The sequence below is a fragment of the Lingula anatina genome, chromosome 7, assembly GCF_051362555.1.
Source record: "Lingula anatina isolate TDL-2025a chromosome 7, LinAna3.0, whole genome shotgun sequence".
NCBI lineage: Eukaryota > Metazoa > Brachiopoda > Lingulata > Lingulida > Lingulidae > Lingula > Lingula anatina.
In genome coordinates, this window is record NC_141773.1 from 21,966,188 (window position 1) to 22,038,276 (window position 72,089).

A 72,089-nucleotide genomic window follows, 5' to 3' on the forward strand; every position below is an offset into this window, starting at 1 on the left:
TCGTTGACCAATTAATCAGATCTATACGTAAAACAATATCGGTGTGAGGTGACAGACTCCCTCATGGTAGACAGTCCGGTTCTCATTAATTTGCATAGGTAAGCCTCGCCCTTGATTTTGACCCATTTACGTCAGACTAACCCTAACCTGTATAATTAAAGGGAGGTTGACTCTCTGTTACCTAGACCCTCAGTTTCGTGGAAATTGCATAGAGGGAGTAATGATCGCGATGCTGGGGAGTATCGGTGAGGGGGAAGTTACGGTGCGCGTATAAAACGGCAATTTTACAGAGGATGTATCGATGCAGGGATCTATTGGTGTGGGGTCGTATCGATAATATAAATACATAATGCAAAAATTTACTAAGGGGAAATATCGGTGCGGGGGAGTATCGGCATGACCCCATCATATCAATAAGATTTGACAAGGGCGAAGTTAAAAACACAGAAATTAAAAATAGAAATACCTGTATTGTAATAAGTACTTTGTATGTTAATCAAAGTACAAATGTCAATAAATTGACATTTTCAAATAAAAAACTATATGATTCTGTAGTATCAAAAAAATGAAATATTTGACACCAAACTAGCCTCAGACACTCCTCTCAGTTCATGCACACATAAATATTAATCGACTCAGGGTTAATCTATAATCTAAAGTTGAGATTTTGTCTAAGATAAAAGCTAATTGTCGCCTTGCCTGGACAGGTCTCCTTAACCAACAAGGTGAATCGTTAGGGTTAAACGTTACATTTCACAGTATGTTAGATAACAATGAGAATTATATAAAGCAACCAACTTAACTTCATGTTATGAATTAAAAAATATTCACGTTTGATATACCAAAGCTTAAAAATATCAAAAAAAATTCAAGACGTTAAGAGGCACCAGACTTTCTGATAACTAACTATTTTGACAAGGCACTTTTGTACAGTAGGCCCTTATGATAAACTTAAAAACCACTATGTGACTTTTGTAGAGTGATGGATACAGAGAGAGACAGCAAGAAACACTATTGAAAACAGTGGGGTCCCTTAGCAAAGCATGGGGCCTTCTGCAAATTTACTGAAAATATGCCGCAAATTTTCTGTAATATTGCGCAAATTAGAAGCAATAATACATTTCTTGCAAACTCCTTGCTTCAGACTTTTGGTTTGCAGCAATATTGCTGCAAACTTTTCATTTTGCTATCGGGCATCACCTTCCATTTTCAGGCCAATCCCTTGGGGGCCAATGGTTAGAATAAGCCTAAATCCATTCTCCAAGCAGTCAAAAGGAAATAAATATCAGTATGGTCCAAAAAGTTTGAATAATGAAATTCGACTTGCAACATGCATAACGCAGAAGGATAAAGTTAATATGAGACAAATGATCCGAAATGATAATTATGCATATTAATAAATATGAAATATTAATGAAATAAAGTCAATGAATGGACGAGGGATTTGCTCCTACACCCCATTCTCATAGATTAGATCGACCTACATTGGATCGACCTAACTCCCTGGGGGTTCACGCTAAATAGCTGTTAGCCGGGCGGACACGAAAGTTAATTACCCCTTAAAGCTTGTAGTAGGCGGGGACGGACACTTAAGGGGGATTATCTGACAGTAATCTAGTGAGACTCCCCGCGGTGATAGATCGATCTAAAAGTTGTGAGAACAGAGCCCTAGACTGAAGCTATAGCCTTTGATAAATATCTATCAAGTTAAACACATGATGCAGTAAGAAGTGCAAGGTTTAATATAAAATTATTTTCAAATGACTTTGATAAACATCACGGGAAACATTTGGAGTGCTCATACTTATAGTGTCACCTTACAAACACTTACATATATATATACTGGATGCTAAGAAAAAGAAGAAAATGTTTACATTAGCTTCCATTTCACAATCCTCTGCCTCTCTGCTTTGTATTTGTGCGGAATAGGTGAATGTACTGATCGAAGTACTATTATTATACCGAGGCATACGAATGTACTATTTATCAGTGAGGTCAGGTCAATCAACGCGACAACAGCCAGGATGAGGAAGTAGGCGACACCAAGGGATTTTAAAATATAAGTAGTTTCATGAAAGGAGTACCTCTATATATGTGATATAACGGGATTGTCAACTTCAATCAGTTTTGTTCTCGATGAAAAATCGACCGGCCGTAGTAAGAGAATTCATGTCCGACTTTTTCAGCAGGTAAGGCTAAAATTACGCTTAGCTCGTTCATAAAATACGATATGAATATGAAAACGTGGCTTGTACGTATCAATATTAACTAGATTCTATGTGTAGATGCATATATCCGTTGGCCTACCTTCCACTATCTTTAATTACTGAACTCAGCATTCACATTGAAAATACGCTGGATGTTGGTGGGGTATTGATAACGACTTAGAAATACGTTTGTGCAGGGGTGACATCATGTTACTATTGTAACTTTGTGACCTAGTTAAGTTAATTAAAATGTACAGACGATGATTCCTTTTTTTGTTGTGCACCTAGATGTTGTCATAAATATGTAAGTGTTCTAACATTGAGGTGCCCACTATTTTTTCTTTCTTTTAGAAAGAAATGGGGAAGTTCTACAAATATATTGTATACAAACTGGGGATTTTATGGATGGTTTGCATTGTTAGCATAACAGGTAAATACAATAAATAAATAAATAAATCAAGAGTGAGAAAACATACTTACTTTCTATCTGTACACCAAAAGTAACGTTGCATTAATGTTTTTCTTTCCAATTGATGGTTATGCTATACACAGAACGTTGAACAGTGAAAAGACAGAAATTGGATTTTGGTATACCATAGTTTATCTCATATTTAAACTGTATAGTATTTGTAATAGAAAAACTAATATTATGTAATAAGACTGCAATCTTTTCCAGCTTCCTTGCCAAGTTGTGATGACGTCATCAGTATTACTCTACCCTCGTCTCACTCTGTTGGCCTACGCACTGGACACAGTGCCACACTGCAGTGTACATTTACTCCTCATGCAGTGACGTACCAAGTGAAATGGTCACGGAATTCACAGGAGTATGAACTAGCTGTAGATAACATAACTGGGACACCTGCAGTACGTCCCAATGGTGTTCTACAGCCAGCGTGGAATGAAAGGTTGTCTTTCCAGCCTCCAGCCTCACTTGTTATCAGAAGTGTCACTGCAGCAGATGCTGGGACCTACACATGTGGGGTGAAGATAACAGCACCATACCCATCAACATGTTCACCATTTAATAGTCGGTATTTTACCACAACTACAAGCCTTCATGTTACAGGTAAGGACAATCTGGCAGTTGCCAGTGTTGTAGTATAGATGTAATGAAGCATTTAGTTTTTATATTGCTCTCAGGACCTCTGTACGAGGAAAAATATCTTAAAACATTTTGAAACATCACAATCAATTGCTGAAATCATACTGTAACATGGTGATTACATATAACCATTCCTTTCAGTTCCTGTTGGGAATGTTTCTGTAACCCGTTCACGTGCCACAGGTCATGAGGTAACCAAGGGAGACACTGCATATTTACGTTGCACGGCAGCATCAGGAACAACACCAATAATATACGCATGGTTCCTGAACAATGCAGCATTACCGCAGGCTGGCAGTGAGTTGACAATCAGCAATATACAACCAAGCCAAGCAGGACCATACACATGTAATGCCAGCAACTCCATATCAGGACAAGAGTCTGGGACTTTCTTGTTTAATGTTTTATGTAAGTGTCATTGTAACAAAATGTAGTCAACTCCTTATAAAGGTGAACTATATTGTAATGACGATGATTTGTGTCAATGTTACCAATTATGATTAGTAGAGAAAGAGGGAGAAGGGAACTGAATCATGCTTACCCAGAGTTATATCTTGTTGTTATCAATCATTTTACACTTTTAGTGCACAAAAGAATGACATAATGTATTTTGGTTTGTAAAACCCAATTCATTATGCCCTCAACAAAGTGGAAAACATAATATAAAATAATAAGCTTAAAACATAAATGGATGTTTCTTGTATTATATATTTATCGAAATGCACCAGCAACTGTCAATTGAAATCTTCCCCCGCTGACATACATTACTACAGTCCCCTTGTGAGACAATTTTAGAAATAGACACTGAAATATAAAGTGATATCGTATTATTTATTTTCATATGTAGATGCTCCTGACAACTGGCAGAACCTACCTACACTGACAGGTTACAACTCAGCATCGGACAAACTGGTCACTGGGGAGACATCAGTGACCTTGACCTGTAGAGCACCTGGTGGGAATCCTTTAGTGTCTTTAAGCTGGACATCAGGGTGTCCAAGTGATACAAGGAGTGACCATTCCACCTCCAACACGGCAGAGATCAAACTTCAATTTACAGTACAAACCAGTCAACATCAGACCACCTGTGGTTGTCGTGCTACACATGCACAGGGAACACCTACGGCCAGGGAGAAAGATTTCACTTTTCTTGTAATACGTGCGTAGTGGTTTGTCTTTGATCTTTTTTAATTGAGTTTGATTTATAATTTGTATCTTTTGATGGTAGAAATACATGCTATTATACACAAAAGTTAGCAATATTTTTTTATTAAATGTTAACCATTTGTATTATAGTTACCTGTATTTTTTAGGAATTTTCCCTGTGATGGATTTTTTCCCCAATAAAATATCCAAGCTACATGTATGTTTTAAGCAGTGACATTCTGCTTGCTGTGAAATAGGTTTTTAATTGTCTTCTATGCAGTAATGTTAAAAAGCAACACTTTGTGTTACAGCTGTTTTCCTTTCTCTTTGTACACATCCAGATCCCCCAAACAGTGTGAGTGTCACACCAAGTCCTCCATTGCCATGGTTGGCGACAGGACAGAACCCAACCACCAATGCCCAGCTGACATGTTCAGCTACTGGTGGATATCCAACACCAACGTTGTCATGGCAACGTAACTCAGTGTCTGTGCCAGGGTCAGCTATGTACACTTTCCAGTCTGTAGAGATCAGTGAAAACCAAGTGGAATACAAGTGCCTGGCTTCAAATGAATACACTACAACAAATAGGGGGGGTCCTGTACAGAAAGCACTACAGCTTGACATTCAGTGTAAGTTAGAACATTGTCAAGTTGGCATCCTGATATGTGGCCATATCAAGGTGTGAACTTTCATAGGGAACATGTATGTTAAGATACTGTTACTAATTTGATTAAAAAAAATTTGGAAGACGTTATTTCTGCTCTTTTAACCAACATTTTTTTGTCACATGTTCATGTGTTAATGTATTTAAACGTCTGTGTTTTCACATTTATTTATAAGAATGAATAAAGTACTATTCATACTCCACATTTCCATAGACCACCCTATAGTCCAGGTCAGCGTCTCCCCCAGCAGTACCAGGAAGGTCAACGAGTCTGTTACTTTAATATGTACAGCACACGGCAACCCAACCGTCACTTCCTATAGATGGCAGAAAGGTAGCTGGACAACAGGACAAGCCAACCATACTATACAACAACTGACCAAGGATGATTCAGGACAGTATACCTGCACAGTAACAGCCAACTCAGCCAGGCATGGTGATCTCATCTCTACAAGGGATGTCACTCTCACTGTACAATGTAAGTTCAGTTCCGATGGAAATGCATGTTTACAGATCCAGCAAAACAATATGAAAAAATACTATAAGATAACCATATGCAAGTTAACCACTCCAAGTGCCTTTTACACATGTAGATCTTTGATAAAAATACCTGTATTTCTTTTCACATACCCATATTAATAATTTGTTCATTTTGATGTGTACAGTCCAAAACATTCCAATAACTTATTAGAAATGGATTTTTCATATGAAGAAAAATAATGCTGTCAAATATAATATCAGATTCTTTTGGTAATATATAGCCTGAAAAATCGGTGACATGTTTCCTTATTGTAGATCTCACAGTGACTTTCCCTGTTGTCCCAGAGCAGACTGAAGGAGACAACCTGTCTATGACGTGTACAGCACAAGGAGAACCTGGCGGAAACAACATACGATATCAGAAGTGGATGTTTCAGCCAACAGGAGGAGGTTCAGTTACAGACCTTGGCAATACCAGCAACAGATTGGTGAAACCTCGTATACAGTACACAGATGCTGGGGTTTACACGTGTACTGCAACCAACACGGTGTTCACAAAGGCTGCTTCTAGGAGTGTAATAGTTAGATGTAAGTTTAGTTTGTACATACAAACACACACATATATAGGGTGGTTTAAATCCCCCATGAGTGCCAGATTATAGCACGCAATAGAATAGAAAATAGACATAATAGTGGAAATCATTGCAGGGTCAAGGATGATGTTTCAAAATGGGACACTTGTTTTAAATGTTTGCTTAAAACTGAGACAGTTTTTGTGTGTGCATGTTAACCCCTTCAAGCAATCATAGACCCCATTCCCACAGATTTTAGATCGATCTGTCCCTGTGGGGAGTCTCACTAGATTACTGTCAGCTTAGCTGGCTTAAATGTCTGTCCCGCCTACTAAAAGCTGTAAGGGGGTAATTAACTTCCGTGCGCCATTGGCTGACAGCAATTTAGCGTGAACCCCCAGGGAGTTAGGTCGATCTAGTTGGATCGATCTAAATCTCTGGGAATGTGCTCATATTGTCCTAAAATGAATCTTAAAGGGATGTTGTTGGTTAGATTTATTGCACTTCTTTTGTCTTCTCTCTCTTTTTCCAAATATTTAAATAAAAAGTAGCAAAATGTATTTTCTAGACTCCCCAAAAGAAGACCCAAATAACAGAACTCAACGCAGAGTAAGTGGTGATATTGGGGAAACAAAGGCCTTGAGTGTCAATGTCATTGCTAACCCAAAGACAACTTCATTCACTTGGAAGAAAGAACAACAAATGGTCAATATAACATCCCAAAACCAAAATTTCTCATCCTCATTGCCAATACTGATAGATGAGAATAGCTATGGAAACTACACATGTGAAGTAACTAATGGGGTGAACGAGCCACTTGTTGTTCATTTTACACTGGATCGTTTAGGTAGGAGGAAAATTTATCTTCAACATCTTACCACCCAAGTCCCTTTTTATCGCACACTCAAAGTGTCTGTGCATTTGTCAGTCGTAACTGTCTTTAATTTCTTATTTTCAGGAATTAAATGTACTACTTCTTGTACCAATTGGTTTATTTTGCATGACCATTTGAATTAATATTATATTTTTACATGTAAAGAAGCTTAAAGGGTTAACAACTGTTGATTTTGGCCAAGAAAGGAATTTTCCTAGGTAAACAACAATTTTCCCATACTTACCAATGGTTATTGAATCTGTTTCGACATTCAAAGTTAGTCCATTATGTGTGTGTGTGTGTGTGTGTGTGTGTTTTGTCACTTTGCCCGATTGCAAGCTCAGATTCCATAATAATATGCTGTTTTGGTGGTAAAATAGAATTTATTATATTTCTTTGAGTTGTTTTCAATGAATTTATTTTGAAATAAGAATTTTATCTGAAGAGTTGTTTTCGCTTGAAGTGTTGTGAACATATAGATAGAGTATATAATATCATGGAATACTGATAATTAACAAAAATTTATTTTATGTTCATACCCAAAACTGAGAATGTGTAAGTGAGATATGAATTATCATATATAGACACTATGTGTCTGTATATATTCAGATCAACATAAGTGTCTGTCGATCTGTGCCATCACAGTTACTGTGATCATTTTTTTTTTTAAACTACCAAAACTACCAAACTGCTATTTCTTTACTTTGACTTCACTGAGTGGCTTTATTTGATACAGTGTCAAAGTCCTTCTGCATGTCAGCATGGCTGGAAAGTCTTCGCATTGTGGTCACACTGTATGTGTCTTCTGATCACTATTATGTGATAGATACAATACGAGTCGCCGAGCTCGGCGACGAGTGTTGTATCTGGCTTAAACCACGGCCTCTGATTGGCTACTACACTAGTAGTGCAACAGACCGTGGAACGCACTCGTACATGACGTGCTTGTATGTCGAATACAGCACGGTCGAGTCTTTTGTTCTACGCGCTAGCCGTGGTTTAAATGTTTGTCCATGCTGTCCGTGTCCACCACATCTGTTGTCCAAAATTTAGTTACTAACTAAACAAACTGCAGAACCATTTGCTTTAATTTACTAAATCAGTAATGTAATCATGTTTATGTCTAAAAACTGAGGTATAGCATCTCTGCCTCTCATATTATGAGTGATCAAGCTAAGTATGAAAGTTAAATGGAAGTTTGCTGATGATTTACTTACTATAATATTGTCAATATTGAATAAATTGTGTTCATTTGATAACAACCTCAGTTGATAAATTTATTCTGACCAATTTCTGTTGGAAATTAAATTCACTAAACTTTTTACATATAATTTATTAAAAGGAAAGCCAGACACTCCATCACACTTCCGAAACGTATCGTCGTCAGCCATATCTATCACCGTATCATGGAGAGCCGGTAATAATGGAGGACGTAGACAGGTGTTTACTCTTCAGTATAAGGTGGTAACTTCTGCTCAATGGCTGGTTATCTGGAACATCCCTGATCCTGGATTTGGACAAATTAAACAATACAAAATTATTGGATTGAAGGATGGCGTCACTTACAGTGTCCGATTACGAGCTGAGAATGAACTTGATGATACCAGTAGGAATGCTAGTGCATATACAGACATACTGGACATCAACACAAAAGGTTGTACACGTACATGTTAATAATTTCCATGTCATGCCAACAATGATTGTAGTCACACACACATACAAAACCACTTTAATTCCTAGAATAAATATGCTGCGTTTTCCCAGGTTATAACTTAGTTTCCCAGCTGTGCACAGGGTAGAAATAAATAACAAATCAGCTATATCACAATGTACATGCTGATGTATATTTAAAATACTGCTTTCTAAGTTTGAAATGTGCAGCGTGCCTGTTCATTATATGTGCATTTTAAGGATAAACTGGAAAAATACAAATTTAGTTACTAAGAAAATGAGACTTCACTAAGGGTTAGCTATGTTGCTATAGATTATGTTAGGGTTTAACAGGAAAAAGTTAGCTCACAGTTTTAAATGTACTGGTGATATTCATCGAAGACTGGCATGATTCTTTACCACTCTTGAGAAAAGTTAGACATAATTTGCTAGTTTATATATATATATATATATATATATATATATATATATATATATATATATATATATATATATATATATATATCCCTTGACATCAATTTAAAAAATAATTGCAAATTTGAGAAAAGAAATTCATTATGGTTTAGTCACTTTGTTTACTGGTATATACAGTATTATAATAACTATATAATAATTTGTTCATTTCAGTAAAGCCAATTCTCTCAAAGGAGCAACTCGAGGTTTCTATTACTGAAGGGGTAGCTACTGTTACGTGGAGGATAGAGTCAGGAGAGGAAGACATTACTGGTTTTAAAGTTGAATATTGTGTTAAGGATACAAATGACTGCTCTACATACGATGTCCCATATTCTAATGTTACATCAGCTGAGATAACATTACCAGATGACAGGGAGTATGAATTTGTTCTGCAGATATTTCAGGGTGAAGATTTGGTGGCAAATACTGCAAAGCAGGTAGAGACGACAAGTAAGTGTGGTTCTTGTAAGATTTATTTATATTATGGTTGTCATTTGATATCTCTCCTGCAATTAAAAAAATGTTTCTGAAAACCCGTAGGCACAGTGCACCAATCATGTACCAGGGTCATTTAAAGCATTAATGTCATTTTAGGGCAATAGTGTGTATTATTATCTGGTCTATAATTTGAGGGATTATAGGCTATTTATATTCACATAACATTTAAGTAGTTCAGTGAATGATCAGTAGACCATGTTCGTATAATCTATTTTTAAAAATGCGTAATAAATGTTCCCAGCTACCACCGCTGAAGAAAATGCAACGGAAATTATTGTCGGGATAGTCGCACCTGTTGCCTTGGTTACCATAGCTGTTGTTATCGTCGTTCTTTTCTGTAAAATAAGGTCTGGGAAAAAGAAAGGTTAGTGACCCCCTTTTAGACTCAGGGTGGAGATATAATTCAACGTAATTGTGCATTCTTTAGATAATTTTCACATGGATGCTAGTTTGAGGTTGCTATTTTACTGTGTCTTTTCGTGAAGTAGAATGAGTTAAATTGCATTGAATTGTGGTGGGTAATTTTGAGAGAAATAAATTATGGGAAAAATAAACTACCGTACATATAGAGTAGTTTATTTTAATAAATGTTTTTTTTCTAAGTAATAAAAAATATATTGAGATTATCTGTTGATGTTTTTTTTCAATTTTACTGTCATTAATGCCTTTGTAGGTGGATCGAATGCTCAGACGGTTAACGCCATCAAAATGGATGAGATAAAGGTGAGGTACAGGTATATACCGGGCGGAAATAAAGTAACTGGTATGATTAGGAAATTTTTGTGGGTTATGTTGTTATCCCATTGAATATTTATTTTTTTTTTAAATAAATTGCAGACTGCAGTTCTCCTGCATTGCCACTTTGGTCTTTGAAATTTTATTTTAGAATGCGACCTCATATGAGCTTTTTATTGGAAGACAGATGATAGATAGGATATTACAACACATGCTTTCTTTTCTAAGACACCTACCTGTGGCAAACTTGGACTGTACGAAACACCTTTGACCTGTACCCAAACCTCTTCAGAGTACACAGATTTACAGACAAACAAGGTGCTGGAATTCATAGTAGAACACATACACTGTATACAGTAAAGTGATATCATTCAGCTAAAATGTATGCCTACTGTTCATCCGATACGATTTATATTACCTAACAAACTTTATCATAAAATTTATTGTACTATATTAAACATAAGAGACTACATTTATGATTCATTACTGACATATAATCCTTGTGTCTATAACAGATATTTTTACAGTCTAATTACTTAGTTAAATTCCAGGTGAGCGAAGAATCTCCGTACACAGAACTACAACGTGATGTAGAAATACCGAGACGTAACATCAAGATATTAGAACAAATCGGCACGGGAGCTTTTGGATTTGTCTACAAGGGCAGTGTCTTTAATATGTACGAAAAGAATAAATGGACCCCAGTTGCCATTAAAACAACTAAAGGTAATAACTATATGTTGTCTTTCTGTTCGGTCTATTTTACGTAGATCTTGTTCTACTTTAATTTAACAACGATCTAATTATTTTTATTTTAGATGAAAAGGACGCAGTAGTTATCAGAGATCTGATGAATGAATTGAAAGTGATGTTGGAACTTTCTGCTCACCCCAATGTGGTTTCTCTTCTTGGATCCTGCACGCGTGACGGTGGTAAGCATACACATTACTGGAAATATCAACCATCGTGAACAATTCTACTTTTCAACCTTTGATGTTATATAAATCTGTATTCCCTGTGGTTATGCCTATATTAATACGTGATTATATGAAAATAGAAGCTGGCAATTGTATTTGATTACATTACCGACTAGTATACCTCTCTTATTGAGTTATTTGTTGTATATTTCGTGACTTAACTGATTGCATTTTATAGGAGTGCCTATGATTATAATGGAGTACCTGTCAAAAGGAGATCTACAGACATTTTTACGGAATGATCGCTCAATCAACAAAACGATTTACGGTAACTTACATGGCAACAGTTTGTCTTTGACATCACGTGACCTGATGAATTTCGCATTAGACGTAGCAAATGGCATGTCGTATTTGTCTTCAGTGGCCGTGAGTATTTTTACTTTTCTATAATTTTTTATTCATTTTTGTCTTAACAATATTGTTTCCTGAGAGCAAGAAATAATGAAGTTCAAGTAATCAAAATTGCACGACTACTTTCGTCCTTTCTGTGTCGTTTGTGCGACCTTGAAACTGGCAGCGCTGTAGTCGTAGAAAGGAGGCAATAGCATCGCTTTGGTTGCAAAATGGATGCTCAATGATCGTAAATTATTTTTTTTTACTCTCAAACGGAGCCTTTGTAAGGGATGCAGAAAAGACGCCGCCCAGTGTAAAGGGGTCTTTATTTATATGATGACAATAATAAAGCACAATTGTATATTTTGTTTGAATTTCATGTTATTAGTTTCATCATGTGCACAACAGTTCATAAATATGTGTATGACTCAAAAACAATATCTTCAGATTCTCCACCGAGATCTCGCTGCCAGGAACATTTTAGTGGCTGAAGACAAGACTTGCAAGATTTCGGATTTTGGCTTTGCCAAGGACGTGATTGAAAGCCACCAGTATGAAAGAAAGTCACAGGTAGCCTATTTCCACTGCGTGTTCTGTAAATGGCATTCAAGGACAAAGAAAAGTGGCATTTTGTAATACCGTATGCACTTTGGCAGCATCATCAATTACTTTAAGGTTCAAGAGTTTATGTCAATTAAAGATCAGCGCCAAAAATAATGTTTCGCTTACTTCAATTCCTAGGGTCGTTTACCAGTTCGTTGGATGTCTCCTGAAGCTTTGTATGACAACATATTTACCACACAGTCTGATGTCTGGGCGTATGGTGTACTTCTCTGGGAGATTGTCACACTGGGTATCTGTATTTTCCGTATCGATATGTGCGTCGATAATTCAAGAACATTGTAAATTTTATGGTACTCCAGCTAGTTTTTCCCGAGCTTGAATCGCAGTGAATTCTTAGTTTCTTCTTCTTGAAACCTTAATTTTTTTACACCTGTGCTTGGTGCTGGTAGAGGGGGTCATAAATTGTGACCCTGGAATCATAAACTACAATTTAGCTGGCCCTAGTGGCGGTTGAAAATTTTCGGTTGCATCGGATCTGACACTCTTGCTGTTTTACAAAAAATATAGAAATATTTTAGAGCTGTTCAAATTGCAGGCTCCAGTCCCTATCCCGGTATGTCAGCCAAGCAGGTGATGGAAGCTATAACTGAAGGATACCGGATGCCACAACCACCACACTGTTCACAGGATATGTAAGTATATATACAGTGTAGCGCACAGTCTATATCCCAATGTGTCAGCCAATCAGGTGATGGACGCTACATCTGGTGGATACCGTATGCCACAACCACCACACTATTCACAAGATAGGTACCCTGTAAGTATATTCACATAGTCCATGTAATCCGCGACACTTGCATGGTACATGTACCTTTTTGTGAAGTCTATAGATACGTGTTTTAATGCGACATGAACTTTCAGTGATAGATAGAAGCACTAGGGATTCCTCTTTTTACTGATGCTAAAAATTCTAAAGTAGTTCTAGTAACGTACGCATGAAAAGCAATGGAAGTATACACGCGGTAATTACAAATGTACATCACCCAGGTTTACATATCTTTATTTCATCTTGTAAAGAAATAATAAAGGTGGCAATAAAGGGAGTAAGTTGATTGAAGAGGCACAAACACACACGACTTATTAATATGAAGGAAGTGGCAAGCAAGTAAAATAAACATTTTGATAGTGGTACACCAGATAAATCTAGCTGCAGTTTGAAGATATTGCCATCATACGATCTCCTTTGCCAGGAAGGTTGTGAAACGAGCTGGCAGGAATAACAAAGTTAAACACGTAATGCGAAAGCGGCCTCCCATTTTTTTACTGAAAGCTTACTGGGAAATTAAATATTGCTAGTTAAGTTTCAATTAGTCAATTGAAGGTCGTACAATCTTCATCAAATTTTTAAAATGCAATGGATATTTCGGTATCCACAAACACGGAGAGTGTAGATTAAGTCAACAGATGACTGTGGTATTATGTAAAAGATAATATCTCTATAAAAGGCTCACTGGCTCCCCAGTGATTTTAATTGACCTTCACACAGGTGAACCAATTATCTTACCTGCTCTAGAGCCATCCGACCTTTTTATCTAGATATCGCATCACCATATTATTACTGAGAATCTCTATAATGACTATTTAATAGAGGGTATTGGTAGATTTTCCTCAGCGTTTCCTAAATGACACGTGTCACTCAAAGTAATACTTTGGCTGCACGTTGCATAAAGCGTCAAACGATAACGGGCCCTTGTACACCACCAACCATTACATTAATTTAATATCCTTCAGATGAAAGTAGTATAAAACTGGAAGGAAACGGGAAACTTGTCTTTCGAAAAGTAATAAGGGATGCAGACGGCAACGATGTGAGTGAAGCTAGGAAGCTTAAGCCTAAAGCAAAACATCCTTACAAAGTTCACGTCTGGGCTGGTATGTAATATATTTTCAAGTCACGCTGTCATGTTCATAACATTAGCGTTAATAGATTTAATCGATTGCGATCGATGTACAACTTAATTACAGAAACAACTGATGACGAAGAACGTACGTTGTCTTTTATTTTTTACCAATATATACATGTTTTTGGATAACGTATTGTGATTGATGCTTACATAATAGCACTTAAGTATATAGTATTCACAAGCACACTGTAAAACAACACTATTTCATTAAGTAAACTTCGTTTCAGGCATTTCAAAACGGGGCTGCACTGACCATTGCCATCTTCGGTGGTATTCTCGACGCCGAATTTTTTGTGGAGATATTACGGGATTATCTGGTCCCATTCATTAGGGATAAAATGCCTCATAAGCATAGATTCATGCAGGATAATGATCCTAAGCACACAAGCAGAGTAGCACAACAGTTTATTGAGGAAATGGTATCAACTGGTTCAAAACGCCACCGGAGAGTCCGGACCTAAACCCAATCGAGAATTTGTGGGCCTCTCTAAAGCACTATCTCAGAAAATTAAAGCCGAAGAAGAAGGACGATTTAGTGGCCGGAATTCAGAGTTTTTGGCAGACAGTCACTAGAGACAAGTGTGTGAAATATATTAATCATATCTTTAAAGTGATGCCGGTGGTCATAGAAAGAGAGGGGAGAGCATCTGGTTATTGAAAAAGTGATTTCTTTGTTTATGTATAGCGATTTATTTATTCGCAGCGGTTTATTCATTTATTTATAAAATCATCATTTATTAATTGTATTATTTTAATAATTTATCTTTTTATTTAAAGCTTTATACCATTTATTTATTTATTCATTCATTTGATCCTTAATGCCATTTATTTATTTACTTAATTCTTTAAATTATTTATTTTTTTTTTAAATCATACATTTATTTATTTATTTAGTCTTTCACTTATTTATCCTTTTACGGATTATTTTGTATAAAATGTGACTTAATGTAATACTTGACGCATCACGACAGTTTGTTATGTGAATAAATTGTTTAAATAATATTGCTTTCTTTGTTATTTCTAAACTTTATCTATTTTCACACAGGTCGCGATGATGGAAATTTATGTACGGAGCATCTTTAAACTTCAAAACTTTTTTGTCATCAACTGTGAAATATAGAAAATGCTATTCAATGCTTTTTCCTCATTCATTATCATTCATAATTATAAATATTATTTTCATTTAGAGTTTTGAGACAGAGTGATCATGCTGATTCACGATGCTGATGCTAATGCATGTTAATCAAATTCAATTTTTGACTACGGAACATTTCAAATTGCATGAATTAACTGATACCAAATTAAACTATCAGTTTGCTAGCAACACTTCAAACATGATCAGCTGCGCGTGCCAAGCTAGTGAACAAAAGGACGCTACGGGAGACGGTTTAGTGGCACGCGTTAGCATGGGTTTTAGCCTCTTCAAGCTATAATCCTATCGCCGCAACAAACAACAGGGCCCCTCTGGCTGATGTATCCTGCTGTTAATTACACCTAGTTACAGCGGATTGTCGCGCTCGCGCTGGACCACAGAAACCAGCGTCATGGGGTTCACTCGTATTAAGTATTGTGTTATTCCACCTAAGCTATTGTGTTTGTGCGTTCGAATTTTGAAGGGATTTATACGGCCCTCCATTGTTTGTTCGCCCCCTTCTATTCACAAGATAGGGATTAAAACATTTCGAACGTTGTTACACCGGTGTACAACGGAAACAAAATTATTCCGACCACTGTAAGTATATTCACATAGTCCATGTCCCTCTCTACCACTCAGGGAGGTCATGGAGGTAACGGGTACCTCACGTATAGTTACCATGCTGCTTACCGGATAGATATATATGCATCTTAACGGCATATAGATAATAGTAAAGTATGTTATTTCCACACCGACATATCTGCATCGGTCTATCACGAGATTATGTATACATGTACAGTGCTCACATATTACGTATCGCATGCTGTAACTATACAATCTTATACATAAATCCAGTCAATGATGTGTCTGGGAGTATACACATACAAAATTACAGTATACAAAATATGTTTGGAGTTTGATATGGCTGCATCATAAATGAAATAGTTGCTTTACTCGTACTGCGCATTGTGTGTGATTAATTGTAATTACATTAGCATGAATCCTGTACAACATACCAGTATATATCGTTTTCTTTCAGGTACAACATAATGCTGTCTTGTTGGGAGGAAGATCCGCGTTCAAGGCCAACGTTCCAATCCATTACAAATACACTAAGTCACTTGATGTCTGTAAACTATGACGTCTTGACGCTAGGGAAATTTGAAGAGATGCTCTACGAAGATATTGATCTTTTCAAACCCGACGAAAAGTGCTAAGGAATGTTAGAATACTTAAGTGTTTGCTTTATTTAGCACAAACTCTATAGTGAGGGATGGACAGAATCTGTACCTTCCTTTATTTCATAAAACTTTTAAATATGGTATGATAAACTTTTTTTACAGACACACGGAACCAAATGTTCTCCGCAAATTACAATGTCTCAACCTTGAGGAAATTTAAACGAAGACTGTACGTAGATCTCGATCATCAAGCGGACGAAAATGGCTAAGAAATATTTTACCTTACTTTTTTATTTGTTAATTTAGATAATTAAGGCGTACCTTATATTGCAGGGAAAATTATGAATCCTAATCCAAATTGAATTGTCCCTTGTTTTGCCCGTAAAAAAATAAACTGTGCATCTATCAGCATTCATTACAAGTTATGCAGTGTGGGAATAGTTGTTACCTCTTCAGAAGAAATGGAAAATGTAGTTTGAGAAGGCGGGAAATGCGTTATTAGTTTCTAAAAACTCCATCGACAGGCAAAGGTGATCTTTATATATTTTTGAAAAGAATCGCTGTAGTAGATAATTGCTTCTATTTGTAAGCTTAAATTCAAAGAATTTTATGAATATAATCAGTTGTTCGCTTTTTTTTCACTGTGATCACGAAACGTGATGTTAATCAAAAGATAAAATAGTAGAAACCTTATATACATTAGCTTGGTCAATAAATGCAGTTGCATTACTTCAGTTAGAGAGACAAGATGAGATAGATTACTGTTTATACTGTATAAACTAGAAAAGTATCAAAATAAATGACAGGAATATGTATTATGATTATTGACCAAACTGCAATTTGACAATTTTTATTATTGTATAATAAAATGCAAAAGAATGTATTAATTTTGCTTTGTAAAGCATATCTCGATATATATATGTCTGTACATCTGCCATTTCAGAATTTTACTATATTGGTAGACAAAGATGTGAGGATTCTATGCATATTTTACAGAAATGCATTTTTCATTCATTTACCGAAATTAGCTTTTTGTTTTAAATTTTGTCCGTCAACTCATGGACAAAATAAAAATCCAAATGGATATAAATCGACTTATAATTAATCTAAAGTTGAGCTTTATATTGCCTTATTGGCATCTTGGCTAGAAGAGTCACCATCATTAGCAAGGCAAAATTGATTATAATCTGAGGGGTTCAATGATACAATTACAATAGCTAGGCACTTGATAAATTGGATACCAAGAGAGGCGGTATGAGAGACTATCGAGAATGATGGGTCATCGCCTTGCATCTTCTGGGCAATTTTCTACGTCCAGTGGTGAGTGTAAGCAAATATCCTTTCTCCAAGCAGGTGAAAGCCCGGTGTTAATCAGACTTTCCAGGTTGGGAAATTAAAGACACAATGAAAGAGATAAATATCAGTTTAGACCAAAGGATTTGAATAATGAATAAGTATATGCGTAATGCAAATGAATTAGGGGGCAAATAAAATATTAATAGGAAATAAAGTCAATAAAAAGTTGATGATTTTGTTCCTATGCTCTATCTTCAACTTCCGATAATTATACAGTTAACCACTTGGTCAGTAAGCAGTATAATGTTATCTTATGACCATTAGTATTCGTTTTCTTTTAATTGTGAATTTTATAAATTTGTAAAGTCTATAGAACATGCGTTGGATTTTAGACTATAAAATTTATTATTATTATTATTATTATTATTATTATTATTATTATTATTATTATTTTCAAGAAGCCTAGAATAACATAACTGAAAAGACATCTTAAATAATCACAAATATAATATCATACAACAACATAACGTTATAATGTTTTATTCAAATCCCATTCCACAATCCTCTGCCTTTTTGGCTTGTATCCTGTGTCAAATAATTGCATACGCTGATCTTGGTGCTATTTTTATAACGAGGTTAAAATTGTGCTACTTATCAGTAAGATCAGGTCAATCAACGCCAGGATGAGGAAGTAGCTGGCAGTATTTCTTAAACCCAAATAGTTAACATTGGGAGGCAGGGACACTACGCTTATGATATACCAGTAGCGCATTTGTCATCATCAACTATATTGTTGTCCAGGATTAGCGACCAGTGACTTTCTATCATGCATCCTGTTGAACAGGTAGGTTTTGTGTCCATTAATATCAAGTTGAATCTTAAAAACGCAGTACTCCAGTTTGCATTAACATTACACCGATATTATATCCAGAATTACAAACACAATTGCTCCAGTGCTTGTTTACTATCCATTACATTACTTAGTGACATATATATGAAGATGTGATGTTAACGTTAGACTGGCTATCTTTATTGCCAAGCCTTAATAGTATTTGTGTACACATTTATAAAGCACACAGCATAAGCAACAACATGCCCTTTAGTCTGATATCAGCACAAAATTCGGGATAAACACAGCGCTTAAATAACTTTTAATAACATAATAGAAAATTTGATCGTAATGTTCTGCAGTGGTTTAAATTTTTAGATACGAATTCATTTGCTAAATATGAAATGATAATCCCTTTTTATCGTAATGGTATATATGTATGTCCAACCCTATTTCTATAGAAAATGGTATTGGTCACGGTATTGGTGACCACCACCATCTTTTTTGTTTCAGAAAAACATGGCAAATGTCTATCGGCATCTGGCAGCAGAACTTATATTGGTGTTCGGTATTGTCAGCATAACAGGTTAATGAAAAGAAAATGTAGACTGATGTCATAAAAATTACCGATTTTAAGCCCAAAGGCATGATTTTGTCTTTCACAACAGATATTCACTTTAAAGAGAAACGAAAAGCACACTTATGCTATCAACAGTTCAACAAATGTAAGCTGTATTGCACAAACTTCCTGTTGTAAGCAAAGAAAGATTAATAGACAACTTATACTTAAAGAAAGTTTGAACACCTGTCATTGCTTAGTGTAAAACTGCAACCAAGCATGCTTCCAATTCCAGGTAAAATTTTCTTACAACACATACCATTACAGGTGCAGTGCCATGTGATGACGTCATCAGTGTTACCCTACCCTCATCGTATTACGTACGCACTGGAGACAGTGTCACACTGCAGTGTACATTTACTGCTGCTGAAGCTGCATTTATACACCAGGTGAAGTGGCAGTGGAATTCACAGGAATATGAGCTAGATATTATCAGAGGTATCAGGACAACTGTTCTACAGCCACCGTGGAACGGAAGGTTGTCTTTCCAGCCTCCAGCCTCACTTGTCATCAGTGGTGTCACTGCAGCAGATGCTGGGGCCTACACATGTGGGGTGAAGATACTAATCATAAACCCTGCAATTTGTGCTCCAGCAAGCACTCAGTTCATCACTAAAAGAACAGTTCTTTCTGTTTTGGGTAAATAATGTAATTTATATAGCTACATGACTATCACCGTTTGAGAAAGTTAACTTAAAGCTTATGAATATGAAAATAGTGGAGCAAAAATGTCCATTAGCTTGGTAGTTGGATCATAAATGAAAATGTAAAATTAAACGAATAAGAAATATGAAGTTTGATAATAATTCTACCAAATCAACTTAACACTGAGGGATCACATGAGATGTGACGTAGCCATCACGTGTCCAGGTTTAAAAGCGCATGCATGCACCAATGTATGCATGCACAACAAATTCCAGGGCAGGGTGGGATGGGCATGTGATCCCTCAGTGTTAAGTTGATTTGGTAGAATTATTATCAAACGTCATATTTCATATTCGTTTTATTTTACATTCTACCAAATCAACAACACTGAGGAATTCCATGAGATTTTAGAGATGATACTTTTTTGCATGTGCATGGTTGATGTAAAATCCATTCATGATGCATCTTATTTTATTTTGTGAAATAAAATATTACTGGTTGATATGATGGAGTTCTACCATCAAATGTAAAATACCCAAATCATGTGGGTAAAGCAACATTGCATTCAGTAGAAATGAAGAACAACAACTAATAATGGGTTTTTGAAATATATTGTAGAACTTAAACTTGATATACAGTAGTTGATTACATGAGAAGTAGTTATCTACTCTTCCAAATTTCAAAGAATGTAAGCTGTAACAAACTGGTACAGCAGTTTTCTCACTTCATAAATAAAGTGATATCAAAGAAATTAAACTTTTATATTTTCAATTTATCTAAAAATGTTGAAGCATTGGTCCAACCAGCACATTTAATAATCTCTGACACTGACACCCCTGTCGCCTTTGCTGCAGTGGTGGAAGCAGCTCTAGTTGAATGTGCTTGAAAGGTTTTAATATCAATTCCGGATAGCTTCAATACAGTTATTGTCCACCTTCTAATGGTTTCTCTTGATACTGCCTTGTAAGGCTTGACAGTACTAATGAAGAACTCATTACTTTGTCTCAGTGGTTTAGTAACTTCAATATATCTACTCATGGTTTTTACCAAACAACTTTTCATCACCATATGCTTTAATTATGGTGTCCTTAAGTCGAAACCCTGGTCTAGAGGTTTTTGAAAGTTCACTATAAGTGATTTTTATTCCACTTTCTTTTATGAAAATGTCACTGAGAAGTAAAGAATGAATAGTTTGTCCTCTCTGAGATGTAAGTAACGATAACAACATAACAAGTTTCATATATAGATTCAAAAGACTCAATTCTTCCAGTGGAAAAGGACTTTGCAAGTATTTCAGTACATCTCCTAAACCCCCAAGTATGAATAGTATTAACTTGAGTTGGTTTTATGTTAAAAACTCCTTTCATGAACTTTTAAACTAATAGATTAACATAAATCACTGTTTTTCCACTAAGAGAAGCAAGACTTGATATGGCTGATCGAGCTGTATTAATAACCCTTTGTCCATTACATGTTGGAGAAAATTGACTACTTCTGGGGCAGATGGGCTAAATGAATCAATGTTGAATTCGCCACAAAATAACATCCATCTTTTGATATATGACCAATATTGTTTTTGAGTGGAATGTCTCCATGCTCCTGAGATAGTTGTGATAGCGTTTCCTGATAATTTTTTCTGTTGCAACTGTTGCCTAATAAGCGAAAACATCCCAACCACATTTTGCTGAGAGGATGCTTCCGAGATAGATCTGCGGACATCCTTAGGGTCTCTTTCCTCCTGGGAATGATAAATTATTGTGCCACTATCAACTTCAGTAGCTTTGGAAACCAACTTTGAGCGGCCCATACCAGTGCAATTAATATCTTCTTCAATACTTATCCTATAACGCTGAAAGGAGGAAAAATATACAAAATTTATTTCTCAATGAACAATAAATGCATCAATTGCAATTGCATTGGGATCTGGTACATAGGCTACATACTTAGGTAACTGTTTGTCAATTCTTGAAGCAAACATGTCTACTGCTACTTGACTGTCTAATGAAAATATTGTTTGTATATTCTGAAAGATTTTTGTGTTTAATATCTATTCCAAGTCATCATTCAATTTTCTGAGTAAATGATCTGCTTGAAAATTCTACACATCTGGTAAATGTATAGCTTGAAGATTAATGTGGCGTGCCATGCACCATTCCCAAATATTACGGGTAAGAGAAAAAAGTTCAGATTTTCGTCCTCCTATATTATTAAATAGGATACTGCTACCATGTAGTCCATTTCCAGTCTGATAGCAGTATGTCTGACAGTTTTACAATGTGATTGTACAGTTAAGTATGCAGCTTTAAGTTCCAAAAAAAATTATGTGGCATGTTTTCTTTGAAGAAGACCAATGTCCCCCTGTTTTTTTTCATTTGTGTTATACATTATTCCTCCTCATCCTGTACCTGAACTATCAGTTTGAAAGGTAAGTGCGGGGCTTTCTGTTGAATACGTTTAAAACTGGTTTCAATGTGATAGATCCACCATTGCAAATCTCCAATCATTTTCTCATTTACTTGGAATTTTGCATCAAAATTCCCACAATGCTCTTTGAGTAAAATCTCCTTTTCTATTTCTAAAGGCTTATAATACAGAGGGGCATATGCTACCCCAGGCTCATCAGCCACTAATTTTCCTATAAGATGAGCCAGTTCACGAATGCTAATGAGTTTTTTCTTGGAAAATTCTAATCCCCTGGCACATTTCAACTGTCTGCCTGTCTCACCAATGTAAAAGGAATTATAGTTATGGCAGTTGGTCCTGTATATTGTCCCACAACGTTGTTCTTGGGAGGGCGTGTCCTTTGGTGCCAATAGGTGTTGTTTCAGTGTGCACTGTGTTTTTTGTAGATCCTGCACACTTTCTCTGAAATTCCTTTACAATAAGGGAGAGTTGGATTGTTATGATTATGATTTATTTCAGTGCAAAACAATTAGCACAGGAAGGAAAGATATGGTTGTTTATCCAAAAAAATGGTTGTTTATTAAAATGTATACATTCCAGACCTATTCACACGTAAAGCATCATGGGATTGGTATTAAATATCGTATAAAATATGCCCTTTTCATATTCAGTTATGTATATCCAAGGACGACCACAGACTATTCCGAAGACGGATTGTAACACCACATAATGACGTCATGAAGACGACATGGCGTCATATGAAGAATTAATTTAAACTTAGCCCATACAATTGTATTAAAACCAACGATTTACATTTTACTCTAACGCAACCTTTGATAATTGGCACAACAAGGCTTATTGATGTGTGAAATAATGTTAATACAGGCATTTGGGAAATATTGCTTTAGTATAAGTACACCCTTCGTAAATGGTAAAACTCTATCCATGAATCACTCTACAAACGTAGATACTGAAATCATTTATCAAATGTCCGTAACAACTGGTAAAATGCACCATCATTGATAGGTTAAGGAAGACATAAAAACATTGAAATCTATATGTAGCATTTTATAAGTATTTTTTTTCGTCTGGAGAAGCCCCTGACAACTAATACATGTAGAACCTACCGACACAGGCAGGTGTGTGTGTGTGTGTGTGTGTGTGTGTGTGTGTGTGTGTGTGTATATATATATATATATATATATATATATATATATATATACGCGTATGTCTGGGTAATGTACACTCAAGAATCAAAAGTCAAAGGATTATATTGGCATTCTCTATGCCAGTCTTAAGCTCTTTCGTCTAACAACTTTAGTGAGTTCAACCCTGGGCACTGATACAGCTGACAAGTCTCTACGATGTGGTAAACTGTTTGAAGGACGGCACCACATTCGCATGCTGGAGATTGACCCCCATTCAAACATGTTAGCACGGAAACGGCCATGACCTGTTCTGATGCGGTTTAGTCGAGTCCATAATAGGCGGCCCAGCTCAGGGCCAGGTGGTCGCCCAGCGGGCAAATAATGTTGTTTTAACGTTGAAACAACGTTGAACCATAACGTTGAGTAGACATTGAATAAACGTTGGATTTGAAAGTTGTGTCAACCTCAGATAACAGCGTTGTATCAACGTCAAAAAACAATGTTATATCAACCCCACCCAGCGGGAAAATAGCCTGGATGTGTTTAGCAGTAGGACATGTTTAATGGCTAAATATATGTAGGGTATAAATGTATGGCCTTTAAGTTAGAATTTCCAAGGTTTAGATTAATATACAGTTGTTCTCTTATATATATATATATAGGCCTATATATATATATATATATATATATAAGAAGATAACTACAACCTTTTATATATACATATATAACAAAGTCACAGTCACCTCAACCTGTCTATTTATAACAGGTTACCAAGAATTGTTAACTCCATCACATTTACAGCAACTTATTCATCCTAGTGTTAGCTGACCTTGCAAGCAATTCAGTTTATTGAAATGTTTTTCTGAATAACAAGTTTAGAAAATTCACTAGTTAACTAAAGACACAAAACAACTGTCATTTTTACTTTAAAACCATTTTGTTATTATTTTGATAAATTTAGTTACGGTATTGATAAACAAAGTATCACGTTTTCAATAATTAATATTTTAAATTACAATTCATAACTGCAAGGTTGTGTCATTGACCAAAATACAACGATGAGTCAACGTGGCTGGATCAACGTTGATTTAACTTTGAATTTACATGTAGGTAGATCAACGGCAATTCAACGTATCAACCTGTTTTCAACGTTGATCCAACGCAACTATGCCTGCTGGGCGGGTTCTCACTTCAGGAATGAAGTCATACAGTCTGCCATTTTGGAGGACATCCCATTACTCCTGCCATTTCACCATTCCCCATGTGTCTGTTGACATTTCATTCTTTTCCTCTAACTTTTGCAAGTATGGAATCAATGGAGCCCTTGAGGAAAGCCTGGTATATCCATCATCTTGCCGGAGTCGCTGGATGTCAGGCAGGTTACGACTTATTACTGCAGTCCCTCAAATACAACTGTAGAAAATCTCTTGTTCACGAGGGACCTTGAAAGGGGGTTTTGACTAGCATTCTGCCAGTTTTTTTTCCGGGGACACTGGTTGTCTTTGTACGACCAGCTCGGCGCAGTCTAAGGAAAATACACTCCCAAGATTGACCAAACCAACGAGCCTTTACACAAGGGCAGAAATTGCCGAAACGACCCCCACATACATTTCTGGCCATAGTACATGCAGCTGCATGGATCAATTGCCTCGAGATTTGTGTGGTAATTAGGTGTCGTGCAGAAAAGGTCGCCACCAGATGTCACTGAAACCGAGTCAGTACCTAAAAAACGAGGCTGTATCTCGAAAGCGAGGCTTCCCCATTGTTGTTATCTGAAAGAAAGTAGAGCACGAAATTCGTTTCCACTTTCAATCTACTGAAACCTGTAAAAATGCCTAGTCTGTGCTGTGTACCACACTGTTCGAATAGAGGAGGACACCAGTTTCCAACAGAAAAATGTTTGCGTGAGAAATGGATTCACGCCGTGAAGAGGGCTTCAAATTTACAAGGTGGTCGCTGGTCGCCGAAAAAATAAATGGTTGTTTGCTACGAGCACTTCACACCGGACGATTACGTTATGAACACATATCATGGTAAGGTTTGTGGATAATTATAGGTTGTATCTTTAGATGTAATTTAACATTGTATGGGGCCTGCCGCTAGTATAATGAGTAGTATTAGTACAAGTTGTCTTTCAAGTTCCAGGTATGCGTGTATATATATATATTATATACATGTATATTGTTATTGTAGTTGCCGTGTTGGTAAATCTGGTGGAAATGTCTAATGTAATGAGCAAGAGATTATATTTTAACAAGCTTACAACAGTTATGGGTTACCATGATTCTTATTATTTGTAGTATTATTTGGAGGAGTATATCACTTCGAATAAACATGCATTTTATTTATGAATTGATCTGTTAACTTATTATAATGAATAACAGTTGAAGTAGATTATACCTCATATGTCCCCTGCCCTAGTCAATAAAATATTAATGAATGGAAAATAATAACTTATTATTATTATTAAAAATTTTCCTTTGGTATTAGGAACAAAGAGAAGTAAAAGGCAACTGAAACCTGCGGCAGTACCATCTTTGTTTTCTTGGCAGACAGAAGAATCTCAGGCTGCCAAGAACAGGTCAAACAGAGCAAGAAGGCGTAGTGATCGCGGTGAGCAACCCCAACCCAATCCTGAAGTTGTATTTGAAGGTGTTGATGTGACAGAGGAAATTATTGAGGTAGACACTCCAGATATTGTGCTGGAAGCTACTAGTGCACCAACCACCCTAGGTGACAGTTCCACACAGACTCCCTTCTACCCTAAACTTTCTTTTGAGGAGCTGAGCACCAATGATAAAATGCTAAACTATTACACAGGATTGCAGAATCATGAACATTTTGTCTATGTTTTATCAACACTAGGCCCTGCTGCCTACCACTTAAATAATAGGTGGCGAAAACCTATCAATATTTCAGTTGAAAATCAGTTACTATTGACTTTAGTTAAACTTCGCTTACATTCTCCAAACAAAGAAGTTGGATTTTTATTTGGCATATCAGAATTTTGTGTGAGCAATATCTTTGTCACGTGGGTCAATTTCATGTATTTTGAGTGGCAAAAACTTGACATCTGGCCTGTCAAAGAACTTGTTGACTTTTATATGCCTCAGGACTTCAAAGATAAGTTCCCTACCACTAGAGTCATTATAGGTGAAGTTGAAATGCCCATCAAGAAACCCAGCAAGCCTGTTGCCCAGCAAGTAACTTTTTCTACGTACAAAAACAAGAACACCATCAAGACTATCGTTGGTGTGACTCCTGGTGGGATGGTTTCACACATTCCCCCTGCCTATGGTGGCTCTGCAAGTGACCGTTTGTTAATAGAGCGAGACAACATCCATGTCAAATGCCAGCGTGGGGATTCTGTGATGGCAGATAAAGGATTTGATATACAGGACATTTATGCTCCTTATGGTGTATTAGTGAATACTCCAACTTTTTTCCGAAATAAGAACCAGTTATCAGGAACTGAAATTCTCCACGATAGAAAAATTGCCAGTAAACGTGTTCATGTTGAGAGACTGATTGGTCTGGCCAAAACTTATAAAATAATGAAGACCCCATTAAATGACACTGAAACTGCATTGGGCACACAGATAGTGTTTGTGTGTTTTATGCTTGTAAACTTCAGAAACTGCATTGTACCCAAAACAGCATAGCCTGTGTAAATTGCAAGATGTGATTGATAATATGAACAAAAGTTTATTTCCTACAAACATTTAATTCATTAAACATGCAAATATTTCTCAGATGCAAACAAACATAGCTTTTATTGTACACATAATTGAATATCAAGGTGCATCTGCAGAGCAATACAAAGGAGTGAATTTGAAAACCTTCAAAGGCTACCATTTTCCATTATCACATGAATACAGTGCATGAAATTAAGATATTATCTGCTTAGACATAAGGTAAATGGTACGATTTTAAACTTGGCATTATTTGTATATATTCTGAAAGCATTAATAATAACTGCATCATTATATGTACTTGGTGATACAAGCATTTTCTTTGTTAATGTGCTTCTTAACATTTAGAGGGGACAAAGGCACAACACATTTCAATAACTTTCATGATACAGGTACCTTTCCAAATAAACTCTTCTGAAATGCTTAACAAAAAAATCATCTAATTTTTTTAACATTTCCTCTACCATCACTATGTCATAAGTGATACTAATTATTTTAATGTCTTTGAGGGTAAATACTGCAAAGTCACACTTTTTTGTCTTTGTTATGTGCATTGCACCTTGCACCTGATACATATAGTCATGGTTTTTCTTTAATTTCAACTGGCCATTGTTCTCATATTCTAAGTACACTGTAGGGCACTGTGACTGGGGATATGATTTGCTCTTTACTTGAATAAGGACACTTCACTTCTAATATCTTGTCGACGCTCACAATACCATCCGGAGAGGCAGCAAGATATGGACGAGATGCATCAACCCATAATCCAGTTTTCTGAACAGTCACCCCGGAAATTTTCTCATATTTACGTACTGCTTTGAACTCATAACGTTGTCCATGGCGAATGGGTTTGGTATTCAACTGTTTTACAGATTGAAGTTCTTTGGCAGCTTTGCCAGGGTCTGCCTTCTTCATTTTACAAATTTTCCCAAAGTTTGAAGAAGTAATTCTTTTACAGCGCTCGGAATACCAAATTTTGTTTGTGTTTTGTCCCATAGTTGCTGTCTTCACTTTCTGCATTTCAGTGGCATTGATTGCGGTAATGTTTTCAGATTCAAGAAATTGATCTTCTGGTGATAGTTTATTGTAATCATGGTCTGAGTAAACAGCCCTGAGATTTGCAGGAGGGAATAATTGAAGGATAGCAGGATTGGCAGATGTGTTGGCAGCAAAGTTGATGGAAGCATTGGCTACTCTTGAGTAAACAGCCAAAGGTGTTTCATTGAACTGTTCTGGAATGGGGTTAAATATTAATTTGGAATTGTTAGACCTGGATGGCACATTGGCTGTCTTGATGGGAGAACCATAGTGAATTTTCTTTGGGCGATGAAAAGACTGCAACTCTGCTGTACATGTCGTTTCCAAGACCATTTTATTTCCATTGCTGCAGTCCAAAATTGCTAGCATGCATGCCCTTACATGCTTACAGTGTGCTGACGGCCCTTCCCCTGCTTTGCACTCACACTGGCTTTCTAAAAAATATCCATCTTGCTCCAGCTTGATATCTATGGTGTAAGTAACTGCTTTACGCATCTTTGCACCACACTGAGCTCGCACAAAAATAAATGATTCAGTTTTGCAAAACCGAATAAATCTGATGAATCTGGAATATAATATAATATAATATAATATAATATAATATAATATAATTTTTCTTTCTTCTAAGATTGCAACCCACTCCGATCTCTAGCCCAAAATAGTATTACAAAATTTAGAGAGTCCTCTGTACCTGAGATAATTTAAGGTAAAAAAGCAGACTATTTCTTAAGATTATAAATTAATACTGAAACAACATACCTGTCCTTGTACATATCCATTGCTAGTTTGTTGAGACTTGTCTCTAGGGGCAGAAGGAACTGATCAACAAACTCTTGGCTTGTTTTGATCACTGAACCTGCCACGTCTTTGTACAACTTATCATCTGGTCTTAGCATTTGGTACTCCCTCTTTGACTCCTCTTGGCCAGTCAAGCACATTCTGTCATATGCAACTAAACTAAAATTAAATAAAAATATACAAAAACATTATTATTTTAGGACACTTAACTTCCATAAATATATAAAGACGATTTCACAGATACAGGGTACAAGTATCTTAATTGTTTTAGATTTAAATTTATTCATGATTTCAGTATTTAAAAAAATGCATATCAAGAACATAATTTTCTTATTTTTAATATTAATGACTGCATGTTTACCAAGCTCACCCAAAAGCTACGCACACATTTCCGCCATTAATTCAACAAATTACGACACGAAAAGGTCTTCTCACGGGCGAAAAAAAACTACAATAATAAACAACTAACGAAATTCTGAAATTCGCATACTCTTCGACTTTCTCCTCAAATATCTGCTTCGGGAGTAATACTAGTATATCTATTAGTAATACTAACAGTAAATTACAAAATTCAATGAGATTGAGTGCTACACGAAAAGCGCTTGAAAGCGAAACGCTCACTCACCGGTCTATTAAATCTTTTTTCCTGCCACTGACCCGTGCTCTTCTTCTTCTCAGTTCTTCTTTCAGTTTCTTTAACGGCCATTCATCATATTTAGTCATTTTTGCGGTACAAAAGAGAAAAAACTAATCATAAATCGCGATGACACAATCGTATTGCCCACGCTATAAACAGGAAGTTCAATTTCCTGTGCTGGTGCGGTTGTGGCGACGCGTAGCGGGGATATCTGCACGGTCTCTCATTAGGTGACACACCTGGCTATACATGGAGTGACACCTCAGTTTCGGATCAAAATAGTTTGAGAGAAAATGAATATTGTTTTTATAAAATGTCCCCGACAAATAAGAAGATATTCATATTAAGAATTAATTCTAATTTAAATTAAAATTGGAAGAAGTTTTTTATATTTCTTACCAATTTTGTTTTTGTTTCATATATTAATGTATTTAAACATTATCTGTTTTCTCATTTATCCATAAGAATGGGTATTTTATAGTTGTTTTCGTATTTTACATTGCATAGACCATCCAATACTCCAGGTCAGCGTCTCCCCCAGCAGTACCAGGGAGGTCAACGAGTCTGTCACTTTAATATGTACAGCACACGGCAATCCAACTGTCACTTCCTATAGATGGCAGAAAGGTAGCTGGACAACAGGACAAGCCAACCATACTATAAAACAACTGACCAAGGATGATACAGGGCAGTACACCTGTACTGTAACAGCCAACTCAATCGGGCATGGGGATCTTATCTTTACAAGGGAAGTTACTCTCACTGCATAATGTAACTCCAGTTCCTGTGGAAATGCATGCTTATAGATGCAGCAACACAATATTAACATTTTTCTTATGAAGAGAAACAATACAAACAAATATAATTTTGGTAATATATAGACTGATTTATCAGTAACATATTCCCTTATTGTAGATCTCACTGTGACTTTCCCTGTTGTCTCAGAGCAGACTGAAGGTGACAGCCTGTCTATGACGTGTACAGCACAAAGAGAACCTGGTGGAAACAACATACGATATCAAAAGTGGATGTTTCAGCCAACAGGAGGAGGTTCAGTTACAGAACTTGACAATAGCAGCGACAGATTGGTGATAACACGTATGTTAGTTAGTGACAGCATGCAGTGAATAAGAGCGGGGAGTGTTTAGTAGAGTAACGTAAGTTGATTGACATGCTCTTATGGTATTTATACAACTGCGCTTAGTGTAAACAGAGAGAAGGCCGCTACAGATTGCATGAGGTAGAAATAGAAATGAAGGAAGCGGCGCGGGTAATAACTGGACAGTAGTTCAATAAATAATAAGAAAGATAATATCTGAGTTGTATTTGCTACCTCGCGTAACATGATGAAGACAAGCCAACAACTTCGTCACAAATGGTGGAGGATGCAAAATATAAACATAGATGTTTGACATCATGAGTCTTGTCGGAAAGAGAGAACGATCACCGGACGGAAATATGCAGGCGAACACAAAGTATCTAGATGGGAGATTGGAATTGGACAAACAAAAAAACGGAAGGTAAGACAATTGCTTTAAACGATTTTTTTAGAAAATGCTTTTTGCGATATTTCGATGACTTTATGGTAGACAGCCACAATTTCAAACATTGCCTTAGTGAGGTAAACATAGTTTTACGAAGTCTGAGTAATGCAAACTTAGCATTATCTGAATAGTTTCATTGCGCGAGAAAAAGGTCAGGTATTAAGGATACATAGTTGCAGTAACTGATATTCGCGTTGACAAAGTGTAAGGCAGTGCCAGAATTCCATGCCCAATTGAATGTAATCGAATTTCTAGAAGTAATGAATTATTGGTTATTTATTTTATCCCTTAACAGATTTCAATTAAGCAGAGTTAAGGTAAACACCTCGCGAATGCGGATGCAATTAGCCGCCGCCCTTACCATGAGGGAAACGTTGGAGAATAAGACTTAGAAAAGCATAATGACCCTGCACATTTTTTTTTTAATGATGCATGTTTGAACAGAATACATATGTTAGACACTATCTTGAGACAAGTACTTAACTTTAAATTAAAACAGAGTGGCTACGAATTTAAAGGTCTGGAATGCTTTTAACAGTTAGAGAAAGGTGACAAAAATATGACGTTGTCAAAATGTCAAGATTGCGAGGCATTTGTTTTAAAGAGGAATTGTTTTAAAAAGTCTAACGTAAAGATAAGAATTTTGCGTCAGTTATCACATATTTGACATTAGACGAACTTATACATAGTTGCAGAGGCACTCGGCTTCTTGTTGTTAGAGATAGGAGATAACGTGATAATTGATGGCAGAAAATCACCCCACCCAGGAGGTTCTTTGCAACTTGTTTTTCAGACAAGTTAGAGTACAAAGTTTTGTCTAGTTTACACGACAACGCAATCGGTCATAAGGTTATTCAAAACACGTAGTTACTATTACGCACACGAAGTATTTTTTAGAAAAGGTCATTTACAAATGTCATTATGTTCGTTCTTGTGTTGAATGTTTGACAAGGAAAGTTCCTCCAAAATAACTCCAGGGCTTCGTTGCTAACTTTGCCCATAAACGAAGAGAGTAAGAAAAAAAAATAGAAAAATGATGAAAAACGAGAAAATGAGACTGCAGGACAAGCGAATTTGTCCCAGACCACTGATGAATTATTTGAAGTAAAAGACTTACGAGGTCGCGTCAGATAAAAAGTTGAAGCACAGTCTCTTATTTAGTGGAAATGGATTCCCTTTTGGTTAGAATATTAGGGATCCAATTGAAAACTAAACGAGGCGTCATTAAAGGGAATAACATAAGAGTAAAGGAAAAGAAGAATATATATTAAGTCGTGTGTCAATGAGATAGAACACACCTGTTTAAAACAGACAGCAAGATGTGAGTAGCAAACGTGACAAAGTTGAATTCTAATTGGATAGAATTAAGATATTTATAAAAAGACTATTTTAAAGTGATGTCATTAAACTTTTTATGGAAAAAATTAAAAGATGCTCTTAAATTTCAATGCCATTGATGTTTGTTTTTAAACATGTACGCTAAGTCTTTTCTAGGACAATACTATTAGGAGTTCAACGGCGATATGGTTGTCCCTCATTTTCCCTCGGAATCCGTAACAGATTCACGTAAGTAAGTGTGAGTATTGATTAAAGAAATAATTTCAATTGGTTGTAGACTCGTGATAAAATTTGTTTGGTGAATATATTTTGTATGTCTTATATTTTCCGTTACCTGCTAATTTAGATAAATATAAACATTATTCTTTTTTTTTTTTTTACTTCTAATGTTTATTAAGTAAATACATTTCCGTTTACATTTTATGCATCTATTGACCTTAAGAATTTTACAGGTTGCGGAATGTTTGAAGAGATGCCAACAGTTGAGATATCTCACTTCACTGTTGAAAAATTCGTGACAAGACGGAGAACTGCATTTGAAAATATTTTGTTGTTGACTTGAACAAAAATGTTGCACTAATCAATATTGATAAAATAGTTAATTTTTCCAGGTTAGCCAGGCAGCGAATGAATTTTTCGTTGTTCGCCTACTCTTGTAATTTTAATATCCATCATAACGAGTTTTTAAATTTTCTTTTACAGGATATGACGTTTAAATGGCATTCACTTTAATTTCAGGCAATACTAATTATTATTGCACCTTTTTCGGTTTAGGACTCCTGGACTTACAGTTTGCGTAATTTCAGATGATGAATCATAATTCTTTTCATAAGAATACCCCTCCTGTTTCGCCCACTACCCCCTTGCAATGTTAAACATCGTCGAGAGTGCGCATGCACCTTTGAGGGTGACAAGCAAATATTAAGATTATGATTAATCTACCTTATTGGAAGTCCCTTCAATAAAATTATGTTTTTGGGTTGCGAAGAATAAAATTGGAGAATAGTTTCTCGATAAATTGCCTTAATTAAAGTCCTCATCACTGGCATTTCGACGATCTTCTTAAAATGATCTTGTCAGTTGATAATGTGGTTATATTGGCAATCAAAAGATCGAATGGAACAAATGAGTTAATGAGAATAAATGATGCAAGGATAAATGGCCTTATGTGAATATCATTTGATATATTGTGAGGAATAAAATGATTCATATGTGACATATATCAATGTGGTTATGGATAACTGAATATGTGGAGTTGAGGTATAAAAGTGTGCGCATGACGTTAGGCGAGGGGGATAGGCTCCCCGAAGCCCTGACGTCAACAGGCGGCAGTGGAGTCGCAAGGCTCTGGGGGCACATTAAAGACGTGCTATAGTGCTGTGGGAGAAGACTGAAGGCCCACTGTGTCTCGAATCCTGAATTAACAGGATACTGTGGTACCGTCTAGTCGGCTCAGTGTTAACGAGTTCACTGAGTGGTACGGGGACGACAGTCCTCACCTAGCCATGCGTAGTTGATGCGGTTCCAACACGGTGGTGAACAGGCAAGGCTGGTGAAAACGGTCAAAGTTCCGATAACCCATGGCAGTGGGACCGGGATCAGACCGTCGGTTACTCCCTGGGAGCCTGGTAAGCTCTACGGGATTGAGTGATCGCTATCGACTGGGTCACCGGCCGGTTGGGTCGCAAAAGGCAGTAAGGCTTAAGAATAGCAGCCGCGCTCAGCTCAATGTACAGTCAGGCCCTAGCAAACTGAAAACGAATGAGCTAGTAAGTGAGCTAGTGGGAAAGGTACTCAGCCTAGGTTGCGCCCCTGGCAAGGAGGGGAGACTGAAGAGTATAAGCGATATAAATACTAAAATCTGGGACGCCAGATAAATACTAGCATCTGGGACGCCAGATTGCGTTATGATTATTTTTATTATTAGCATAAGTATTATTGATAGACATATTATTATATTATTAGCATGGTTCCATATATGTTTTATTGTTATCATAATCTTTTGGATGAATAATACTATGGCAAGTTAAAAATATTGCCTGTTAAATGTGACTGTATTCAAGTTTGATGATGATTGTTATAATATACGTAGTTAAGTTTTTCTTGACATGCATTTCTGCTTCATTCATTTTGGATATATTCGTACACGCTGGACATGGACATTCGTGGATATACAGGAAACTGTGAACATTTATCTACACGTATGCCAACGTGCGCGAATAAGACGTTTATCCATATACAATGAGTGGCAGATGACAATCGCTATGCACTGTCTAGAAGGACGGATTTGACATTATATGATAACTGAATTTTCGTGCTAAAATTCAAAAATGGAGGATATAACAGACTATACCAAATGGAACTTTTCATTTGAGTGGATATGAACTTTAAATTTTACGAGTTAATTTTGAGTTATATGTTATTGCATGTGGTTATAATGACACATTAAGTATTGTGTGTTGAATAATAAATACGTTTAGTATTTATAATATATATATATTCAGTTTGTCGGTCTCATAATTATTAGTTATTGATATTTAAATATACAGTTATTGGTATAGGAACAGTGTACTTAACTTTTATAAAGATGATGACGTGAAACTGATGATATGCATTAAGGAAGATTCTTACTTTATTATTTTTCGGTACGTTTTTGTTCAATCGTGGATTGGGTTTGATATAAAACAATTGTTTCTCTTATAACCATCAAAAGAGAGCGCTACAGTGTGGACAAATATGATGATGAACAAGTACTTCATCATGAACGATGCGCTGGTCGCAACGTTGTGGTGACTGCTGTTCATTGGACAGGGAGTGATCGGCCCTATTGTCTCACGTAGTGCATCCCAAGAACATCTCATATGGCAAACGAAAGAGAGAAACTATATAATAAAATGTGTCAGAGCCATAATAAGAGAGTAACAGATTTAAACATATGCGCGGAGAAAACAAATAAAAGTATCTGTACTCTTGGGCCGCACATTACAACATGTAAATGCACATCCACGAAAAATCATATTTTCTAAAAAAAAATTATCAATCTATCTTCCTTTAAGTTATATTTGGGGTTTCATGTCAATTTTATTTCTATCTTATAGTAGGTTTATAATACAAAATCTATGTACTTAGTTTTGTTTTGCATGAATTTATGATAAAAGACAAATGCAGTGTTTAAGAAAGTTTATTTTTAATTAATGTATATTTTAATTTTAAATATGCCTAGGGACAGGCATATCGTCCCCGGGAGATAATGTAATGTTAGTTAGTGACAGCATGCAGTGAATAAGAGCGGGGAGTGTTTAGTAGAGTAACGTAAGTTGATTGACATGCTCTTATGGTATTTATACAACTGCGCTTAGTGTAAACAGAGAGAAGGCCGCTACAGATTGCATGAGGTAGAAATAGAAATGAAGGAAGCGGCGCGGGTAATAACTGGACAGTAGTTCAATAAATAATAAGAAAGATAATATCTGAGTTGTATTTGCTACCTCGCGTAACATGATGAAGACAAGCCAACAACTTCGTCACACGTATACAGTACACAGATGATGGTGTTTACACGTGTACTGCAACCAATGGAGTGTTCACAAAAGCTGCTTCAAGGAGTGTAATAGTTAGATGTAAGTTTAATTTGTACAGACAAACACACACGGTGAATTAAATTCTTGATGTCTGCCAGATTATAGAACACCATAAAATAGAAAAAAAGACACAATAGTGGAAATCATGGCAATCTTTCCTTTAAACTGAGACAGTGTGTGTGTCTGTACGTGTGTGTGTGTGTGTGTGTGTGTGTGTGTGTGTGTGTGGTCTCTTTCAAGCAATGACATTGTCCAAAAATGAATCTTAAAAAAAATTGTTGGTGACATATATTTCACTTCTGCCGTCTTCTCTCTATCTTTATCCAGACATTTAAATAAAAAGTAGCAAGTGTATTTTCCAGACTCCCCAAAGGAAGACCCAAATAACAAAACTCAACGAGTAAGTGGTGATATCGGGGAAACAAAGGCCTTAAGTGTCCATGTCATCGCTTACCCAAAGCCAACTTCATTCACTTGGAAGAAAGAGCAACAACTGGTCAACATTACATCACTGGACCAAGATTTCTCATCCTCATTGCCAATACTGATAGATGAGAGTAGCTATGGAAACTACACATGTGAAGTTACTAATGGGGTGAAGGAGCCACTTGTTGTTCATTTTACACTAGAACGTTTAGGTAAGACGAAAATTTATCTTCAACATCTTACCTTTGTATCTCACATGCACAGTGTCTAAACATTTGTCGGCTGTAGCTGACTTTTTAATTCTTATTTATTCTTTTTCATTCTTGTACCAATGTGATTTATTTTGCATGACCCTATGAAATTACATTTTTTTTTACAAGTGAAGAATCTTAAGGGGATAACAACGTTTAATTTTGGCCCAAAAATGGATTTTCCTTGGGTAAATAACGATTTTATCATACGCACCAATGGTTAACGAATCCAACCCGAGATTCAAAGTTAGCCCATGTTTTTTTTTCCTTTTTTAAGTTTCATTTTGTTAATAATCTCTAGAGAGATTATCACAGGGGCTAGCTCCATGGTATCATGGAGGGCAGGTAAAAACGGAGGACGTAGACAGGTGTTTACTCTCCAGTACAAGGAGGTACAGGTAAGTTATGCAATGAATATCTGTGATTTGTTCACTTATGTATAAATTGTTAAAATATTCCACACAAATAAAAACGCACACTTCATTGTCTTTATTGAACACTAGTGCATGCAAATTATCAAGCTTCCCCTGTATTAGCATAAGAAACCAAGATGTCAATAATTCGCACTTTAATAAAATGGTTGATATCATGTTTCAGGTACAGGTTTTCATGTCGATCAACTGCATGTGTATTTTCCGATGTTGTTTTACACGCCCCTAAAGCAGAACACCGTCCGTGGTGGTGTTCTGCTCTAGGAGATTGTCACACTGGGTAGTTATCTAAGTGTTTTTCATATTGACGATATACCTGTATGAATAACATGTTGGTACATTGCTATTTTTTGACGTTTAAACATAATTTTACCGCGCGTGGTATATATCATGCTTGCTCTTTTTTATACTTTGAAATCTTTCTGTATGCAAGCTTGTCGTGCTGTAGCCATCAGCGGCGTTTTAATTTAGTTTGCCATATCAATAGCACCGCCCAAATACTCCTTCCATAAAATAAGCATGTGGCGTTGTAACCTTATACACGGTAGGCATCAACCGACACTTTTCCTTTGGTGACAAGTTATTGATGTTGTTAACTTGAAGCAGATTCCACCGGAAGTCAAAGTCCGAAATATTCAGTCCATTCAGTCCACGTATTTAGATTATTTAAGTTATAGGAGACGTCGGACGCTAATGGTACATGGGTATTTCAACATATCTGTTCTCATATGCACTATGCTTAAATAATAAAAAAAAACCAGTTTAGCGTAAGTGAAAATTTGATTATGATAATGCTGGGTCGCATCAAATCAGTTGCAGTTTAATCGGACAGCAACTGGAACAAGTGTTACCCTTTAATTCAGCCAATGAATTGATATGCACAAAAATGTACACACAAAATCAATTATGCTTAACATCAAACGGGGTAGTAAAATGTTTTATGTGGCCAAATGTTCACAAGGACAACAAAGCTCTGTTTTTGCTTAAAGGTAAATAAGATAAAGTGACTGAAAATTGAAATTTTATTTATGACGAAAAATAATAAGTTACAAAGTTACAAAAATGGGGGAATAAGGCTACACCCCCTTACTTTATGACTGCAAAAATATATAATTATTTATGTAGTTTAATGAATACAACCAAAATTTATTAAGAAAAATATGTGAAACAACAAAAACGCGGGTTTAGGGTAGTGTATGTTTTGGTACATCACGATACTGAGTATTTGTATCTTTTTCATTCAGGTACAACATAATGCTGTCTTGTTGGGAGGAAGATCCGCACTTTTAAAATACCGACGTTTCAATCCTTTGCAGACACACTGACCCACTTGTTGTCCACAAATTACGATGTTTTATCTCAAGTGAAATTTGAAGAGAGGCTCTACGTGGATCTTGATCACAGACCGGACGAAAAGTGCTAAGAGACATGTTAGTTTACTTTACTGTTTGTTAGTCTAGATAATTTTAGATGTACCCTTCACTGCAAGGTGAACCATGAACTCTAATCCAAAGGAATTTGTGCTTTCTTTTTCCCAAACTTTTAAAATTTACGCATGCGCATGCAGTACATGAGATTTGGAAGTCGCTGTTGCGTAATGCAGAACGTAGGTTCAGATGGTGAGAAAATGCATTCGTAAAGGTAAAGGTACACAAAGGAACACCTAGAAAATGAGTAATTTTCACGTGCTCACTTATCATTTATATATCCCTCTCTGCGCTTGGATTTGACCTTTGATAAAATTTATATAAGTTGCTTTTAGCTTAAAAGGACTGTACAGTCATTTTCGTATTTTTTCCAATAGAATTATCAACATAAGGCACGCTCCAGAAAAAAAAACATGTAAAGGGTTTAATCGTTTTGAAAGCGTAGGTAAGGTTTTATGAAAAGCCGTAGATGGCAAAAATCAGGTTTTTAAACCCAGAAAGTGTACCTTTAATTTCCAAGGAGTCTATCGATCGCGACGGACGTCATTGATCATTCCAAATTTAAAGAAAAGAAAGGCTGTAGTCTTAAATGTAATAGCCTTTAATTTGCCTGCTTAGACTCAAACACGATTATTGATGTACAAGTACATGTAGTATGCAGTCTATTTATTTTAATATTGTAATTAACTGTAATCACGGAGAGGTAATATTAATCAAAAGTTAAAAAATACAGGCAATGTATACAATCTGGCGAAAATACAGTCGCATTACTATGAACAGAGAGACACGATGGGATAGTAAACTGTCTTAACTGGAATCGGTATCTAAAATATCTGCGCAAAAATAATAAATATACATTATAATAAGATACCAAGCTGCAATTTGACAGCTATTTGAACTGAAATATAAGATAATGAAATGATCCAAAATAATAATGATGCTTATTGATGAATATGAAATAATAATAAAAAATTAAAGTCAATAAATGGAAGAGGAATTTGCTCCTAGACTCTGCCTATAGCCTGTGATAAATATTTATCAAGTTAACCACATGATGCAGTAAGAAGTGCAAGGTTTAATATAAAATTATTTTCAAATGACACCGATAAACATCACGGGAAACACATCTAGAGTGCTCATACGTATAATGTCACCTTACAACCACTTACAAATCAGCTTCCAATTCACAATCTTCTGCCACACTGGTGGGAAACCTATGTGGAATAAGTGAATGTGTTGACCTAAGTGCTATTTTTATACCGAGGCATACGAATGAACTATTTATCATTAAGGTCAGGTCAATCAACGCGACAACAGCCAGGATGAGGAAGTAGGCGACACCAAGGGATTTTTAAATTACAAGTAGTTTCATGAAAGGAGTACGTCTATATATGTGATATGGCGAGAATGTCAACTTCAATCAGCTCTGTTCTCGATGAATAATCAACCGGCCTTAGTAGGAGAATTCATGTCCGATTTCTTTTATTTGTGTCTTGTTTTTCAAAAGGTAAGGCTTACGTAAGGTGTACGTTCAGCTCGTTCATAAAATACGACATGAATATAAAAGCACACGTGCGTGTATCCATAACCACCACCATTTTCAATTATTTAACTCCGCATTTGGTGGGATATTGATTAAGACTTAGTAATACGTTTGTACAGGGGGTGGCATTCCGTATAACTATTGTAACCTTTGTATCGGGCGTATTTATGCCGATCGTGGGTTTCCTTCTTACGTATACCCCTTAGACCGCATTCACAACGATTTGAGCCAGGCTTTACAAATTCAGAGACTAAATATGGCGGACGTACATGAAAGGAAAACCGCCTAATCTTTTAATAGTCTCTCCACCTCTCACACGCCTCCCCACACGTCGTCCCTGCGGGGTACAGTCATTAAATCTCGGCTCCGTTCGCCATGTGGAAGCTACCTGAGAAAAAGAAATGAATTGGCCCGTAGAGCAGCTATGAATCGGAATCAAAATGGTGAAAACACCCCCCCCCCCTTCCAGTTCGATCAGGCGTAGGGAACAAGGCAAACATCAGCATCAGAACGAACTGCGCCCTCTGGCGAGACTGCATACTGCCCTCCACCTCCTCCGTCTACTGGGGCTGGGTATCTCCGTGAATATCTCTAGTGACAATATCTCCGTAGATAGCCAATTCATTGCTGCTCTACGGGCCCAATTCATTTCTTTTTCGTCTCTGTTTTGAGAGATAATAGAACAGAAGAGCTTTTTTCCTTCGATCGCCTCCAGCCGCCATTCTTTCTTCACCTCGAGTTTAATTGATGAGCATGCGCACTTAATATTTCTCAGGTAGCTTCCGCATGGCGAACGGAGCCGAGATTTAATGACTGTGCCCCGTTTCAAAAATATTTGAGTTGTTTGGATTTCCTCAACACAGCAGATATCACGATTACAAGGCAACATGCTAACAGGCACTTGTACTCCAAGGTGAAGTTATTTTGATAATGATGATTGGTGTTCGAACAATGGATTGTACACTTATATATTTTCTTCTTTATTTAGCATGAGATGACGAAGTTCTACAAATATATTGTAGAGAAACAAGGGGTTTTATGGATACTTTACACTGCGAGCATAACAGGTAAAAGAAGGAAAAATGTAATATTGTGTCTAAAATGTTACTCACCTATGAGAATACATGTTTCATCTGAAAGTTACGTTTCATGAACTTTTTTCCCTTTCAAATGAGTTATACTATACTGATATGTGTATCAGCAAAAAGTCACAGATTGCAATTAGGTATAGTACACCTAATATTTAAATTTGTAGATATGTTGTAATTCATCACACTCAAATGGATATAAAATGTTTATAATATTAACTAAAACAGTATTAGAGGATGAAGCGCTCGTTTTTTTATTTCCGTTTTTACATTGTGTATTTTGGTAAAGATAATCATTAGATCGATGATGCTATACTGGTAAAGTCACTCCTTTTGCTTTCAATTAACAATATTACAAATTTTAAAAGCTAAAAACACGCTTTGCTACACTGGATTAGACGAAACAGGAATAGACCTGTGTCCGTACTACAAGTTTAAGGGAGAAGAAACGTCTGAATGTCTTAGGATACAGACGACTGGTTATAACCAGTAAACTTTTATCTTAATTTATTGACACGTGTATGTGAGGCAAAACTCCATGGGGAGAATCCTCGTGTATCTTTATCACTCTTCATACTCTTGGAAGATGCCTCCGTCTTGGTTAACATACTGTAATCTTTTACGACTTAAAAGGTCAAAACGTTCAAATTGAAATAATCAAAAATACATGACATAAACCAATACATGTATCTAAGCACTTTCTTGAATTTTTAAAATTCTATCGAACCGTGATATTTACCACATGTGTGGGATGCACTTAATTTTAGTAATTTAAAGCCTCGGTCACAACCGAACGCACGAATTTCAGGATAGTACGTCCCCTGCGATTTTTGGGTGTTGCGGAGGCCGTGGAGGTCGTAGAGGAAGAGGAAAGTCTACCTTGCGAGTCACAAAGGCGACGTGAGATGTCCTATCAAGCAGGGACGCTAATTGCAAGGAGCGATGGCCGTGGAAATTGAACTCATTTCTTGAGTTTGTCTTGCTTCCTGTGTACGTGGCACACACTCACCACTTACGAAGGGAATGCAACGCACGGCGAAAGTAGTGCCCTTTTGCGTCAGTTTTGCTTCACACGTGCCTCACACGTTTGTGGTGACGTACTGACGGCGTACGTCAGTTTTGCTTCCTGTTCTCCTCTTTTTCCTTCTTCCTCCTCCCTTTTTTCTACTACAGACTTGACATTTAATATGGAATATTTTAGTTTCGAAGGTGTGCCTAGGTAGAAATGCGTTCTTTTTTCAAAAAACTAAGATCTCATATAAGATATGTGAATGGAGAAGTGTGTAGTCAGGTGTGTCGCTTCCAATTAACTGAATACCAGGTTTGTTACGCTGCTGCATTATGTAATTTGAAGTAATTTTATTAGGTAGTGCTCCTTTGGGCAGGTCAAAGCTTGGCTTTGGCAAAGCACAGTTCTGTCAGAAAAGTATCCATATGTCGGTAACTACTGCATAGAAGAATTTGAAATTTTGCATGCAAGTGGTCGGTTTTGCAGTGTGTAAAATGAGCTATGCAGTGCTTTGCAAGTTTGTTAATCTGTGGCAAAATGGCGCGAAAAAGACAGACATTGCCAGACAGTTAATTGCGCCAAACGAAACGGTCCGCACAGTTTTATAGAGTAATGCCCAGACTGATGTACCTACATAGAGGCCACACCCAATGTATTAAAATCTTACCACCAGAGTATAGGACCCCCTGTCTTTCAGGATATGCTGTTGCAACTAAACAAAAACCACCCAGTCCGTTCAGAATGAGGGGTAAATTGCCACCAAAACGCATTTTTCAAGGCCCTTAGCGAACACCAAACTGGTTTTAGCAGGTTAGAATACCAGACGACCTCCGAGGAACCCACTGTAAACAGCAAAACATCGTTGTATGTTTCTCTAATGAATTAGGGACCATGATCGTTTCTGGGTTGAACACTGAAACCTCGTGGCTTTCTTTATTGAGGTCAGATTTCCCCTGTACCGCTCAACTAGTCAAAACAGAGTTTACAGACATCCAGAAGAGGCCAACGACGAAGTGTGTGCCGCCTCTAAAGTGACTTAGGTCATTAACAGCGGCAGTATTTGAAGTGGACACCACATTGGTGCCAAAATACCAATGGCAGTCATCGACGAAAACCTGAACCAGATTAAATAAAGGAATAATCTGGGAACCACTTGACTATCATTTGATAGGGGGCACCTTAAGAACAATTTTAGGTTGTACGGTGGGATTGCCGGTTCACACAGAGCACTTTTAATAACAGATTACTTAGAGAACCAAGGGAATGAACAGCTACCCTGGTCATCAAAACCGCCATATTTGAACCACGTAGACAATATGTGGGTAGGCCATTACTCGCCAAATGAATGGCCTACATGTCCTACAACAAAACTGGGCCAAATTGGACAGATTTCGACCGATGCCTGGAATGTTATTCCAGATTGAACTCTAAAAACATATCCCAAGGAATGCCTTGCCGCTTGAGAGCGCTGGTAGCAGCCAGAAGAGGTCAGGCGTAACAGCGACTGTTACTGTGACTAGACACTGGCATGAGGGTCCTTTGTGGAGCGTGTAACTCTTTTGCAGACAATAATTTGGAAAATATGGAGATCCAAAATATCTCATTTAATGGTTGTCGTATGAAGTAGAAAAGGCAATGTGTTTTTGTTTGCTTCTCTGGCGAATTCCATTAATGAACTGATGTCACAATGACATCAAAGAGATAATTAAAAGTTATTAGAACACGATTTTAATCCTTATTTTCATTTACCAGTCAGTAAAATAGGAAAAAAACTGATGAAAAATGATTTGGAAAAAATATTCCATATTAAATGTCAAGTCTGTATGTAAGCTTCTTTCTCTTGTCTTTTGGAAGCATATTAGAAAGTAAATTGAGCAAAAATTTGAAAATTTTGAAAATTGTTGTACACGATACACAGTCGACATTCATTGTAAAGACACGAGCGTGCGTCGCGGGCACGCCTTTTATACACTAGGCGTGGGGGTGACGCACGTGCGACGCATTCCCGGTGTACTCTCAACTTTGTTCGTTAGTTGTGAGGGCGTGCGCCTTACTCAACACGCAAATGGCTCTTGCTCCTTCATTGCTTGCGACGTGCGTCTTGCACAACGCGCGTCTCTGTTGCTAACTCCGGGCGAGGGGAGCAAGTTACACTTGCGGCCTTGCTGTTCGCAGGCTATTCGTAGAATCTTTTGGACATGTCCAACATCCTCCGTACGTGCTTACGGGCTGTCTGCGAACTCGAAATTGCGTAAGAAGGACTTGCGTGGGACGTGAGATTCTGCGCAAAATTTGGACGCAAACAGCCCGTGTTTTTTGATAATCACCTATAATTCTGACCAATTTGCTGGGGAAACTACATTTACTGTTAGCATGAAAGGGCCTACGTATGACCCCCAGTTACACCTAACTTATCCCTTATATGCAACGACTACTATGCTGCCAGATAACGTGACGGTAACATACTAGTAGTCTATCCATACTGAACAGTTCAAACAAAATAAAGCAACGTATGTTTTCGTACCTAGAATAAATATATAAATTTCAACAGTAAAAACTAGTACCCTGTATTATAGCCGTGTTCTTTTCCAGCTTCCTTGCCAAGTTGTGATGACGCCATTAGTGTTAGTCTACCCTCGTCTTACTCTGTACGCACGGGGCAGAGTGCCACACTGCAGTGTACATTTACTCCTCATGCAGTGGAGTACCAAGTGAAGTGGTCGTGGAATTTAGAGGAGTATGAACTAGTTGTAGCCAACTTAACTGGTACACCTGCAGTACGTCCCAATGGTGTTCTACAGCCAGCATGGAATGAAAGGTTGTCATTCCAGCCTCCAGCCTCACTTGTCATCAGTGGTGTCACTGCAGCAGATGCTGGGACCTACACATGTGGGGTGAAGATAACATTAACATACCCATCAACATGTTCAATAGCTAACAGTCGGTATTTTACATCAGATACAACCCTCTCTATTACAGGTAAATCCGGCAGTACATATATATATATATATATATATATATATATATATATATATATATATATATATATATATATATATATATATATATATATATTGCTGTCAAGTAAGTACAGCATGTAAATAGACAATTTGTTATTCTACTGTGAATGAAAAAATAAAAAATACATGTATTTATAATAAGCAGGCTGAGTATGTAATTTATTAGTAACACGGCACAAGAAATGTCAGGATATTATTTTCTCATCTGCTTCAGATGAATTCTTATCACAATCCCATTTAGGATTCAACAGCTTTATGTTCTACATTTTACCTCTTGTCTTCAAACATACAAAACTGATGAATATGTATAAAATGCAGGTCAAGTTCAAAAATCGGCCTGATCCGACTATTTTTCAGTATATTTTATCCGCTGTTATAAAAATAAAATATAAACCACTTTTACCTTTTGTCTTCAAACATACAGAAGTGATGAATATTCATAAAACGCAGGTCATGAACAAAAGTCAGCATGATCAGACAATATTTTCATAAGTTATGCTGTTTTATTTTCTTTTTTCAGAATATTTTATCCACTGTTATAATAATAAAATAAAAATTGTCTGGTTATGTCATTCCAGCTTCCTTGCCAAGTTGTGATGATGCCATTAATGTTAGTCTACCCTCGTCTTACCCTGTACGCACTGGACACAGCGTCACACTGCAGTGTACATTTACTCCTCATGCAGTGGAGTACCAAGTGAAGTGGTCGTGGAATTTAGAGGAGTATGAACTAGTTGTAGCCAACTTAACTGGTACACCTGCAGTACGTCCCAATGGTGTTCTACAGCCAGCATGGAATGAAAGGTTGTCATTCCAGTCTCCAGCCTCACTTGTCATCAGTGGTGTCACTGCAGCAGATGTTGGGACCTACACATGTGGGGTGAAGATAACATTAACATACCCATCAACATGTTCAATAGCTAACAGTCGGTATTTCACATCAGATACAACCCTCTCTATTACAGGTAAATCCGGCAGTTGTAGATGTTGCAGATTCTTGTAAAATATTTAAAATAGATTTTTTCTATTGCTGTCAAGATACATGTAAGTAGAGCATGTAAACAGACCGTATGTTATTCTACTGAGAATAAAAAAATTATAATAAATAGATTATGTAATATAACTGAGTATGTTAATAACGTGGCACAAAAATGTTGTCAGAATATTATTTTCTCATCTGCTTCAGATGAATTCTTGTCATAATCCCATTTAAAGTTCAACAGCTTTATGTTTTAGTTCCAGTTGAAGGTGTTTCTGTAACCCGTTCACGTGCCACAGGACATGGTGTAACCAAGGGAGACACTGCATATCTCAGTTGTACGTCAACATCAGGATCAACACCCATAACATATACATGGCTCCTGAAGAATACACCATTACAGCAGACTGGCAGTGAGTTGACAATCAGCAATATACAACCAAACCAAGCAGGACCATACAGATGTAATGCCACCAACACCATATCATGGCAACAGTCCGGAACATTCACATTTAATGTGTTGTGTAAGTGTCTCTGAACAAAAATTGCCAACTTCGACTAATGGGTAACTGTTACAATGATGATTTATTTCAGTGAATTTAAACAATAAGTAGCCTTACAGAAAGAAGGGGATCGAATAATTAAATCTACAGTTATTATACAGAGCAGGCCCATGAACGTGTAAAGCAATTAATATATACAGAGATTGCATGAAATAATTATGCATTTTAAACTGTAAAAAAAGGTAATGAATTGAAACATAAATGGATATATATATTTTATCTCAATGCCCTGACAACTGGCAGAACCTTTCCATACTGACAGGTTACAGTACAAATCAGCACTACCAGCTGTCCACTCGTAATACAATTGTTAAAAGAGAACTGGTATATAAAGTGGTATATTTTCTTCAGATGCCCCTGACAACTGGCAGAACCTACCTACACTGACAGGTTACAACTCAGCAGTAGACAAACTGGTCACTGGGGAGACATCAGTGACCTTGGCCTGTAGTGCACCTGATGGGAATCCCTTAGCGTCCTTAAGCTGGACATCAGGGTGTCCAAGTGGTACAAGGAGTGACCATTCCACCTCAAACATGTCAGAGATCAGACTGCAGTTTACCGTACAAACCATTCACCATCAAACCACGTGTGGTTGTCGTGCTACACATGCACAGGGCACACCTACATCTAGGGAGATACAAGTCACTTTTCTTGTTATACGTACGTAATAGTTTGTTTAGAATCCTTGTTAAGTGACTTTTCTTGTTACATGTGAGTAATTGTTTGTATTCAGTGAATTTTATCATGAGATAAAATGAATGAAACGTATATGTTATTGCCTTGAAGATATTTAGCTTTCCGTCTTTTTAATTAAACTCAATTCTCAGTTGTAAGTTCATGTATATGTACCGGTAATTGTCAATGTTCGATATTAGTATGCTAGAAACATTTTGTGATTGGTATATTTATCAAATCTTTCATTTTTCCATCTAAACATCCAGACCCTCCGAGCAGTGTGGGTATCACACCAAGTCCTCCATTACCGTGGTTGGCGACAGGACAGAACCCAACCACCAATGCCCAGCTGACATGTTCAGCTACTGGTGGATATCCAACACCAACGTTATCATGGCAACGTAACTCTGTGTCTGTACCAGGGTCAACAACGTACACTTTCCAATCTGTAAACATCAGTGAAAACCAAATGGAATACAAGTGCCTGGCTTCAAATGAATACACTACCACAAAGGGAGTTACTGTTCAGAAGGCGCTACGCCCTGAGGTTCAGTGTAAGTATGTACAGTGCATGGTGTCGAGTTTGCCTGGTGTTTGTTGGCATATCAGGGTGTGGATTGCCATAGTGAAGTATGTAAAGATACTGTAATTAATCTGATTGAAAATAAAGTTGGAAGCAGCTATTTCTACTTTTCTTACCAATTTTGTTTTTATTTCATACATTAATATTTTCAAACATTATAATTGTTTTCTCATTTATGCATATGAATTGGTATTATATAATTGTTTTCATACTCTACATTTCCATAGACCACCCTATAGTTCAGGTAAGCGTCTCCCCCAGCAGTACCAGGAAGGTCAACGAGTCTGTCACTTTAATATGTACAGCACACGGCAATCCAACTGTCACTTCCTATAGATGGCAGAAAGGTAGCTGGACAACAGGACAAGCCAACCATACTATACAACAACTGACCAAGGATGATACAGGACAGTATACCTGTACAGTAACAGCCAACTCAGCCAGACATGGGGATCTTATCTCTACTAGGGATATTACTCTTACTGTACAATGTAAGTACCTAGTTGGCAGCGCGAGCGAGTTATTTCCAAAGTTGTAATTAATTCTCGACTGCGCTCGGAGGAGATCTCATACCTTGACGCATGCGCAGTAGGAAGTTAGAAAGTAAATGGCGGTCGCAGTTGCTTTAAAAATGAGTCTGTCGATTTTGTGACGACTCAACTGATGAACCCCACAGCTTAGAGATACTTCTGCGCATGCGTCAAGGTGTCAGAGTCTCCTCCAAGCGCAGCCGAGAATTAATTACACGGCTGTTTCACAATCAGGGTGAACAATTAAATGTGGTTAATGTTACAAGTGTCTGATAAATTAACAATTTATGATTGGAGATTGCTGATAGACTAATATCAAAGACACTGTTCATAGGAGCAAAATAAAAAAAGAATTATAATAATCGGATTACAATTTACAAAAATATAGCCAATTATGTGTTCAAAAAGTAACTATTTTTAGCTGTTACGGTGGGTCGTTTGCAATTAAGGTCATAAAGATGATGCATTAGCTCTTTATGTCAATGATTTATGGTGAATATGATATTGGTATATAATTCTCACAACATCTGTCTTCTCTTCTAGCAGATTCATCCAAAGATATGTTCTGAAAAAAAAATTGAACCATTTTGCAGAAACGGGCTTTGATACACATTTCACTTATTTTTGTTAATGCAATGAAAAACATATTTGATTAAGCCAAATATTACTTTGAAGTCACCTACGTGATAATAAGATGAATTAACCATGTTATGACTTAAACATAATAAAGGAGTTGTGCATATGTAACCATTATTATTAATGCTATGGTATTTATAATCATGAGCCCCTTGGTGTCTCCTACTTTTTGTAGTGTCCGTACCCCCCCTATCTGTTTTATTTAGGAATTACAGCATATTCTGTCTGATTTTATTATTTTATAATGTCTACACTGTCATTTATTTTGCAGGAAGAAAATAGCACATAACCCCTTATTACGAAAAGATATGCAAGAATTTGGTGCCAAATGTAGTGTCCGTACTCCCACTGTAGTGTCCGTACCCCCAAGTTATACATTAACCATTGGATAACTGACTACTTATCATTGATGATAAAACATCAAAATATGGTGCAAAATATTGTTTTAGACCATATAAAATACATTCATGTCTTGTGATGTTTAGAAAAAACATTGCATATAAATATATATTCGATAAAGTGATACTGATTAATTAGAGTCAGGCAAGAGATTTTGCAAAGAAATAATATCAGTAAAGATGCTACTCTTTGCATTCAAAATGAACAATATTGGTTTGATTATATTGCCAAATATAGCTAATTGCAAAATAATAAACTGTATATGGATTAATATTCTATGGATTAATGCATATGATATATTTTGAGGCGGTACGAACACTTCAATACATGCATAATTAACAGTACATTTATTATACTCTCAGTGAATGAAGTATCAAATATGGATGACAATAAACAAAAAGCCAAATAGGAAAAAAAGGGATCCTGATAATTTCACTTTCAGCAAAAAATAATTTGAAAAAAAAAAAAAAAAACGTCAAAGAGCTAATATCCGTAAAGATAATCTTGCCGAAGCACGTAAGGAAGAGGTTATACGTTGAATGCACGTAACATAGAAGAGAAGCAAAAAAATCAAGAATCCTCCTAGGCTGGCCCAGCAAGAAAGACTAAAGTAAAGAGTAGAAATTAGGGCATACTGACAGAGAGTTAAGGAGAAGCAGAAACCCAACAATCCAGAAAACGGTAGAACAAGAGGTGCAAATTAACGAGAGATGAAAAAGAAGAAAAAACTCCAAAAGCAGGAATCAAAACAGAAAAAAAAGAAATGAATAAATAAAAAAGGTCAAGCAACAGAAAGAAAAGTTAAAATTAAAGTCTGGTGAATGAAAGTCAAACTGAATGACACACAACCAAGCTCCAGCATCCACTGAAAAACGTGCTATGGTGTTTCTCTAAAAAACTCTTTGATTAATACATGTACTTGTATCCTTATGGTTAAAGTACTGCTGTTATATCTTTAGTTTGATATTTTTTTAGAATTTTGACAAAAACAACTGGTAAACAATATGATATTTCAGTTACAAAAGCATCAGTTACTTGAATGTGTAGTGTCCGTACCCCCAGATCATAGTCTAAGGGGCGTTCTGTTAATTTGAGCGTAGCACAAAAAGTAATTAATATTGTGCTCTAAAAATTGTAGATATCATAGTTAAGATATTATTCTTTTTATCTGTTACAAAATTAAACAAATGCATCAGAGTTCATTTTTCTCTCAATGTGACCCCTATTTTGTACCCCTGATTGTGAAACAGCCGTACAGCTTTGGAAGTAACTGGCTCGCGCTGCCAGTAATTACGCCGTGGTGTATTCAGGGCGCAGACCGTGATCACAAGATACCGCCAATAATTTTTAGATTTTTAGAAAATAGAGTTTTCATGTGAACGAACCCTAAAACATTCATTATTACTTTTATATATATATATATATATATATATATATATATATATATATATATATATATATATCTTATACTGACAAAACTGAAATTTGTAACTCATTAGATATTTTCTCTTGGTATGCCTATGACATGCTTTGGATGTTAACTAAAACAAGCTGTCTTTTGGTATTTATTTTTTTCATAACATCCTCTCAGATTATCTTATACTAGAAGAGAGCACAGATGCCTGCAAAGACAGCTCAAATCTCATTTTGTGTCTGTACATACTGTATATACATCACCTGTATCTTATTTTCCAAATGTTATGGCGTTTTATCTCTTTTTCAGCATATATGCAATACGGATAGCATATTTCGAGGAAAACCATTAAGCCAATTGTCTTTAAACTTAAAGAAGTGACCGATATTATTGGAAAAAGGTCAAGTTCAAAAACCAGCTTGATCGAACCATCTTGCCATAAGCTGTGCTGTTTCCCCTACTTTCAGCATTCAGGTATAGGGAAGACCGGGGCTAGTTGGCCCAGTTAGACACTTTTGGCCTTGTAGAGCCAACTAGGAATGTGTTAGAGTAACATAACCGTTTTCAAAGTAAGCCCCATGAAATAAACTACATATGCAACGTCATTATTTTTCAAATTTAATGCCAGATGGCTCACAATTTGACAAAAAACGCAACTGATTTATTGAGGTTTCCGTCCGTCACGTTGTATGTGTTGTAAGAATCAAAATATCTATCAACAAAATTTTTCTTTTAATTGAGAATAAATTATAAAGCAGGTTTTTGAATGAAAACGAATAATAAATTTTCGTTTTAAAAGAAACTAACAAATTCAGTTTTAAACTGGTAATTATTTGTTTCAACGATGGTCTGTAGCTCTTTTGCGCACAAAGGATTGTGGTCAATATGGGGGTCCAACTTACCCCGAGCCAAGGGGGGCAACTAGACCCAGGTCCACATCTTTTAAATTTAAGGATTGTAGCCGTTAATTGTGCAAGAATGGACTACGTTAATACAATTTTGTAACATTTCAAACAATTAGCTTTAGTCTGATGCCATATAGGGCCTACGTATACTTTGTTCGATCAAAAGCCTATGAAAATAGATTTTTAAATCTCTTAAACAAAATTACTTTTAGGTGCAAAAATCGTTTATTTGGACTCACCGCTTAAGTAAATTTTTTTAACGTCCGACACTTCCTTAGCATTGTAGGCTACGGTCACTTTACAAGAGTATGTGGCCATTTTTTTTTTACCTCGAAGTTACTTTTTCATAAATTGCCCGGGGGGGGGGGGGGGAGCAACTTACCCCCGGGGTCCAACTAGCCCCGGTCTCCCCTATATGCAGCAAAACAGATAACACGATATAATAATATATCTTCAACCACCACAAAAATGGGAAATGGTGCATGTGTGTTCTTGTTTCTTCCACTCCCTTTGAATATTTACAACGTAAGTTACATCATTATTGTTATTACATTTTTTTAAATAATTTCAGATAGGCCAACTGTCACTGTCACAGTTAAGGGTAATCCGGTGACAGTGACCGAGGGGGATGACGTCACGTTACAATGTACTGCACGTGGCAACCCTCCTGTATATACGGATTATAAGTGGACGCACATTGCGTTTAGTAGTTTAGAGTCTCAAGTAGTGTCTACTAGGAGAGAGTTGGTGTTGTCACGTGTCACATATCTAGACAACGGTGAATACGTTTGTGGTGTTAGAAACAGCGTAGGACAAGGGTTGGGGAAGAAGAGGCTGGACGCATTGTGTAAGTATAGACATTATAATAGGATATGATATCGGAGAACCAAATATGAATGGAGTAGGCCTATATGGTAGTAAAAATGCGATGTGAACAGAATCTGAGAGTAAAAATGGATTAAATATAAATGCATTTTCAACAAAATGTTAAAAAGTAAGATATCAGTGATTATTTGATAAAACTTATTTCAGATTCACCAAAGATCGCAGTGGGATCACGTATAGTTGCTGCATCTATCGGCGAACCAGCCACATTGTCTATCTCAGTTATGGCAAACCCAGCCAATGTTTCGTTTACCTGGAAGAAAAGTGACGGTGATAAGAAATTGCCAGTTGTCTCCAGTATTGTCCTTACTGATCCAAGTTCATTGAAAAGTAAACTGTTTATTCCCAGTGTACAAGGAAGTGATTACGGACAGTATGTGTGCACAGTGTCACACACAGTGGGTAGCCGGGAATTTACTTTTGAGATAAGACCGAAAGGTACAAGAAAATTCTTTGACAGTGTCAGTCATATCTTGCGTGATGTTTAGAATCCGTAAAACGATACAAATATAAATAATGACATATGGATTTTCTTTATTTCATTTATTGGCATTAGAGAATCTAACCATAAAAAGTTCGTTTTTAATCCGCATGTACATTTTCACACACTGTGTCCGATATCCATGTCACTTTACCTTTTAATCAATGCCAGGACCCCCAGAAAGACCCACAGATTTCAGGATCTTAAGCTGGACATCGGTTTCCGTCACATTAACCTGGATGTCCGGATTTAACGGAGGCAGTAATCAATCATTTCACATCCAGTACAAGGAGACGTCTAGAACTCGGTGGCAAAGGAATGGCGAACTCGTCTTCCCTGATCCTGGTTACATGAAGATATCCAAGGCAAAAGTACCCGATCTCAACCCAGCCACGTCGTATGATTTTCGTTTGGTTGCTATCAACAATCACCCGTCCACCAATAGCAGTGGCTTTACTGGCGCTTTTACACAGAAAACAAAAGGTATTTTTTGTTGTTTAAACGTGCATGTCCAAAAACAAGAATGAAGCTTTGGATAATTTCAGAAGGATGGCCTAATTTCGCTATGAACCACATATTAAACTTTCACGTGATTTATGGTTCATTCCTCACATCTATAAAACTATGAGCCAGTTAAAAGTGAGCGTTTTCTGCTAGATATTGAAGTATACATGCAAATATACTCAGTTTATGATTAAGCAATGCGTCGTTCATTCTATTAAATAATGACTACTTTTTTTTCAGCCAGACCCAATGTCCTAGACGATAAGTTATCCGTCTCCATCATGTCCACTGTGGCTACTGTTGATTGGACAATATCAAGTGGAATCGAGGACATCACCAGCTACGTGGTTAAATACTGTGAGAGAGGCACCATGATTTGTAACAGGCAGAGATTGACAAACAGTACAGCTACCTCCGCCATTATAACCCTAGATGAAGGATTCCAGGACTACACGTTCTCACTGCTGGTTTATGAAGAAGATGATCTGGTTAAGGTTATAGATCAACCCACATCGGGTGAGAAAGGTGTCAAAATATCAACTTACCAATCCAAACTATTCACCCTATACACTAAAGTGCACATACTAGTTAGTTTTATAATAAGGGCAATGGAATTAATCTTTGCATCTTCTTCAAGAAAATATGCATATGTTATAAATGCATTGTTCAGAAGCGTTTTTCCGAAATCTGTGTGTAATAAATGTCGATTTTCTGACAACACGTTAAACCATAACCCTTTGTGTAATTTCATGTTGAATAACCCGTGATCTATGAATCTGTAGGCCGATACATTATCCACAATACAATGTTAATATCTAATTACCGTTATTTACCGAAATAATTGTATCGTTTATACAGATCTAATCGAAAATCAAGTAGGCATGATAGCTGGCATCATCGTTGCTGTACTCGTGCTGCTTATATTGGCAATTATAACCACGGTGGTAGCGCGTCATGCTCAGAAGAAGAAAAGGGGAAGAGGTAGGACTGTTTTTTTATAATTGTTCAGTGGTAAATTGTCTTACACATTTTAGTTTTAATAAATTAATGTGACACATAGTATTACACATGTTAGTGTAAATAACATGCATTGCACAATGTGGCGTCTCAGTTCAGAATAAGAATTAAAAAAAAAAAAAAGAGTTTATATCAGAATTAACAGAAAAGTCCATCACCCAAAGTATAACTTGATGCACCTGAATAATTCCTAATATTTAGATGTCCCTGACCGAGAGACATCAGCGACAGGTGGGATAACTGAGATGAATGACCTAAACTCACAACAACAAGTGGTGAGTAGAATTTATCTGCGTTTCATTGTTTGAAAACAAGGTTGTGTTGGGCGTTTTTCGTTGTAAGGCAGTATTGTTATGATTATTGTCAGTGTTATGTTTCAGTTATGGTTGGCATATCATTATAGAATTGACAATTGTATGTGTTTTATTTAATTCTTCTGAGGGTTTAATTATTTCTCCGGTGTTCCATTTTATTCTATTGTAATTTAGAACTTGCCCAAAATATATGTATGTAATGGTTTGTCCATGTGTGAAATACACAATACGGCTGTATATAATAAGTCACGTACTCACCAGCTGCGAATTACTTTAACCCTTTGGCAATGATACTTGAATATCCATATCCCAGATTTAGCATGGAATTAGCTATTCCATGGACACGTTATCGCTTTTTTAGTAGTTTTACTTAATTTGCAAACAGATGGAGAAGTATAATTCTATTTTTTCTTTTAACGGTTTTTCTTGCCTATTTACCCTTTAATATCTTTAATCTCGTAAACATACCTGTTTTCTTATGTTCTATTTTGTTTCAGAAATCGACCGCTAATGAAAATAACGTGTATGATGTTCTTGACCAACAAGGTCTTGAAGCAGCAATCTACACTGACCTGCAACCCCATAATGAAATACGATAAGTCACCGAGGATTTCATACTGAATGTAACAATATACATACGATATATAGTGATAATTCTTCAAATGTGCGAACATAGCCAGTTTTCTTCTGTTTCACTTCCCCCAGACATAACCATAAACTTAAACGATATGTACAATTAAATATGTTATTCATACACCCTAAATGAAGTAAGAATTGGGATTTACATAAAGTTTTAAATATTGGTGGAACTAGTGGACAGCACACCCCGGCGAGTAGTATATGTAGGCATTTTGTGTACACGTGAGGGTTACACCCGCTATTGATATCAATAAGTGTATTTAAGTCGTATTAGAGAAGAGTGAGTGGATTAGAACTTTCCATGGGGAAAACCACAGGAAGTGTGCACTACAGTCGCGTTCGTTCTTTCTTTTGCATATATAGCGATTAATAATTTTGTATCTACAAATATATCAACTGTGTATTAAAGAACATCTGATGTTTGAAACGCAACCCATGCTTTTATAAGGCGTACACAATCACTCGAGCAGCTGTGTCTTACAGGTACGTGGATTGATTACCCCGTGTTTTCTATGATGAGATATGTGGCAAACTGTACGAAATGAACGGAAGGAAACCAATATGAAATAAGCATCAGTCCAATACGACGATGAATAATGTTTATGATTTGGCGTACAACAAATAATATTAGAAGCAAATTGGGTGAATCAAATCACATGTGATATGATCTAATGGTAATCATTAGCGGAATTAACTATGCCGACTGAAATAAATTTTCACATAATGAGTAGTATAAAAAATATCTTCATTCGAAATTGCGCTTCGTAAGTCATTCCATTGAGGGTGGCTAAATAGTTGCATTTGACAGGGACCACCGCATGCTTATGTAATGTCTTTGAATGAGCAATGAAGTGAAGTTGCCGGAAAGAAGCGCAATCTCGATCAAAATGTTTATGTATTACAAAATACTAGTTACTCTCCAATATGTCCAGAAGTTTAACAATGTGCATTAACATAAATAATAATATTGTGAAGTCCATGTGTCAAGGCGACCGATCATTGTGTTAGTTGTCACAGACTACAACGACCACAACTAACACAGCGCAGTATATCCCATCAGTCTCACTGCCTGGTACATATTCGCTCTTTTATTTTACTCGGCACGATTTACAATTCAGGTTAAGACAACAATGGCTTCCTACAGTTCATGGTCCTTAAAAAAGAAATTCATACAATTTTATTTTTGGACATTTCAGCATGTGAAATGTACCTCTATATTGGTTTTGGGTGTACAACGACCACAACTAACACAGCAGAGTATATCCTATCCGGTACTAATTGGCACTTTTATTTTACTCGGCACATTTAAAGTTAAGGCAAACAGTGTCCTGCTACAGTTTATGGTCGTACAGTCGTATTCCTTCTTAACAGGTTTTTGCCGTTTATGCATCAACTATTTAATAATATTCGTCAGTATAAATAGTATGATGTAATGAGTCTGTAAAACCTGGAGTTTTCGCGAGTGTTATTGAAATAGAAAATCCAGGAAGTGTGCCGTAAGTATCACACCAAGTCCACCGTTGCCGTGGTTGGCCACAGGAGAGAAGTGAAGAAATATGTGTGCCGTTTAGACAATCAAAGCAAGGGTCTCGTCTCTCTCTATTGGTTTGATGGACGAGCCAAAAATGGATTGGGAATAAAATCACTTGACATTCATTGGTGTGCTTCATGGAGTACCTGTCAAACGGAGATCTACTGACATATTTACGGAACGATCGCTCACAAAACAAAACACTTAACGGTAACGTAGATGGCGATAGTTTGTCTTTGACATCACATGAACGCACGCTTTTTCGAAGACAATATCTTCAGATTCCCCACAGAGATCTCAGGCCTACCCAACTACCAGATGCGGCACGGAAGGATCCAGATTTCACCGTGGATCGGATCACGCTACCGGTTTTCAAGGTGTGTAGCAGTACGCGCTTCGAAGTATCAGACGCGGCACCCTCGCATCATCGCTATCATATCGAGTACCAGGCAAGAAGGTGACGCGTCTGAAACTTCGAAGCGCGCACTGATACACACCTTGAAAACCAGTCAGTTCTCCGGTGAATTCTGGAACCTACTGTGCCGCATCTGGTAGTTGTGTAGGCCTGGATCTCGCTGCCAGGAATATTTTGGTGGTTGAAGACAAGATGTGCAAGATTTTGGACTTGGGCTTTGCTAAGGACGTGATTGAAAGCCACCAGCATAAAAGAAGGTTACATGAACTAAGGAATTTGATACTTTAAAAGTATTTTAAATATTTAAAACTTTCTGTTCATAAAACGTCATATTCTATGATAGGCCACGGTCACAACCTGAAGTACGAGTTTGAGGAGAGTAGGTCCCCTGCGAATTTGGGTGCAGCGAAGGTCGTTCGTGGATGTCGCAAAGGTACAGGAAATGTTGGAAAGACTTCGTCAGAACGGCGCGAGAAAGGCGGCAGTCTGCCTTGCTAGTCGCAAGGGCCATGTAAGATTTCCTTTCAAGCAGGGACGCTAAGTGCAATTGCCGTGGAAATCGTACACACATTGAGTTTGCCTTGCTCCCTTCGTACTTGGTACATGTACATACTCACCACATATGATGAGAAGGAAGGCACGACGAAACTAATTCAAACTTACGACATTTTTGTGTCACACTTGACTCCCACGCTTGCGATGCATCCTCCCCTTGTTTCTTCTTTCTCCTCTCTTCTTTTCTGATCTCTAAGCTTCTTTCTCTTGTGTTTTGGAGGCTTATTGAAAACTAATTAAGCAAAATTTGAACTTTTGGACATTGGCTGAATGTTATTCGTCGCACAATCGGTGTTCACTGGCGATGTGGGGGTGACTAAAGCCTCGGTCACCACCGGCTGTACTGGCTCTTACACTGTAAAAACAGTGTTTAGCACATTTCTAAGCGCCTGTTTTGTCTCATTTTTTCGACGCGTTTAGCTCCTAAGCACGTTAAGGTCCTTAACATGTTATACGCTTTGACGCGTTTGACGCCTTTTAAATGTACAGGGTACTTATGCAATTTCGAGTTCGCAGACAGCCCGTAAGCACGAACGGAGGATGTTGGACAAATCCAAAAGATTCTACGAATAGCCTGCGAACAGCGAGGTCGCAAGCGTAACTTGCTCCCCTCGCAGAGAGTTAGCAAGAGAGACGCGCGTTGTGCAAGACGCACGCCGCAAGCAACGAAGGAGCAAGAGCCCTTTGCGTGTTGAGTAAGGCGCACGCCCTCACAACTAACGAACAAAGTCGAGATCACACCGGGAATGCGTCGCACGTGCGTCACCCGCACGCCTGGTGTATAAAAGACGTGCTCACGACGCACGCTCGTGTCTTTACAATGAATCTGAATCGACGGTGTAATGTGTACAACAATTTTCAAAATTTTAAATTTTTTGCTCAATTTTGTTTCTATTATGCCTCCAAAAGGCAAGAGAAAGTAGCTTACATAGTAGAAAAAAGGTAGGAGGAAGAAGAAAGAAGAGGAGAACAGGAAGCAAAACTGACGTACGCAGTCAGCACGTGACCACAAACGTGTGAGATTGCATTCCCTTCGTAAGTGGTGAGTGTGTGCCACGTACACAGGAAGCAAGACAAACTCAAGAAATGAGTACAATTTCCACGGCCATCGATCCTTGCAATTAGCGTCTCTGCTTGAAAGGACATCTCATGTGGCCCTTGCGACTCGCAAGGCAGACTTTCCTCTACATCTACGACCTCCACGGCCTCCGCAACACTCAAAAATCGCAGGGGGCGTACGATCCTGAAATTGTGACCGAGGCTTAATATGTGAGGCACTTCATAAGTTGTGAGGATGTGCACCGGACTCAATATGCAAGGGGCACTTGTTCCTTCATTGCTTGAGCCGTGAGTCTTACCTGGCGATTTTTTTCCCATGGTACCCAAACTTTGATCAAGTACAAAAATAGCAAGCATTATAGAAATTGCAGGTATCTCTTTTTCATAAGAAAAAAAATCTGAAAATAAAATGTAAAATACTAAGATATAAAAAGGCACCAGTCTTCCTAAGGATTATCTATGTTGGCATGGCATGTCTTGGACAGTTACTCGGAAACCACTAGCTTGCCGTCTAAAGAAGAGTGAAGCATACCAAGAGAGGCAATGTGAGAGTGGGACAACACCTTGCAAACTCGGGGGCAGTCTTCTACTTAATGGTTAAAGTAAGCCTAAATCCATTCTCCAAGCAGTTGAAAGCCTGGTGTAAGAGGGACTTTGCAGGTTGGAAAATTAAAGACACAACAAAGGAAATAAATGTTAGTATGGTCCAACAAGTTTGAAAAAATGAAACTAGACTAATTTCATACATTATATTACATGGCAAGTCTAATATCATAAGCGGAAAACTTCTGATAAATATCTAGCGAGTTGACCACATGGTACAATAAGCAGTAAAATTTATAATTTATTTTCCAAGGGGCCTTGATTACCATCACGGAAAACACACCTTAAATGCTCACAAATATAATAATCGACAATATATATCGGGTTCTTGGAAATATGTTTTAATTAAATCCCATTCCACAATCCTCTGCCTCTATGCTTCGAAACCCATGCCAAATAATATCATGTGCTGATCTAACCCGCACGAAAACGCAGTAGATACTCCAGCGCAGTAGACTACTGCAATCATACTGCAAACATGCTTCAAATCTGCTTCGATTTGGGAGCTAATTAGCATACTTGAAACATGCTTCTATCATGCTGCTAATCTACTGCATTAATGCTCCTCTCTGTACAAACCTATGTACTTTTTGGAGTAGAATTGCAGTAGGCTATGCTGCATTTTTACTGCGAATATGCTCCAGACCACTACTGCGTTAATGCTTCTTTGCTATTTCGATACTACTGCATTTTCGTGCTGGGAAGTGCTATTTTTATACCACGGTTTAAGAATGCGTCAGTATTTATCAGTGAGGTCAGGTCAATATACGCAATAACAGCCAGGATGAGGAAGTAGGTGACATCATTTCTAAAGCTCAAATAGTTAACAATGGGAGGTATGGGAAATTTGCAAATGATACAACAGTAGTGCATTTGTCATTGGCAAGCATATTCTTGGCCAGGACAACAAACCAGTAAGACTTACTTTCTACCCCATGTCATGTTTTAAACAGGTGAGGTTTGTACATAGATTAGAAAAAAACTCGATTAAAACGTAGTAGTATTATTATTAAACGGTATATAAATTAACAAATGCACTCGCACCTGTACTTGCTCAGTAAACATTATGCTCGCGTACTGCTCCGTGGAGGAAGATTTGGAGTATATAAGAAATAAGCAATGTTCGCGTACTGCTCCACGGAGGTAGATTTGCTCGCGTACTGCTTCGTGGAGGTAGATTTGGTGTATACAAGAAAAAAAAGCAATGCTCGCGTACTGCTCCACGGAGGTAGTTTTGGAGTATATAAGAAAATGTTCTACAGCAACAGTACTCCACGGAGGTAGTTTTGCGGTATATTAGAAAAAGGGAATGCTTGTGCATTTCTCATAAAGGGAAGTTTTGAGGTATATAAAAAGGAACATGCAAAGGAAACGTTTCCTACAGGCAGTATATAGTAAATTCAACACACACTATTATATTAATAATCAGCAGATACCGGTAGCTTCATTTTATTCATACGGTCTACACATCAAGAAAAAGACGGATAGAAATGTGTTTTGTCGTTTAATTATTAATTACAAAATGTCCATACAAAATTTCAGTGTTTTCTCAAAAATCCGTTTTCTTCTGACAAATATTGAATCTGCTTGTCCTCACGTGTGATCTGGTTTGGGGTCCTAAAAAACAAATAAGACAAGATAAATACAAATTACGCTGGAGATGAGAAATTCCAGTTGGACTGGTTTACGTTGCAGTATACTATTGTGTTAAACCAAGCCTTAGTAATGTATATGCGTTATGTAACAGGTTTATAAGAATCTGTCGAGGCGGATTTTGTAATGAATTTAGAGGAATTTATTTCATTGAAATGTGGATCCAAGATTACTGTGTATCGAGGAGAAATAAATAATCAACTGTCAGTCCCTGGAGTATAAAAGCAAACGTTTGGTATCTCAGGATCAGAGTCCATCAGTGAAGATGACTTTCTATTATGCTTTCTGTTTTGAGCAGGTAAGGTTTTTGTCCATTAGTATCAACTTGAATCTTAAAAACGTAGTACTCCAGTTTACATCAACATTATACCGATGTTATCTGCAGACTTACAAATACAATCACAGCGGTATTTGTTGACATAAATATGAAGATATGATGTTTACATTCGACTGGCTATCGATCATATTTTTATTGCGAAGCCTTAATAGTATGTATGTACACATTTATAAAGCAGACAGCATATATTCCCTTTAGTCTGATATCAGCACATAATTCGCGATGATCAAACCGCTTTCATAACTTTCAATAATACCAAATATATATATATATATATATATATATATATATATATATATATGATCGTAATGTTATGCAGTGGTACCCTGTATATATATATATATATATATATATATATATATATATATATATATATATATATATATATATATATATATATGATCGTTATGTTATGCAGTGGTTTAAATTTTCAGTACGATGTAATTTGTTAAATATTATGATATGACATTCCCTTTTTATCATTATGGTATATATGTAGGACCAACCTTACTTCTATAGAAAACGGTAGTATATTGTTTACAGTATTGGTGACCACCACCATCTTTTTGTTGCAGAATAACATGGCAAAGGTCTATCGGCATCTGACAACAGAACTTATATGGATGTTTAGCATTGTCAGCATAGCAGGTAAATGAAAAGAAAATGTAGAATGATATAATTGGTTTTTAGTCCAAATGCATGGTTTTGTCCACCACAACAGATACTCACTTAAATCACATTTTTAATGCTATCAAAAATTAAAGGACAAAATGTAAGCTATATAGACATCCCGCAAGAAAATGCAGTAGTATCGAAGTAGCAAAGAAGCATTAACGCAGTAGTGGCGTGGAGCATATTTGCAGTAGAAATGCAGTATAGCCTACTACAATTCTACTTCAAAAACTACATAGGGTTGTACAGAGGAGGAGCATTAATGCAGTAGATTAGAAGCATGATAGAAGCATGTTTCAAATATGCTAATTAGCTCCCACATCGAAGCAGATTTGAAGCATGTTTGCAGAATGATTGCAGTAGTCTACTGCGCTGGAGTATCTACTTCGTTTTCGTGCGGGATACTACCTGTTATAAACAAGTAAAGTTTAATAGCCAGCTTATATTTGAAAAAAGGTTATTTGAAAGCCTAATATTATTGTAAAACATACAGCTGTAACCAAGCATGCTACTCATTACAGGTGCAGTGTCATGTGATGGCATCATCAGTGTTACTATACCTTCTTCTTACTCTGTACGCACTGGACACAGCGTCACACTGCAGTGTACATTTACTCCTCATGCAGTGGAGTACCAAGTGAAGTGGTCGTGGAATTCAGAGGAGTATGAACTAGTTGTAGGCAACTTAACTGGTACACCTGCAATGCGTCCCAATGGTGTTCTACAGCCACCATGGAACGAAAGGTTGTCATTTCAGCCTCCAGCCTCACTTGTCATCAGTAATGCCACTGCAGCAGATGCTGGGACCCACACATGTGGGGTGATGATAACAATTGCAAACCCTGCAATTTGTTATACAGTAAACAGTCGATACTATACCAGAAGCACATTTCTATCTCTTTCAGGTAAACGATGTGATACCACTACAATACCACTAAATGATGCATACCACTACAATATTATCACTGTTTGAGTGAAATCACTTATAGCTTAAGAATAACAAAATAGTTCATCTTTTAACCATTGCTAGTCCAGGTACTATTTGCTGGAGTGAATGACAAAATGTAATATTTAATTGTAATGGTTTGCAGTTACGCAGATACTATGCAACTAATTGTAACTGTCCAAGTGCATGTTTTCACTGTATGTTATTTAGTCACCCCCTCTCGGTTCCAGTTGGGGATGTTTCTGTAACCCGTTCACGTACCACAGGGCATGATGTAGCCAAGGGAGACACTGCATATCTAAGATGCACGACAACATCAGGATTGACACCCATTAGATATACATGGTTCTTGAACAATACACCATTACAGCAGACTGGCAGGGAGTTGACAATCGGCAATATACAACCCAACCAAGCAGGACCATACAGATGCAATGCTAGCAACTCCATATCATGGCAACATTCCGGGACATTCACATTCAATGTGCTATGTAAGTGTCACTGTAACAAAATATTGGATACTAATAGATTCTAAATAAAGCTGAACTGCCTGGGACCTTTAATTTTTTTATATTTTATGTAAGGGGCACTGTAAGAAAATATAGTTCATTGACGGATTCCTCAAAAAAGTTGGATTGTTATGATTATGATTTATTTCAGTGCAAAACAATTATCGCAGGTAGGAAAGATGTGTTTGTTTATCCAAAAATTGCTGTTTATTAAAATGTATACATTCTACAGGTAGACCTATTCACACGTGCAGCATCATTTAAACATCATAAAAAAATATACCCTGGAGTATATCCAAGGACGATCACAGACGGATTGTAACACCAAATAATGACGTCATGAAGAAGACATGACGCCATATGAATAATTAATTTAAAAGTAGAAATCGTATTAAAACCAAGGATTTATATTTTACTCTATAGCAGCACTTGATAATTGGCACAACTTTCCCAAACGTGGTAAGGCTTATTGATGCGTGAAATAATATTAATACATGTATTTGGGTAATATTGCTTTAGTATAAGTCACACACTTATACCCCTCGTTAATGTTAAAACCCTACCCATAAATTACTCTTTCTAGGTAGAAAAATGGAATCTTTTATCAAATGCCTGAAACAACGGGTAAAGTCTACCGTCATTGTTAGGTTATGATAGATAGAAAAAATATTGAAATCTATATAGAGCATTATGTAAGTATTTTTTTTTCGTCTGAATATGTCTCTGACAACTGTCAGAGCCAACCAACACAGGCAGGTTACGACTTATTAGTACAGTCCCTCGAAGACAATTGTAGAAATATAGATTGAAATATAAAGTGAAATTAAATATTTCCCTAATTCTCCTGACAATTGGCAGAACCTACCCACTCTGACAGGTTACAACTCAGCACTACTAACTGTCCTCTTGTTATATAATTTTAGAAATAGACACTGAAATATGCAGTGATAGTATATATTTTACTCCAGATGCCCCTGACAACTGGCAGAACCTACCCACGCTGACAGGTTACAACTCAGCAGTAGACAAACTGGTCACTGGGGAGACATCAGTGACCTTGACCTGTAGTGTACCTGGCGGGAATCCCTTAGCGTCCTTAAGCTGGACATCAGGGTGTCCAAGTGGTACAAGGAGTGACCAGTCCACCTCAGACACGTCAGAGATCAGACTTCAGTTTACAGTACAAACCAGTCACCATCAAACCACGTGTCGTTGTCGTGCTACACATGCGCAGGGAACACCTGTATCCAGGGAGAGACAAGTCACTTTTCTTGTTATACGTACGTAATACCCAGTAGTTTGTTCGAATCTTTGTAGAGTGGCTTTTCTTGTTACATGTGAGTAATTGTTTGTATTCAGTGAATTGTGTTGAGATAAGATGAATGAAATGAATGAAGATGAATGAAATATGTCACTGTTCTAAATATAAGGTAGAAAATGTTTGGCTTTTACTGCCTTTCTACTGTACCTTTAATATATATACTCACTTGTAAGTTAATGTATACCCGCTATGTAATATGTCCATACACGTAGTTTCAGTATTCCATATTAGTATGCTACAAAAAAATTAATTTGATAGGTTATGTTTATCAAACATTTCCTTTCTCCATCTAAAATTCCAGATCCCCCAAGCAGTGTCAGTATCACACCAAGTCCTCCATTGCCATGGTTGGCGACAGGACAGAACCCAACCACCAATGTCCAGCTGACATGTTCAGCTACTGGTGGTTATCCAACACCAACGTTGTCATGGCAACGTAACTCTGTGTCTGTACCAGGGTCAGCTACGTACACTTTCCAGACTGTAGATATCAGCGAAAACCATGTGGAATACAAGTGCCTGGCTTCAAATGAATACACTACAACAAAGGGGGTAACTGTTCAGGAAGCGCTACGCCTTGATGTTCAGTGTAAGTATGTACAGTGACAAGTCTGCTTGCTGTTTATTTGCATATCCGGGTGTGAACTGCCGTGGTGATATCGTGGTAAAGATATCGCAACTACAGAGTTAATGCTTAATATGGAATATGTTTTTATCATTGTCACTTTTAGAGCAGATAATAAAAAAAAAAAATGTGACGTCTGTAACAATGGGTGTTTAATTGTTGCTTTTACCAATGCTATTATCTATTCAATGTAGGTTTATACTTATTAATGAATAGATTTTCTTTAATTTCCCTTTCTGTTTGGGTTGTTTCCCTAGTGAATTACAAAATGGGAATACCATTAAGTCCTTGTTTTTGTTCATAGAGCATTCCCTAATGTGCCCACTCACAGACGTGCACTGATATTTGGGTTGTCCTATTTGTTGTCAGACAACAAATAAGCCCGCTACTTTTCTTACCAATTTTGTTTTTGTTTCATATATGAATGTATTCAAACATTATATCTATTTTCTCATTTATGCATGGGTATTATATAGTTGTTTTAATATTCTACATTACCATAGACCACCCCATAGTCCAGGTCAGCGTTTCTCCCAGCAGTACCAGGAAGGTCAACGAGTCTGTCACTTTAATATGTACAGCAAACGGCAACCCAACTGTCACTTCCTATAGATGGCAGAAAGGTAGCTGGACAACAGGACAAGCCAACCATACTATACAACAACTGACCAAGGATGATACAGGACAGTATACCTGTACAGTAACAGCCAACTCAGCGAGGCATGGGGATCTCATCTCTACAAGGGATGTCACTCTCACTGTACAATGTAAGTCCAATGAAACTGAAAAATAATAAGAAAAAATAATACATGTTTAAGATAACAATGTGCAAGTTAACCACTCCATTTATACCTGTAGATCATTGATAAAGTACCTGGGGATCTTATCTATACAAAGGATATCACTCTCACTGTGCAGTGTAAGTTCAATTCCGATGGAAATGCATGTTATAGAAGCAGCAACACAACATTAATATTTTTTTCTTGTGAAGAGAAATAATACAAACAAATATCATATTGAGCTTTTTGGTAATATATATATAATGATTTATCAGTAGCATATTTCTTTACTTTAGATCTCACAGTGACTTTCCCAGTTGTCCCAGAGCAGACTGAAGGTGACAACCTGTCTATGACGTGTACAGCACAAGGAGAACCTGGCGGAAACAACATACGATATCAGAGGTGGATGTTTCAGCCAACAGGAGGAGGTTCAGTTACAGAACTTGACAATACCAGCGACAGATTGGTGATAACTCGTATACAGTACACAGATGCTGGGGTTTACACGTGTACTGCAACCAACGGAGTGTTCACAAAAGCTGCTTCTAGGAGTGTAATAGTTAGATGTAAGATTACTTTGTACAAACACAAATGCACACAAACACACTAACATATAGGGAGGTTTAAATCCTCCATGTGTGCCAGATTATAGAACACCATAGAATAGAAAAAAGATATAATAGTGGAAATCATGGCAGGATCAAGGACGGTGTGTTTCAGAATCGGACACTTGTTTTAAACCTTTGCTTTAAACTGAGACAGTGTGTGTGCAGGTGTGTGTGTGGACTCTTTCAGGCAATGGCAATGGCATTGAATCTTAAAAGGCTATTGTTGATTAGATATATTTCACTTCTGCCCTCTTCTCTCTCTCCCAATTTATCCAAATATTTAAATAATAAGTAGCAAATGTATTTTCCAGACTCCCCAAAAGAAGATCCAAATAACAGAACTCAACGCAGAGTAAGTGGTGATATCGGCGAAACAAAGGCCTTAAGTGTCCATGTCATCGCTTACCCCAAGCCAACTTCATTCACTTGGAAGAAAGGACAACAACTGGTCAACATTACATCACTGGACCAAGATTTCTCATCCTCATTGCCAATACTGATAGATGAGAGTAGCTATGGAAACTACACATGTGAAGTTTCTAATGGGGTGAAGGAGCCACTTGTTGTTCAATTTACACTGGAACGTTTAGGTAGGAGGAAAATTTAGCTTCAACATCTTACCATCCAAGTGCATTTTTATTTTACACTTTTAGTGTCTTTTGTCATCTGTATATGTCTTTTTAATTTTAATTTTGATTCTTTTGTTTGTTTTCAGGAATAAAATGTATTATTTCTTGTACCACTGTGTCCGTCTGTTTTATCACAATGCTTGTGTCAATTCTGTAACTTTATTGGATAAAATGGCAAATTCCTTTTGAATATCAACATGACCTGACAGTCTGTGTCATTGTTGTAACACTTTATGTGTCTTCTGATCACTATAATGTCTGTCCATGCTGTCAATATTCACCACTTCAGTTGTCCACACTAACTTAACAAACTGCACAAATATTTGTTTTTTTTTTTACTAAAGCAGTATTCATATTTATGTCCAAAATTGAAGACATCTATCCCTCTCACATTTTAAGTTATCACTCAAACTGTACAAGTTTAAAGAGCATTTGTTAATGATTTAATTATTCATAATATCGGCACTTTTAAATGTATCGTTGTGTTCGTTGTGATCAGTTTATGATAACTGTTACTTCAAATATTGAAAGTGTGCTGACACATTAGTGTGTATTGACGAATGGTCAGAAAACCAAAAGAGCTTGTGAAGTGCAAAACAGATTTAATTTAGACAGACGAACCATCTCCTGAGGTGGAAGTTTTTGGTTTTATTTGCAGAATTTCACAATCTAACTTGCCTATGTGATATTGGAAGTTTCTTTTAATAAATTTGACAATTGTTTTTTTAATATTTCGCCATGTTTGTTCCCATTTGGTATCTGTATATTTGTCAGCTTTGCTCTTTTTATTTCAAGATATACTTTTATAAATGAATGATGAATTTTTCCTCACATATGCAAAATTATTGGTAAATTTATACTTATTTGTTTCTGTAAAAAGTAAAGTTCAGAAAAAATTAAATTTATCAATTGAAAGGAAAGCCAGACACCCCATTAGACTTCCGAGCTGTGTCTTCGTCAGCTGTATCTGTCACCGTATCATGGAGGGCAGGTAATAACGGAGGACGAAGACAGGTGTTTACTCTTCAGTACAAGGAGGTCACCTCTGCACAGTGGCTAGGTATCTGGAACATCCCTGATCCTGGATTTCGACAAATTAAACAATACAAAATTACTGGATTGAAGGCTGGCGTCACTTACAATGTCCGAGTACGAGCTGAAAATGAACTTGATGATACCAGTAGAAATGCTAGTGCATTTACAGATATATTAGACATCAACACAAAAGGTTTGTATACACACATATTTAATGTTTTTTCTATTCCTAAATAAATGTGCTGCATGCTCCCAAAATACAATTTAATTACCAATCTGTGTAGAGGGTAGAAAAAAATAACTATTCAATTATACCACAATATACACGCTGATGCGTATTTAAAACACTGCTTTGTAACTCTGCACCATGCCTGTTAATACTATGTAAATGTTAAGGATAAACTGCAGAAATATATATTCATTTACTGAGAAAATGAGAGTCCTAGAAGGGTTAGGTATGTTGCTATAAATTATGCAACGGTATACAGGGGAAGGTTTGCTCACAGTTACAAGTAATGACCATCATGGACAGACTTGATTCTCAACCTCTGCTGAAAAAAATTTTCCTTAGACACAATTGATTTTTTTAAACATATATATTTAAGCAAATTATAGAAAATAAATTCCATTCCATTATGGTTTTGTCACTTTGGTTACTGATATATAACTACAGTCTGTACAGTATAATGATAATATACCCCTGTATAATAATACTGTTTGTTTCAGTCAAGCCAATTTTGCCAAAGGAACTACCCCAGGTTTCCATTTCTAATGGGATAGCTACTGTTACTTGGAGGATAGAGTCAGGAGAGGACGACATTACTAGATTTAAAGTTGTATATTGCCTGAAGCATACGAATGACTGCTCCATACATGATGTCCCATATTCTAATGCTATATCAGCTGAGATATCATTACCAGATGACAGAGAGTATGAATTTGTTCTGCAGATATTTCAGGGTGAAGACTTGGTGGTGGCAAATACTGCAAAGCAGGTAGAAAGAACAAGTAAGTGCGGCTCTTGCAATATTTACTTATATTATAATTGTCATTTGATATCTCTCCGTCGATTTTATTTTAAAAATATTTCTAAAAAAATCAGGCACACTACACCAAGCTTGCACCAGGGTCATTATAAGTATTGATGTCGTTTTATACCAATAGTGTGTACTAGTATAGGTTTTATAGTATGATGGACTATAGGCCACGTAACATTTAATGATCAATAGATTACCATATAATCTATTTTAAAAAATACGTGATAAATGTTCCCAGCTCCCTCCGCTGAAGAAAATGGAACGGAAGTTACTGTCAGAATAGTGGTACCTGTTGCCTTGGTTACCATAGCTATTGTTATCGTCGTTCTGTTCTGTAAAATAAGGTCTGGAAAAAAGAAAGGTTAGTGACCCCTTTAAGACTCAGGGTGGTTTTATAATTCAATGTAATTGTGCATTATTTAGATAATTTCCAAATGGAAGCTAGTTTGGGTTCGCAATTTTCTGTTCCTATGCGTGAAGCAGTATGAGGTGAATTGCATTAAATTGTGGTGGGGAATTTACGGAAAAATGAAAATCAAATATGGGAAAATATAAACTACCGGGCATATATTTTATTTCAATAAAAGCTTTTTAAAGCAACGTTCCTCTGCACATGTTATTATTTTCGAGAGTGACGTAGTAAGAAAAATTTGACATTATCTGTCGATGTGTTTTTATTTCAAGTTTACTCTTTCATTGATGCATTTGTACATGTAGGTGAATCAAATGCTCAGACTGCTAATACCATCAAAATGGACGACATAAAGGTGAGAAATATAGCGGATAGAAATCAAGTTACTGGTATGAAAATTTTGTGAGTGATTCTATTGAATATATTTTTTTAATAAATTGCAGACTGCAGTTCACATGAATCGCCAATTTGGTCTTTGAAGTTTTATTTTAGAATGCGACCTCACATGAACTTTTTGTCAAAGAAAAGGTAATAGACAGGATCTTACAATGTATGTTTTCTTTTCTAAGACACCTACCTGTGGCGAACTTGGACTGTGTGAAACACCTTTGACCTGTACCCAAACCTCTTCAGAGTACACAGATTTACAGACAAACAAGGTGCTGGAATTCATAGTAGAACACATATGTAAAGTGATATGATTCACCAAAATGTATGCCCACTGTTCATCACATACGGGAGTTTATATTACTTAACACATTTAACTGTGTTATGTATACTATATATATTATACATGAGAGACTATATTATACAGGAGTGACTATATTACACAGGAGTGACTATATTTACATGTATGGTTCATTACAGGGATAAAACCCTGGTGTTTGTAGCAAACAGTTTTTTACAGTCTAAGTACTATACTAAAATCCAGGTAATTGAAGAATCCCCGTACACAGAACTACAACAACGTGATGTAGAAGTACCGAGACGTAACATCAAGATGTTAGAACAAATCGGCAGGGGAGCTTTTGGATTTGTCTACAAGGGCAGCGTCTTCAACATTTACGGAAATAAGAAATGGGCCCCAGTTGCCATTAAAACATCTAAAGGTAATAACTAAATGCTGTCTTTCTGTTCAGTTTTTTATATAGATCTTGTTCTATTCTATTTAAACAACGATCTAATTATTTTTATTTTAGATGAAAAGGACGCAGATGTTATCAAAGATCTGATGAATGAATTGAAAGTGATGTTGGAACTTTCTGCTCACCCTAATGTGGTTTCTCTTCTTGGGTCCTGCACGCGTGACGTTGGTAAGTATACACATTACTGGAATGATCAACTATAGTGAACAGTTCTACTTTTCAACTTTTGTTGTTTTATAAATCTTAATTCCCTGTGGTTATATCTATATTTATTCGTGATTATATGAAAATAGACGTTTGCAATACAGTATACATGTATAAGCGTGGGCTAAGTCCGAGTTTGCTGTATGGTGCATACTG

The 72,089-nt window shown here is 36.8% G+C and overlaps 6 protein-coding genes, 1 long non-coding RNA gene and 1 pseudogene across 9 annotated transcripts in view; 7 read left to right on the top strand and 1 right to left on the bottom strand.

Annotated features, from left to right (window-relative positions):
• Positions 1-4,533: 4,533 nt before the first annotated feature.
• LOC147760888 (kin of IRRE-like protein 1) lies at positions 4,534-6,267 on the top strand. The gene is made up of 4 exons (XM_087018102.1): positions 4,534-4,564; positions 4,800-5,090; positions 5,340-5,603; positions 5,921-6,267. The coding sequence occupies exons 1-4, from the start codon at positions 4,534-4,536 to the stop codon at positions 6,265-6,267; spliced, it is 933 nt and encodes a 310-aa protein (XP_086874228.1).
• Positions 6,268-11,228: 4,961 nt separating this feature from the next.
• Positions 11,229-12,357, top strand: LOC147760889 (tyrosine kinase receptor Cad96Ca pseudogene; annotated as a pseudogene). Its single transcript, XR_015335518.1, has 3 exons — positions 11,229-11,343; positions 11,567-11,754; positions 12,169-12,357. The product of XR_015335518.1 is annotated as a tyrosine kinase receptor Cad96Ca pseudogene (transcript).
• A 112-nt stretch (positions 12,358-12,469) lies between these two features.
• Positions 12,470-17,448, top strand: LOC106159857 (tyrosine-protein kinase receptor Tie-1). Its single transcript, XM_087016479.1, has 3 exons — positions 12,470-12,574; positions 12,881-12,977; positions 16,424-17,448. Exons 1-3 carry the CDS (start codon positions 12,484-12,486, stop codon positions 16,599-16,601), a joined length of 366 nt encoding a protein of 121 aa, XP_086872605.1. The 5' UTR covers positions 12,470-12,483; the 3' UTR covers positions 16,602-17,448.
• A 1,039-nt stretch (positions 17,449-18,487) lies between these two features.
• On the top strand, positions 18,488-20,184 carry LOC147760890 (uncharacterized). Its single transcript, XM_087018502.1, has 3 exons — positions 18,488-18,705; positions 19,204-19,276; positions 19,577-20,184. The coding sequence occupies exons 1-3, from the start codon at positions 18,688-18,690 to the stop codon at positions 19,954-19,956; spliced, it is 471 nt and encodes a 156-aa protein (XP_086874628.1). The 5' UTR covers positions 18,488-18,687; the 3' UTR covers positions 19,957-20,184.
• A 5,000-nt stretch (positions 20,185-25,184) lies between these two features.
• LOC106180817 (uncharacterized) lies at positions 25,185-27,493 on the top strand. Of its 2 annotated transcripts, none has more exons than XM_087018428.1 (2): positions 25,185-25,538; positions 26,058-27,493. In XM_087018428.1, exons 1-2 carry the CDS (start codon positions 25,536-25,538, stop codon positions 27,165-27,167), a joined length of 1,113 nt encoding a protein of 370 aa, XP_086874554.1. In that variant the 5' UTR covers positions 25,185-25,535; the 3' UTR covers positions 27,168-27,493. The 2 variants fall into 2 exon arrangements, with proteins under 2 accessions (XP_086874554.1, XP_086874553.1); XM_087018427.1 differs by having other exon boundaries at positions 25,193-25,538; positions 25,996-27,493.
• On the bottom strand, positions 27,284-29,895 carry LOC147760891 (uncharacterized). The gene is made up of 3 exons (XM_087018103.1): positions 29,659-29,895; positions 28,995-29,192; positions 27,284-28,800 (listed from the first exon to the last, which is right to left on the bottom strand). The coding sequence occupies exons 1-3, from the start codon at positions 29,754-29,756 to the stop codon at positions 27,813-27,815; spliced, it is 1,284 nt and encodes a 427-aa protein (XP_086874229.1). The 5' UTR covers positions 29,757-29,895; the 3' UTR covers positions 27,284-27,812.
• Positions 29,896-30,777: 882 nt separating this feature from the next.
• On the top strand, positions 30,778-36,019 carry LOC147760892 (uncharacterized). The gene is made up of 2 exons (XR_015335500.1): positions 30,778-31,190; positions 32,709-36,019. It is a non-coding gene; the product is annotated as an uncharacterized LOC147760892 (long non-coding RNA).
• Positions 36,020-61,936: 25,917 nt separating this feature from the next.
• LOC147760893 (uncharacterized) overlaps positions 61,937-72,089 on the top strand; it is an 11,433-nt gene continuing 1,280 nt past the window's right edge. Inside the window, exons 1-16 of the mRNA XM_087018104.1 lie at positions 61,937-61,969; positions 62,584-62,656; positions 63,202-63,495; positions 63,857-64,117; positions 65,104-65,415; positions 65,758-66,045; positions 66,558-66,848; positions 67,157-67,429; positions 67,783-68,061; positions 69,017-69,328; positions 69,862-70,143; positions 70,411-70,533; positions 70,890-70,939; positions 71,154-71,243; positions 71,516-71,693; positions 71,724-71,897. Coding sequence (XP_086874230.1) covers positions 61,937-61,969; positions 62,584-62,656; positions 63,202-63,495; positions 63,857-64,117; positions 65,104-65,415; positions 65,758-66,045; positions 66,558-66,848; positions 67,157-67,429; positions 67,783-68,061; positions 69,017-69,328; positions 69,862-70,143; positions 70,411-70,533; positions 70,890-70,939; positions 71,154-71,243; positions 71,516-71,693; positions 71,724-71,897 — 3,313 coding nt within the window. The remainder of the gene's footprint in view (positions 61,970-62,583; positions 62,657-63,201; positions 63,496-63,856; positions 64,118-65,103; positions 65,416-65,757; positions 66,046-66,557; positions 66,849-67,156; positions 67,430-67,782; positions 68,062-69,016; positions 69,329-69,861; positions 70,144-70,410; positions 70,534-70,889; positions 70,940-71,153; positions 71,244-71,515; positions 71,694-71,723; positions 71,898-72,089) is intronic.

Coding starts and splice junctions, on each gene's coding strand:
- LOC147760888 (XM_087018102.1), top strand. CDS start 4,534: ATGGTAGAAATACATGCTATTATACACAAAA. Junction 4,565..4,799: donor ACATGCTATTATACACAAAA/GTTAGCAATATT, acceptor GTACACATCCAG/ATCCCCCAAACAGTGTGAGT. Junction 5,091..5,339: donor ACTACAGCTTGACATTCAGT/GTAAGTTAGAAC, acceptor ACATTTCCATAG/ACCACCCTATAGTCCAGGTC.
- LOC147760891 (XM_087018103.1), bottom strand. CDS start 29,756: ATGACTAAATATGATGAATGGCCGTTAAAGAAACTGAAAGAAGAACTG. Junction 29,193..29,658: donor AAAAAAGATTTAATAGACCG/GTGAGTGAGCGT, acceptor ATTTAATTTTAG/TTTAGTTGCATATGACAGAA. Junction 28,801..28,994: donor ATGGATATGTACAAGGACAG/GTATGTTGTTTC, acceptor ATTATATTCCAG/ATTCATCAGATTTATTCGGT.
- LOC106180817 (XM_087018427.1), top strand. CDS start 25,481: ATGGTTGTTTGCTACGAGCACTTCACACCGGACGATTACGTTATGAAC. Junction 25,539..25,995: donor CGTTATGAACACATATCATG/GTAAGGTTTGTG, acceptor CTTTGGTATTAG/GAACAAAGAGAAGTAAAAGG.
- LOC147760890 (XM_087018502.1), top strand. Junction 19,277..19,576: donor CGGTATTGTCAGCATAACAG/GTTAATGAAAAG, acceptor ATACCATTACAG/GTGCAGTGCCATGTGATGAC.
- LOC106159857 (XM_087016479.1), top strand. CDS start 12,484: ATGTCTCCTGAAGCTTTGTATGACAACATATTTACCACACAGTCTGAT. Junction 12,575..12,880: donor CTGGGAGATTGTCACACTGG/GTATCTGTATTT, acceptor TTCAAATTGCAG/GCTCCAGTCCCTATCCCGGT. Junction 12,978..16,423: donor CCACACTGTTCACAGGATAT/GTAAGTATATAT, acceptor GTTTTCTTTCAG/GTACAACATAATGCTGTCTT.